The 70,922-nt window shown below is 39.7% G+C and overlaps 4 protein-coding genes and 1 long non-coding RNA gene across 7 annotated transcripts; 1 reads left to right on the top strand and 4 right to left on the bottom strand.

Moving 5' to 3' along the window:
* Positions 1-259: 259 nt before the first annotated feature.
* LOC132323427 (interstitial collagenase-like) lies at positions 260-7,490 on the bottom strand. The gene is made up of 10 exons (XM_059838619.1): positions 6,849-7,490; positions 5,688-5,932; positions 5,245-5,393; positions 5,029-5,154; positions 4,106-4,267; positions 3,629-3,746; positions 2,899-3,032; positions 1,697-1,856; positions 711-811; positions 260-521 (listed from the first exon to the last, which is right to left on the bottom strand). Exons 1-10 carry the CDS (start codon positions 6,957-6,959, stop codon positions 421-423), a joined length of 1,407 nt encoding a protein of 468 aa, XP_059694602.1. The 5' UTR covers positions 6,960-7,490; the 3' UTR covers positions 260-420.
* Positions 7,491-8,159: 669 nt separating this feature from the next.
* LOC132323426 (stromelysin-1-like) lies at positions 8,160-23,591 on the bottom strand. 3 transcript variants are annotated; one of them, XM_059838618.1, is made up of 10 exons: positions 23,453-23,591; positions 22,463-22,704; positions 22,225-22,373; positions 21,780-21,905; positions 21,097-21,258; positions 20,806-20,962; positions 19,881-20,014; positions 19,316-19,475; positions 17,995-18,095; positions 8,160-8,474 (listed from the first exon to the last, which is right to left on the bottom strand). In XM_059838618.1, exons 1-10 carry the CDS (start codon positions 23,558-23,560, stop codon positions 8,458-8,460), a joined length of 1,356 nt encoding a protein of 451 aa, XP_059694601.1. In that variant the 5' UTR covers positions 23,561-23,591; the 3' UTR covers positions 8,160-8,457. The 3 variants fall into 3 exon arrangements, with proteins under 3 accessions (XP_059694601.1, XP_059694600.1, XP_059694599.1); XM_059838617.1 differs by lacking the exon at positions 8,160-8,474 and adding an exon at positions 16,239-16,931 and having other exon boundaries at positions 22,261-22,373; XM_059838616.1 differs by lacking the exon at positions 8,160-8,474 and adding an exon at positions 16,239-16,931.
* A 5,293-nt stretch (positions 23,592-28,884) lies between these two features.
* LOC132323428 (stromelysin-1-like) lies at positions 28,885-35,405 on the bottom strand. The gene is made up of 10 exons (XM_059838621.1): positions 35,216-35,405; positions 34,823-35,067; positions 34,216-34,364; positions 33,990-34,121; positions 32,971-33,132; positions 32,356-32,575; positions 31,081-31,214; positions 30,361-30,520; positions 29,420-29,523; positions 28,885-29,228 (listed from the first exon to the last, which is right to left on the bottom strand). The coding sequence occupies exons 1-10, from the start codon at positions 35,318-35,320 to the stop codon at positions 29,128-29,130; spliced, it is 1,512 nt and encodes a 503-aa protein (XP_059694604.1). The 5' UTR covers positions 35,321-35,405; the 3' UTR covers positions 28,885-29,127.
* On the top strand, positions 29,519-32,196 carry LOC132323429 (uncharacterized). The gene is made up of 2 exons (XR_009485339.1): positions 29,519-29,702; positions 31,752-32,196. It is a non-coding gene; the product is annotated as an uncharacterized LOC132323429 (long non-coding RNA).
* A 23,894-nt stretch (positions 35,406-59,299) lies between the features above and the next one.
* LOC132323430 (collagenase 3-like) lies at positions 59,300-66,788 on the bottom strand. The gene is made up of 10 exons (XM_059838622.1): positions 66,605-66,788; positions 66,263-66,504; positions 65,027-65,175; positions 64,803-64,928; positions 63,736-63,897; positions 63,035-63,152; positions 62,318-62,451; positions 61,818-61,977; positions 60,977-61,080; positions 59,300-60,441 (listed from the first exon to the last, which is right to left on the bottom strand). Exons 1-10 carry the CDS (start codon positions 66,725-66,727, stop codon positions 60,341-60,343), a joined length of 1,419 nt encoding a protein of 472 aa, XP_059694605.1. The 5' UTR covers positions 66,728-66,788; the 3' UTR covers positions 59,300-60,340.
* Positions 66,789-70,922: the final 4,134 nt, after the last annotated feature.

Below are 70,922 nucleotides of genomic sequence, written 5' to 3' on the forward strand. Positions count from 1 at the left end.
AGTAGAGCTGTACACTGATGATAGTGAACTAGTTGACCATCATATTTTCACCAGGGTTTGTGAGGAATGGGGGGTTCAGAGACAAGTGTGTCCTCCTTTCTCTGTCTTTGTGAAAAAACCTCACATTTTCCTGCCAGAATATATTTTTTAGTGTTTGAAAGCTAGACTTGGCTCTTGAGCATCAGGGCAAAAACGACATCAGGAACAAAATTATATGAGAAACATAATTTATTGGGAAACTTGACCGTAACAGGAGAAGTTTTGATAAATTATATAAATTTATTTGGCTTAAAATAAATAATTATTAAGACTATACTGCCATAGAATTTGAACAGAAATCCGTTCTGACCTGAGAATCATGAAATGCTGAAAAATGCAGCAGATAAAAATATACAGTGTGCACATGGAAAAACATTGCAATTAACAACTAAACCAGCTGGTGCTCTTCATTTTTCGAACTATCCGTTTGGCACGAGGATCAAACTGGAACTGGGTTGTTCCATGGAAGAAATACACATAGCCTAGAAGTAAAATTTAATCCAATTATATTTCATTTGAAAAAAAAAAAATCCCCATTATAGACAGTCCATGTGTACCAGGTATTTTTCATTTCCTTTTCATTAAGGTTATAACAGCATTTTGAAAAAAATTATTCTATCTGTAGAAGCCCAAATATACACATAAACAGGTTAAAGGTAAGTTTCACTCACCATCTTTCTGGAAAGCAGCATCAACCCTGCCAATGTTTCCAAAGTCAGAGACTATTTTCCTGGGATACCCATGATCCATGGATTTTTTCTTTTCATCATATCTTAGAAGAAGAAATGTCATTACAATTTATGAGGAAGCAGACATTATTTTGAAAGTCAAAAGCAAATTCTTACATGCAACTCTACTGTTACTAAGAAGTCTCATAGAGATTTATTTAGTAGCTTTTGATTCTTATCAAATTTCTCTTGGAGATTTCTCTGAGATTTGAAAATTTTACCTATGGTAAAGTTTGTCACAATGTTCCCAGGGACCCGGGAAACAGCTCAGAAATTTATTTATGTATTTCTGGACTAGCAGAGCCTTGGCCATCGCTTGCACATAAAATGAATTTCTATTTCAAGGAAATCCAGTCAAACATAAAAACAGAACATAAAACTTCAAAGAAGACAGTAGCACAGTCCTGAACCTTGGTTAAATTAGTGTCACTGGTGGACTTCTTGAACAAAATTGCTCTCTGAAATTTGTCATGAGCTTCAATTAGAAACACAAACAACTTTAAAATTGGAGAATACTTATAATTACTTCATAGAGGAAATAAATTACAGCACTTTGCATTGATTAATTTTGTTTGAAAAGTGAATTAAAAGTGGTCGTTATCACAGCATAACACAAAAAAGCAGCACTGTTGTGGAGCAAAAGTGAGTAATCTACTAGAAATTTACTCTTTTATATTGGGTAGCTTTTCAATCAGGTGGAAGTACTTATAATCCTGCTACAGGAATCTAATGTTCGGGAAAAAAAAAATCCTGATGAAAGGGTGACATTTTCTAGGAAATTCCTATTATTTTTTTTAAATCCAAAGAAACACATTTAAATTTCTGGAATTTGCCTGATTTAAACCTCGACCCACTCAAACTATATAGTAATACATCAGTCCCCAGGCAAATGAAAACTCATCTTCTGCTAAATGAACATTAAATCTTACCTCCAGTATCTGTCAGCTACAAAGAAGTATGTTTTCCCTGTGGCTTCATCGTTGTAAGCTGCATTAACCCTTTTGACAGTCTTTGGGAGCCCGAAGCGATAGATTGGTTTGGGATAGCCAGGCAGAACATCATATCCCCTGATGACCCAATATTTATCCTCTGAAAAATAGGAGCAAGTTTCATTTGGTTTTGTTATTTATAAAAGCATTTCCTTGTGTTTTAGATGTCTGGAAAACAATGTGTCTAGATGTCAGTATTTTTCCTTTCAGCTTACTACTTTAGAAAATGTTTCTAATTCTTACACTGGGACTACATAATGAAGACAGTGGAAATGGATTTTCTTTTTATGAATAAAACATTAGAATAATGAGGTGTGTTGGAGAGAGCTTTTCCCAGAATTAAAAAAAATTAATATAAGGTATTTTTCAGGATAACAACTTGGTGAAGCTGGAGGTTAATGAGTTAAACCATTGACCTTGGATTGGGATATTGAATTTGGTGAATTCCTGTAATATGCAATTTGATTATAGAGCCATGTAATGTTTTGAAAACTAGGCAATGTGCATCAAATTAAACTATTAGGGAAAGCACATGTCTAATCAAAATGCTTTGGTAGTTTTAGATGCAATGAACTTATGGTAATAGGTAATGAATATGGTAATAGGTCATGTACTATAGCAATTGCATAATGAATTCATCTGAGGTATGTAAAGGGTACTTGAGACCTTGAAAAAGAAAGGGTGTCTGAGACCTTGAAAAAGAAAGACTGATTTTTAGTTCAGTCAACAATTTTCCTCTCACAGTACAATTTTCCACCAACATATTTTTTTCTTTTTTTTTCCAAACTACAACAAATACTAATAAATATATCAGTTACTGTAACATAAAAATGCATGGCTTTGACAAATGAGTTCAGTAAAAATCCTTCAGTGCTGTTACCTGAAGAGAACTAGACCTGAAGAAGGGCAGCTCTTTTCATAACTTGTTTTTTCAGCGCATTAACTATAACAGAGGGGAAATTTTTCTAGATTTTGACGTCTGGAGATTTGTTACAGCAATATGATCCTCTGTTAATTATTTTCAGAATTGTAAGATTATCTGTTCAACTTCCTTAAAAACACTTTAACTTCTGTAACTACATAGTTTATAAGAAGCAGGAAGTAAAAGGTCAGAAAAAGTGAAGACCTTCTGATTAAATTACCTTTAAAAATTGTAATTTCATCTGTCTCAACGTTTTCATAAGCAGCTTGAATTCCTGATGGTAACCTTGGCCAGAACAGTGAGATAAAATTGAGCTCTGTCTCTGTCCTTTCGGGATGCTTGCGCAGCATGTATCTGTTTAAAATAAAATTTACGTCATAAAATAATTCCACTCCTATCAAAAATTCAAAATAATTATTATAGCATCTGGAGTACAACAGAGAAATGTGAATACCCCTGTCCACTGAGTGTAAAAGAAGTCTCGAGCAAGGACATTGGTTATTTTAGCACCTCAGTTATGTGCTAAAAGTTCAACAAATTGAATATAAGACCTTCTACTTCTCTGTAGGGCAGTAAGGCTCAGACATCCTTCTCCCTGACAGTGCTTTCACTTCTGTCCCTGCTCCTGTACTGAGGATGAGTATGGGACCCATGGGCACACTGATAACAGATACATGAGTGCTCTTGCTTTTCTGTTTATTTGAATAAATTTCAGAGATAAGTGTGTCACGGTGGTGGGCACAGTGATAGAATAGTTGGTAAACAGCCTACAAGCTCCTGTCACCTTCCCTGCTCTTGTCAAGTAGGGCTCTTCAGATTAATGATCTGAGAAGGATCTTCTAGTGTATTCTTCTCTTTGTATTACATTCCAAAAGGACAGTTTTCCCTCACGGATTTTTTCAAACCACTGAATATTTTAAAGAAATAATGTGTATGCTTGTTGTTGTTACCTGCCCTTGAAGAAGAATATTTCTCCACGTAGGGTAGTAATAGAATCAAATGTCAAATTTGGGTCACAAGCTTCTGGAGTCACGGGTCCTGTTGGCTGCACAGCAGTATTAGACCGTCCTGTAGGATGAAGACTTATCATTTAGTGTGGAGAAGTGTAAGGAGACTGTTCAAAAGCTCTCTGAGGACCCAGAAAACATGTTTTATACAGAAAGAAAAAGGATATAATTTCAAAGTAAGAGTCTGTCATTAAATGCAGAATTCCAATGTTGATAAAAGCAGTTGTGTTCATCTTTTAAAAATGAGATTTTTGCAGAACTGGACTTCAGCTGGAGTTAGCTTCCTGGAATTTTCTCCCTTTTGTTATCCATTTTTCAGAAACTAATAAACTTCTCATTTTGGTGGAATGTTAAATACCTTCATTTTACCATTTACCAGCCTCCCAAGTAGAAATGTTAAATAAATATGTTATTTCTTACCATAGATGGCCTGAATTCCATCAATGTCATCCTGAGGAAGACGGAATTCACTGGGGTCGGTGTAGGAGTAGGTTGGATACATCAGTGCTCCAGGATCATTTGAATGAGACAGACCCAGTGAATGGCCAAGCTCATGGGCAAGAACAATGAACAAATTGTAGCCTGTAGGATGAAAACCATAGGAAACAGCATAAAACCTGTTTCAATACTTGGCACGACTGACTAAACGGGAAACTAATACACACTAGAGGTACAAGAGAGATTGTAAGTAATTCTAGCATCATAAAACACACACACATAGTTACATAAGACCTGTATGAATATGTAGAGTGTGTCTGGCCTTAATTGTGTTCTCATTGTCATTTCTTTAGTGTCCTTTTGTCTTAAACATGAGTTGTTTTCCCTGCTATCACATAAACTGCTGGCATCAAGGATCACGCCCATGATGAGGGATTGTTGGCAGTGATCCGAAGAAAAAAGAACTTAAAAACAAACAATGGGATTACAGTTTCGGTGATAGTTGGAACACTCTAGTTAGCACTAAACTTTGAAGTGTTAGGTCAAGAAAAAAAAAGAATTTGCTTTCAGAAGTCTATCAACAGATTTCCCAGTATCCAAATTTTAACCTTCCTCTGAACAAAAAAGTAATTTAAAGTGCTGACCTTAAAATCATTAGAAAATGTTATGATGTAAATATTTATATGACATTATAAATGCCACTATGATCTAAAAATAAAAATTCTGCAAGTTCATGCCTAAAAGTGGCAGTAAAAAACAACAACAAAGGGCAAGCAATTATAAATTAAGAGCTCAGTCCCTTTTGCTCACTTTTCTGCCCGTAGCCAGGCTCATTAAATAGTAAACATCATGTGAGGTAAGACCGTATAAGGTTAAAACTACATAGGTTCAGCTACAAAACTTACCTGTTCCATCTTTTGTCCAAGCTTCCTCCTCATCCATATGCACATCTCCACCGATACCTTCACCAGGCTGGAATGCATGAGCCAGCTGTCCATTGGGACCATCAAAAGGAGAATTGTCACGGTGGTCTAAAATGAAGAGGGGAAAAAATTAGTTAAATCCTGAATTACTTCCATAACTTCAGATGGGTATTTAATATGCTGCATTATCATTGTTACCTCTATAAGCAAAAGAGATCATTATATCTGCTACTTTGTTCTCAACCCTTTGGAATGTCAATGGTGTCACGTTGCTCCAGACATTGAGAGCTTTTCTGACTGCTTCATCTACATCAGCTCGTCTCATCTTTGGGGTGTAATTCAAAATCCTTCAAAGAAAACCCAACACATAATACATTGCTTAGAAAATATTTGAAATTTCAGTATTTTAGCTGAAATACAATTACTTGTGAAAAAATAAAAAATCTTAGACATTATCTTTCATGAATGAAAATTAATAAAGGCTTTGTTTTAGATACTGCCTTCTAAAGTATCTGTTTTCTTCCAGAAATCACTAAATCACTCCATATGTCCATATATGGCATAATATGATTCCTTCAGATCCCACCACCCCAAAGTCAATGTGCTAGATTTTCTTTTTGAACAAGATTAGGAAAGATTACCTGTATGTCAGATTATTTCTTTTCCATTTGGGATTCCCTGGTGTGAACGCATATCGCTGCACATCAGGTACACCACATCTGGGTTTTTTCATCACCTCCAATGTGTCAAGATCAGGTTTTCCAGTCACTTCTAGTCCAAAGAACGACTGCATTTCCTTGAGCTTTGCAGCAAGGGGGTTTTCACCACCACTTCTTAAATGGGGGTGGTGATCCTTTTGAAGGTCATAGAAATTCTGTAGATAACTCTGAATCGGAGTTAAAAAAAAAAAAAAAGAGAGCATTGTGATTTATCAGTACTGTCTTTAGCCACACTTAAAATTTACTAGGTAATCTTAAACTATTCCTATATTGACCTGCCCTGTGTTTGCCAGGACCAACAAAAACCTCTTTTCTTCAGTACAGTTTTCCTATGGTTTTCTGAATTTGTTGTTTCACCGATGAAATATATCAAGAAATGTCTTGAAAAATCTAATATTTACTATTAATAACTAGTTCTACGTTATTTACTGTGATCAATTACTCTAACAACAAAGCTTACAAGGAAGCTTATAACTGGTCTCATGGAAGGAAATTGAGGCTGGCAGTGAACTCCACACATCTGGGACTCCCACCAAAGCAGCTGAATACTGCTAGAGTCAGACTTGGTGAATCATGCCTTTTATTTTTAGCTACAGAATATGATACTAGAAACTCATGCCTTCCCACTGAATTTCAAGAATTTTGTCTACAACAAATTATGTTGTGTCTGTGTGAGTTCCCTTTTTCCAAAATATTCTGCAAGAGATCTCTTCAGCCAAAACACAGAAAAACACGCCTGCTTCAAACAAGTTTCCTTCCTTATATTATTAAGACCAGTGATATCACAAGTTTCAAAGCACATTCTGAAATGTAAGTTGCTGCTGAATTTGACTGTTCTTGCTAGAACTCACGCCTCAGTAGTTTTGTTATTACTTTACTGGCAACACCAAAAATGAGGTATATAATATTCAGATGACTTCTGAGTAAATAGGTTCCACGTAATTTTCACACATTTTCTAGGCTGATAGGAAAATGCAAAAATGGCACATCTTTAGTTTCCACCCATATTCTGTGAATTGCAATTATAGTTATCTCTCAGAATACCTTATGTTTCCCTTAGATATGCACTGAAAAAATACTCACCTCTACAAGCTGTAGGGTTTTTCCCTCATCTTCTGCTTCTGGAGCCACAGGAAATGCAGAGGAGACGGCCACATATAGTGACAGGAGAATTGCAAAGGTCTTCATCCTCATCTAAGGCTGTCTGCCTCAGTTTCACTCTTGAGCTACTGAGCACACTTCTCAGCTGTGTTTATATAGCTAATAGTAAATCTGTGACAGCCTGACTCATGCTGTATAATATCCTCTGATTAGTAAAAATGATGCATAGCAGTTTCATCATCAGGTAGTGACGCAAGGTGTTTAACTAATATTACTATCCTTATTTTGCCCAAGTCTTCTGGTTTGTGTAATTTTATAGCATATTTAACAAATAAGGAAATGTTTTTCAGGTAAAATGTTGAGCTACATTTCATGGGTTTTTTTGAATCATGAATTTAGACTATTTATGCCACAAGGTTTTGACAAACTGGAGAAGTAATGAGAAATAAGATTTAAGAGCAACATAATAAATTGTATGATAATCAAATCATGCTACATATGCTACACATGATTTAATCTTAAGCAGACTATATAATATTATGTAGCAATATGTAATATCAGGATAAAAATGACAGTACAAAGAACCAATCTTTTTTATGGAATAACCAGCAGCATAACTCCAGGAGGACTGTCATCTAACAGTTATCTAGCAGTTCTATCTATAGCAATCTTATGATATTAGCAGAAGTGAGTGCTAAAATGATTCAATGACTTTTTACCAATATTAACAATTTTGGTCATGGTACTGGAATGTGTAATCTAGGTTCCCATTTGCATGGTAAGTAACATTTCTACTCTTGCCAGCATGGATAAGGTCTCTGCTGCAATAGTGTGTTTTGATTCAGGAAGAGCGATATGATAGAAAAGACACCATGAAAGTCAACAGGAACTTTCATCAGTGTGGAAAAAGAAGATTAAAGTAACCATTTTTACCCTGTGATCACTGTTTCATGGGAGGAAGACTGAGATGAGCCACGATAAAAGCTGGAAAATATAAGGAAGTATTTAAAAAAGTAATTTAGCAGCCTACAGGCTCTAAGACCCTAGTGTGGTCTTAAACGAGAGTGATGAAGTTTAGATATGGGGTTTGGGATTCAACTGCCTGAACATTAGTGTTATTTGGAATTCTCTAGGGAATCACAAATGATCGGCATTTGCCCTGGAGGGATGCAGGTCTCCATAGCACCTGTGCCATGGCAGCCAGCCCTGGGTGGGTGTCTGAAGTACAGACAAATGAGTAATGAGGTGGAATTTGCTTTAAGTGTTTTGTTGTTTTGATATCTGTAAGTTATTTAGGTCTCCGAGTTCCCATTTTGGACCATGAATTCCAGAGCGATTCAACTGACCACATGACACAGACTTCTAGAGGAGAAGAATTGCTCTTCATACTACATTGACTGTGTTGGCCAGGTCCCTAACAGTGGTAAGAAAAGTTTAAATATCCTGGACAGTGTAGACTCCTAAACTGAGGAAAAAATTCCTAACTGCAAGCATTAGTCTAATTGGCCTGAAGGGGATGTGTGTTTGCTAACTCTGCAGGCTGGCAGGTACAGGCTGAACATCTTTCAGGATGGTTTTGATGTTTCTGTCCTTATTGGAGGTAAAGACCTTGAAAGAGAAACAGTAAATGTTAGTGTGAGAGGGAGAAATACAAATAAATGCCATTATTTTAATTGTGCTGGGAAATTCTTCACTTGCTTTCCCAAATATAATGAAAAAAAATCTATTTCATATGAGATGCTACACTCACTGTAGTGTATCACCCCCTAGTTACATCTAGGTTCAGTAGAGCTTACACCACTCCTGGGAAAAGTAAATTGTCTTATATCTTCCAATGTGAGTCACATAGCTTGCCTGGAGTGACTGATTGAAACTAATACAGGACACTTCAAAAGCAGAAGCTGGGATTTTAAATGACTAGGAAAAGAAGTCCTCAAAGGGTACAGCTGTTGTAGACTAAAGAAATTCAACTTCATGGTTCATAGTCCAAGAAGATTTAATTGCTGGTTGCTCTTACTCCATCTTGATTCAGACATGTAGGAAAAGAATTTTGTGTGTTGAATCTTTCTCCAAAGACTTGGCTACAACTCAAAGGATTTTGGAATTTGTGAAATGCTGCTTAGCTTCTCTAACTCTCTTTCTAAACTAGTCTTATGACCCTGTAGATTTTTCCGGTGTTTCTTTAGGATGGTTAATATAGTTCCTGATTCAATATTTTCACTTCTTATTTTTTTCCATAAGAAGAGGTTAGCTTCTTGTTTCTTTGATCTTTTTGTTTTCTGAAGACATCATAGACATGTTCAGACAGATACACACAAACAAGGGAAGCGCATTAATCAGATGCATCTGGTGGCTGAGACAGGAACATAAAGAAATCCTGTGCTGTGGCTTTCACAGAGACTTTCTTCTGCCTTGCAGATTTCTGTGCAGGGTCTGTGGCCATATTTTAATGTGATCAAGAGGATACTGAGCTGAGCAGAGGGTCAGAGAGGACTCCTAGATTTTTTTTTTTTTTTTTTTTTTTGACACTTTAAATAAATTACTTTCCAAGGCAGCCAGTGGGAGGACTAGGAAATCCTGGACTCCAGCACTAGCTGTGGGAGCTCTTTGTGCATTTGAGGAGTAAAAAACAGTAAGCAGCATCAGGAAAAGGAAACAGAGGCAGTGGTGTCCCCCTCTCTTGGGAATTTCCATGGTCACGGGTTACAAAGTCATCTCCCATTTCACCATCTGCTTTGACTTCCTACTGCATGTCCTTCAGCACAGCTCCCTTAACCCACACTCAAGGGAAGGATGGGTTTCAGTCATCTGCTTTCCCGTGGTGTGGCAGCTACCACAACACCACCTTCTCCTTCTCAAGCACTTGTCTTCAGACAAAGGCTCAAATCCCAAGAGAAGGAAACCAAGGAGACCAAAAATGAATGCCAAAATGAAACTGACACCCCCTCAGAGGACAAAGTCTCACGAGAGTTGTTACTGAGTGCCAACTGGGATCTGCACAGTTCCTCATTTTTCTCACAGGACCATTGTGTTGCACCTGCATTCGACTGCACTGTCCTGGCCTCTCACTAAACCCCATTTCAGATTATCCTTCTGTGTGAGGGGCTCTATCATGTCTGGGGGATGTCAGTGAGAGCCTCTGGGGTGGGGCTGTGACTGCAAAGACACCAAGGTGCACACGAGTCCGTTGGGTAGGTACGTACATGTGTATGTACCTGTCGGGATACAGGCACCACCTCACTGCTGCACCTGGGGTCAGGGAGCTGCAGCAGCCTCAAGTATATCAGGGTACCAGATTTGGACAACCCCCAACACACTGTCCCTGCCTGGAATTTGTTTAAAATCACAGAAATTTAGAATCATAGAATGGCTTGAATTGGAAGAAACTTTAATAGCCATCTTGTTCCAACCCCTTTACCATGGGGGTAGGGACATCTTCCACTAGACCAGGTTACTCAAAGCCTCATCCAACCTGGTCTTGAGGATTTCCAAGGATGGGACATACACAACTTCTGTGGCAACTGTTCCAGTGCCTCACCACAGTCCAAGCAGAGAATCTCTTCCCAAGATTTTATCTAAATCTCTCATATTTAATTTGAAACCATTTGCCCTTGTCCTATCTATCCCTATCTGCCCCTATAAACAGTCCCTAAAGCTCTTTGTCATAATTCCCTCTTAACTACTGGAAGCCCACAGTGATGTGTTCCTGAAGCCTTCTCTTCCCAGCTCTCTCAGCCTGTCTTCATAGCAGAGCTCTTCCAGATGTGCTTACATGGAAAGTCTCCATGAAATCAAAGGAGAGAGGGAAGCTTTACACTTACCTATCCCCAATAGTTCTCACCCTGAATCACCCTGCTAGGTCTGGTACCCATCTGCTAAGCCACTGCTAAGGAAGAGGAGGTGACACAGATGTTAAGCCAGCACATTCAAGGGTTTTTCCAGTGTACACCCAAACAGTACAGATTTGTGTCTGCCCATATTAGCAATAATTCTGCTTTATTTTTGCACTTCCTCAGCAAAATGGCACCCTTGTTCCTTGTGTTGAGACAAGAGACCTCAAAATGTCCCTTTTCTAGCTACTCTACTGACGGCTCTCACTCTCTAGGTCTTGACAGAAATGTAAGCATTGCTAGAGTTCCACCCAGAATTGTTTCCCTTTTCAGCATTAACTGAAAAAGACATTTAGGCAGAGGCATTAAGAGGAGACATATTTTCCCAGAAGAAATTCCCAGCCTTGAACAAGCTTCTCTCTCAGTGATTTCGATTTACTTTGTACCTCGCTTACCTGGGGCTTGGATTTGACTCTTGATGCTATTTCTCCTTTACCCTTGCTATCTCTGGTAACATGTTCTAATGACTTCCACCCACACCCCTGACTGAATAATGTAAAAATAAATTCACAGCGTGAATCATTGTGGGGTTTCCCTAAATCAAGTCTCTTACTACAAAATTACTGTAGAAAAGGGAACATTGTTTGGTAGTTATGTAATTTTAATGTTACAAAAATGAAAACAGGTACCTCATAATTCAAAGAATTGTTTACTGTTACAATTTGTCACAATGATGTTAGCAACTGCTTTCTCAATAGCAGGTGGCACTACAAAATAATCATTCCCACAGGAAGTATTTTCTTTCCATTCTGTGCTCTTAGTATATCCTAATCTTCTAACATCTTTCCAATCTATTTTGAAACAACAAAAATCTTTCTGAAAACCTAGAATATTATCCTGAAACAAGCTATTTTCCTTGGAGGATGTCACTTTTCATGTGAAGTCTAATGTGTCAAAATGTAAGTCGTGTCACTGTGCAGCAATATTCTACTGATTGCCAGATATTTGCTTGAAGTTAGAGGGTTCATGAGGAGTTTTCCCTGCATGAACCAAGTACATTTTAATAGTGAGATGAAACAGCCAAGGCAAGCCTCCAAATCAGCTCTCTTGAAGTTTGCACAAGCTCATGGCTTCACATCACTGAGTGTTAAACATTTCCTTTATAGAACTGCTGTTGGCACTGCTCCAAGGGAATGATCCAAGGGAATGATCAGTCACTCGGTTTACAAACCAGGGTGCAGTGCTGGGCAGTGTTAGGAGCACAATTCTATAGTTCAAACCACTCAGAAGTCCAAAGGCCACTGTGATAGGGCTCAGGATGACAGGTGCTGAATCAGTTCTAATTATCCCATTGTAGAAAAGCAATTCAGTGTGACCAGTCCCACAGTGGGACAGCACCGGTGTTACACCTCAGTGACTGGCACTGTCTCAGACATGGCATCATCAATGATTTCAGTAAAAGGAGAGGGGAAGGAGTGACATTTTCCATGCCAAGCACCTCTTTCCTGAACACAGGAAAATCAAATTACATTCTTCATCTTTGCAACTGGGCTGTTACCTGGGGTGGGGTCTGGGCTATTGTGTTCAAGTCTTGATTTCCCTGGTGGCAGATAGGCCTTGGGATGCCCTGCAGAATCAGCATTACCAACTTGAAGTCCTTTGCCTCTAAACTTAGTGGTTATCACACAAGCTGTGCAGATGTAAACCTTGTCCTGAAAGACTCAGCAAGAAGAAATCAACGTGTCCACACTGATCAACAAACTAAATCTGCATATTTCCTGGGGATCTGCACCATTTGGGACATACTGGAGCTCCTATAGGCTCACAGTCCCCCAGTTGGATACATGGCACAAATGCCAAAACACTCCACAAGGCAGCTGCTGCTTGTGAACCTGCAAAGGCAGTTTTCTTCTGCCAGAGAATAATCTAGAAACAAAGCCTGCTCCTTTTCAATTTTAAAGTATTTTCTCTGTATTATCAATGGCACCTAAGACATGCGTCATTGCAGCTCTGGGTTGTCTTAAACACTCCTGAACCTACAAATCTGCAGGTTTTGCTACTGAGAAAGGTTTTTCCCCCCCCCCACAGCATTTCCATTAACCAAACTAAACATCTCACTAGGAACAAGTTCCTGCAGACAATATTTGAATGGACTTGTTTAAATCTTACTCTGCTCTGCCAGGCCTTATCAGTTACCTTAGTTTGGTTTACTGAGGTGTTAAACTCTCTGCTCTTACTCTGCGTGTTTAAATCACTACACAATGGCTTTCAGTTCAGGTCAGCACCGCAGACCTATCTTGTTTGATCATGTATTTGTAATCCTGCCAAGAGAAATATCAAAGGTCATTCGTCCCTTTGGGGCGGGATGTGTGTGTGAAACCAAAGAAAACCAATAAATAGCAAGAAAAAGAACTTGTGAGCCAAACAGTTTTTTCCCCTTGGTTAGACAGTTTTGGGACTTCCATGTTAGACCCTCTGGATTGCGTCTGATGGTTGTGCTGCGGAGTCCTTGAAAAGCAAAAGGCAAATATATACCTTCAGATGTAGGCAAAATGTCCTCCAAGACAAGATGGTGAAAACTACAACAAATGAGACCAGTATATATAAAACACAGAAGAAAACAGAAATTCTTGTGATCTGAATTCTAGAGTCACGTGTTCCTTGTGAGAGATACTTTTGTCTTCACACAAGTTTCTATGCAAACAGGGTAGAAATTGGCTAGAACATGGAAAATCTGATGTGTTTAGAAGATGAGAAAGCTATAACTGGAATGCCTGGACTAAATGTACCACAGACAAAGGATGTATTTATCTCTGAGCCTAGGTCTCAAAAGGTATTTTAGAAGAGCCCGGGATATTGAATACAGGTCAATCCTCTTCAGTTCAAAAGCCTGTATTCACTCAAATAATCAGGCTGTCTTGTTAGTGATTCCAGAGATTTTTAAAGTAGGAATTGTGAAGAAACAATGATACCAACTAAACCAGCTAAACTATATTGAAACAGACAGTACTAAAGTCAGCTAAGCTCTACTTCTGCCATAGATCTAAGACTTCATATTCACAATTGGTAGGACTACCTGTGGGCACAGAAATAGGTAAGAAAAGAGCTCCAGCTAATGAGAAATCATCAAAAACCCCCCAAAGAAGAACTAGTTGGATAAATATATGACAGCCAGAAAACTACCAGACAATCATGAAAGGTCTTGAAGCTCCCTCCCCAACACCCTTTGGGGCTCCCAGTTCCCCTTAGTTCTAGGACCAGCCAGCTCTGTTCTGAGAGCTATAATCTCATCTGAAAGACAATATTTCCTAAAGAAAGTTGGATAGACAAGCACCAGAAGAGATTGTCCCATTTAAAAGAATGTGGTTTTCATGAAGTTACCACAATGGAAGTGAAGTGCAAGGCACAGACACCATAGAAGAACATTAACAGTAGGAACAACAGAAGAAAACTATTCAAACCAGGACAGCTGGAAACTTCCTGAAGGAACTAAAACAAACAAACAAAACCCAAAACCAAACCCAAAACAAGCAAACACCCCTCCACCCAAACCCCCAAACAAACAAACAAACACTGTAAAGTGTGAGCCAAGCTGTTCATGCATCTTTTTAACTTTCACTGTTTTCGCTGAGACCATGGACTGATTAGGACTTGCAGCTGCAAGACCAATCAAAAAGCCATACCAGAAACATGAAGGAAATGCGGAATTAGGAGCATTACAAGGAGACTAATAAAAAAGAAATAAACAAACAGCACAGAAATATTTCCTGTTAAATTCAATAGAAACTTTCAAGTTACAAGGCTTGAACCTAATTCTCTGACCTCAGCAATGTCAGACACTGACCAGAGCTACTAATTTCCTTTTTTTTGAGGTGTTGTGATTAAAATTAATCATTTTACCTTTAGTTCTGCTTGGACAGCAAAGCCTTGTTTGCCGCCTCTACAGCAGGTGTGGCAGCAGTATTTGTCTTGCAAATCTGACAATGTCATTATATATTTTTGATCCTGATAAAATTCAGATAAAGATTCCTCAGTCACTGGAGTGCTCCATTTGCTACCAGGGGTTTTAAAAATGCAACAGAAAAAAGGTTACATCAAGTGTGTTGAAATATCTCATTGCAATCTCTGAGTACAATTGTATGTATAAATAGAATACAATCACCTTATCCCAGCAGGACTGGAGACAATGGGCAAAAACTGAACCCCTCCAGTGAGGTGGTAGCATGTCCCCTTTGAGCAAAAGCAGTATCCCCTAAAGCCACCTAGACACTCAGTAGCCCACTCTAGGTGGGTTTGAGCAGAGAAGGTTGAGATAAATTCCAGAGGGCCAACTAACCTCAGTCATTCAGTGATTCTGTGATTCATGGAGAAGCAGAACCAAATAGAATAAGTTTTTCACCTTTTTGGAGGGATGCTGTTTAATGAGGAGGAGACATTTGGTGCTGGGAGAGATATTTTTACATGCCTGAAAGAGAGGGTACCTCTCTAATACCTTGCATCTTGCTAGCTGTCCATGTGAATAATGGGGCCCCAAGCAATGTCTGGCTTTAGCATCAGGTAGATGATGTCAGCAGTATTGAATTGGCAGCTGGTTCATGTCTGCCCCTGGGCCCAGAGAGCTGTGAGACTGGCCACAGAGACCATCACAGAGAGAAACCATGGAGCACTTGGACAAATATGAGCAGGAGTTGTGCCCCCAGCCCATTGCTCGCTTCCCCCTGATGAGAACTTCTGTCCCACGGTGAAGCACTGACATGGAAATACCCACAGAGTGTGGAGCCCTCAGGAGCTGCTCTTAGACACACCCAGCCCTCCCAGGAGAGCCGCTGGCCTTGCATCTCCTGCATCCCCCGGAGCATTCATGTCCCTGTAGCTTGCAGCCATGCTCCAGCTGCTGGTGTTCAGCTTTCTTAAGCTCCTCAGCAGCCAGTCCAGCTTGAAGCTCACCCAAACTCACACAGAAAGAGCTCATCCACACATAAGGCATGATTTACTGAGAAGACAGGACCAAACGTGCAGGGCATGGCCAAAGAAGCAGCTGACTGCAGTCTGTTTGCACACAACCAATCCCTTTTATGCATTTATCCCCTTATTTTCCCTTTCCTCCCCAATCTATCTTGATTCTGTGATTTCCTTGCCTTTGTTCTTTCAAATTATCAATTTACAATAAATTTTGATCATTCTCATAGTCCCCTTTGAACATGAAAAAATAAATTGTATGAAATGCACAAATACTCTTACCTGGGATATTGATCCCTATCCCCCCCAACCCCTAAGGTGAGGTGATGGGAACCTTCTCACTGACACATGATGGGTGTCCCCCAGCCAATGGGGACTCCCCAGGGAAAGCTGGAGAGGAGCAGAGGCATGTCAGTGCTGTCTGGGTTTTCCCTACATGCCAGGGTGCCCCTCTGCTCCTTTGTCTGTGGAAATGAGCCTTTGCTCACAGAACGGATAAGGTTGGGAGGGACAGCAGTAGGGTCATCTGGTCTAACCTTCCTGAGAGCACACTGAACAGGAAATGACATGTATCAATAAATAGTTTAGGGTAGAATTCATCACATTTTAATGAAGCCTTCTATAATCAGGTGTCCAACATAAACTGCCTTTCCAATCACTGTAAAAAAGAACTTCCACCTCTCAACACCCCTCAGGCTGGGAGGGGTTGCTCTCTGGAAACCCTGTATGTCTCACTGTAACTACAAGCACTAGCTAAGTCTTCTTGCTTAGCTTTGAAATACCTAAAACAGGTTGAAAGCAATCCTGGCTTTAGGAAGAGAGATGCTCTTCCTCATGGGCTCCTGGCTCCATGGCAGGGCCCTGTGTAGGGTGATGTATGGCAAGAAGAGTGAAAATAAGATGTCAGAAATAATAAAATCAACCCCAATTTTGTATCAAAAGCAGAAACTGCATTGTTGTTTGCTGGTAAGCTAGCCAGCCTGATGTTAACTACAGATGTATGTACACATCCATATGTTAAATACTGTTCTGTTATTTAAAGAAACAGGTGATGAGGGACTGATAGCTGCTGACTGGTGCTGAAGTACCTTTACATTCTACATATTTATAAATGAAAATATTTTCTAGCACAAGAGCAGTACATTCTTTCCAACACCATTACAGATTTCATTTTATTAGCATGGAAACCAAAAGTTTGTCTTTAGGAGGCGTGTAACTCTCTTCTTATTAAGGTCAAACTCAAATTGCTTTCTTCCACTGAAGAAATAAAGGAAGTCTAGAAAAAAAACGAACAATAAAAACCCAAACCCAGATGAATTATGATATTGCAGATATAAAGGTTTGTACAATTTAACAACATCCTCAAAGAGCTCACAGCAACCTTTGGATACAATTATGCTGCCAACAGCATCTACTCCCAGGTGTAACCACTGAACACATGACCCAGCAGCATGGGGACATGCTCCACAGCAAACCAGCCATGCATGTGCTGCATTGTGTGCTTGATGAACCCCACAAGGTCACTCTGCAGAGGATGCATCCTGGGTGTTTCTTTGGTTTAAAATATCTGCTCTTACACTCCAGCTGTGCTGAACCCCCCAGCAGGGTGCATTTCTAGCCACCTGTGGATAGGTATTGCACAGACCAGGGTGTGGCACAGAGCACAACAAGGTGTGAGCAGGTACTTGCTTGGTGGATGCTGCCAGATGCCATGCAGGGAAAGAGAGGTCCAGCCTGGGCTAGTCACATCCACACTGCCCTCTTGGGAGTGAGGTGTCTCAGCACCACGTGCAAGACTCATTTAGGATGAGGAAGTAAGATTTGCTGTGAAACACTTAACTTGCATGGTTTCAATGAGCAGCAGATGAGGAGCAAGGAGGCAACTGGGAAGCTGTGACATGTGGCAGTGTGAATGTACCCCCAAGTCTAGTCCAGCATTTCCATGTCTAAGTAATGCTCACCCTCCTGCAGGAGAAGCTGGTGCAGACTGTTTTATGTCAGAGGGACAGGTTGTGAGAGGTACATCTTATGTTGTTGGGATGTCACTGTGTTTGTTGAGTGTTGATCTTCATGGTGTGATGTGCACATCAGCATGAATACAGATATATCTCTCCCTTGGAACTGGCCTTTCCAGATGTGCTGCTGTCACCAGAGGTGTACCATCCCCATTTTTCAAGGGGGTAAAGTGAAGAATGGGAGTGTTATTTGACTGCTTCGGGGTCTTGTTGGTCATCCTGTGGGCTCTGAGCAGCATGTAGAAGTACCTGTCTCTGCCCAAGCACTCTCAGCCCTATCATATTGAGAATTTCTTATAGATTTTAGCAAGAATAGTTACTCACTTTCATGTTGAAAAACAGCATCAATCTTCCCATTAATTCCTGGAAAGGCATCTCTTATCAGTGATGACTTCCTCTCCACAGACTGACTTCTTTCATCATAACTGAGAAAAATTATAAACAAACAGGAGTCTGTCAAACCTGCAAACAACTCATGATTAATTCCTCTCAGCTCATTATCTTCTACTTATCAACAGATAACCAAGTTCATTAAAGATTTTCAGTGTCATTTGGTAGTGTAGAAAGACACAATTTGCCCTAAATTAATTATTACTTTATTAGCTGGAATGGGTGAATTGATTCTCTTCACTCCACCTAAGAATACCTAATATTGGAGCCATCATCATGAACCTTTTTTTAATTTTTCTAAGAGACCACACCTAAAGGAATGACAATAGATTATAAAAAGATTTCCCTCACATTGTATTTCTGTAAGAAAGGTTCATCGGGAAAAATCTGTTCTTTTTATGAAGTTATAAGGTATTTTAAGTCAATTTACTTAAGTTACTAACAGCAAGATATTACATTTTTGGTGAAGTGAAGTTTATCCCTCAGTGCTGGAATAAGAAAGCTTGTGAAAGCTTTTCCCTTCTGTAATTTTCTTAACAGGAGATTTAATGATCAAACTTTTAAACTTAAAGTTACAAGAGTTTGACCTAAAATATGGAAATCTTATTTTCTGCTTAAAGTACAGATATGTGGCTGAATAATTCCCTAGAGTGAACTTTGTATATACAATTATTTGGACATTGTGGTGGATGGTAAGAGAAGCTTTGTTGTTCATCTAAAATAATTTGGATTATTTACTGCTTCCATTACAGGAGCACCTCTTTAGGCTGTTAGAAATCTCTGTCCTGTAAGAAAAACTTGAACAGTAGGGATGGGATTGAAAAGAAAAAAATAATAACCATGCACAGCATATAATTCTTTGCAGCACACGGCATTTATCAGCAACTTTACGAAACTATCTGTTGGTAACTGGAAGGTGGATGACATTCTCCTTCTTACTCCACAGAAACATATTTGATATGTAAATAGTGAACTTCTGCCTAATTTCCTGAGATGACTTGTGGAGCTGTACAATGACCAAGACAGCTAAATGAAAAAAAAAAAAAACAAAGAAATAAACAAACAAACTGTTAAATTAACTAAAAGGAAAATTAAAAGCACTGTTCCACCTCCTTTCAAATATCTTTCCACAGCCAGTTGTGACACTGAAAGAGATCACCAAAAGTGTCTGACTAATGCAACTTAAATCATGACAGGATATTGATCATGTGATTATGTTTGTTTCTCTTCAGAAAAGTACCACAGGAAATATTACCTCCAAAATTTGTCTGCTATGAAGTAATATGTTTTCCCCTCAATTCCATTATGAAAAGCAGCATCAATTTTGGAAACATCCTTTGAAAAGCCCAGGGTGTAGAGTTTTTGGGCGTATCCAGAAAGTATGGTATCTCCTCTCACAACCCAGAATTCATTCCCTATTAACAAAAGTTGATAACATGTTGTGAGAATCTTCTTCTGAGAATGACACAATCTTTTTCATGAAAGCTGATGGTTACTTGAAAATGACCATTGAATTTGAAAATAACTGAAAATAGTTCTGTCAAAACAAATGCAATAGTTGTCCACATTACTTTTTTTGAAAACTGAAATTTCAGTCTTTCTCCACACTAATGCTAGTATCATTCTTAAGTTCACTAGAAAATTTCCCAGAAGAAAAAGAATAATTTTATTATTTCTGTGATTGAAACACACCAATTTATTGGACTAAATTCAAGATTGCAGAATCCTACAGAAAGAACTCAAGTGGTTTTGAAGCCAGATGCAAACTCTCTAGGCTACTTGGGAAGACAACATGGGAAAATAAAAAGACAACATTTTACCTTTAAAAATGACCATTTCATCTTTTTCAGGAATTTCATATGCAGCATCAACACCAGGTGGCAGCCGTGGCCAGAATGAAGATATCAACTCAAAATCAGCTGTTCTGACTGCTGGATGTTTGCGCCAAATATGCCTTGTGTAAGTATGGAACAGGTTTTAAATAAAATTGGATGTTCACACTCACTAATGCATGAAACCACATCATGGCAACCAGGGCAGTATTTATCTGATTAAACCCAGCCATGTACCCAAGTTAATTCCACTACATCCCCTGTAAACTTCATGTAAAGGCAGTTATTTATAGTGGGATTGCTCTCTTCTTGATGCAGACATCTAAAATAGGTCAGATGAACTGTTTTGTCAGAACATTTATTTCCCCTTATGCAGAAGTGGAGCTTAGAGAGACCTGTTTCACAAGGCTGATGCCTGGTAAGACTTTGGTAACAAAAACCCAATTTCCCTTTCCTTTTATTAGAGTGCTAAATCCTCACTGCAGGGGCTCTTCAAGTAGGTATTTTGTCAGGGCTGGGAAGCCCTCAGCTCCCTCAAAGCAAGGACAGCAAAGGGGCTGTGAAGTGTTCCAGAGTTTGTGGTGTGTTTTGCTAAAGCTGAACTCTCCCATCTGCTGAACATTTGGGACTTACTTACAGCCTGAAGTGAAAACAGCCCATGCTTGCAGAGGAGCCATTTTCCCTCAACCTATTCACAGCATCCCCTGTTCCAAAGGTCATCCTCCTCCTTATACTTATCCCTCTTCATTTCTCCACCACCCTCTTTGTTTTTGTTTCCCATCTCTTTTCCTGATTCCTTGTCTTGTTTTCCTGTCTAAAATGGCTGATATTCTAATTAAAGTTATTTTTCTGTGCTGTGGGGCATAATTTAAAAAGTGACACTCAGGTATTTTTCTTTCAGAAGCTGACTTACTTGTCTTTAAAGAAGATTAATTCTCCACGGAAAGTGGTGACAGCATCAAACGTCAAATTGGAGCTGCAGCTGTTTGGCAGTGCAGGATCTTTTGACTCAGTTGGGTCTTTTATCTCAGTAGATTCTGTTTGATCATTGTTTGTGTTGGAAGATGGTCCTAAAAGAAGCAGTTTATGGAAGAAATTATGAGTGTGAACTCATTGAGGAATATCCACTACACGAAACTGTCACTGAAAAGTATCTGAAGTCTTTGAAATTATAAGCAGTAGTTGATGAAAAATTCTGAGTTACCATAGAGGTACTGTATGCCAGTAATATCATCCTGATGAAGAAGGAGTACTGAGGGGTCAAATTTCCTGTAAACTGGATACATCAGAGCGTTGGGGTCTTTGGAATGGGAAAGTCCCAGTGAATGGCCAAACTCATGGGCAGCAACATAAAACAGGTTTGTGCCTGAAAACATCAAACAAAACACATTAGAGGAGAGCTGTGTCTTTGTATTTGTCCTGAATAACATGAAGGGCATACGGCACGTCAGAAGCTTTCAGAACTGCTTGTCCAAGCAAATTAAATTCTTGTGGGAAATTTGGTTGGAAATGAAATTATAATCAGAAGTAAAAATAATGGAATCATTGTAGGGGAGTACAAAGAGATAGCCTGTAGATCCTGCAGAATTCAGTGTAGAAGAAGGACCCTGGGCCAGTGCAAGTGAGGTAACTGTGCAGCAAGAGGTTTGAGGAGTGGGAAGAAGTGGGCCACCCTTACAAATAAAGCTCCCCCCAGTGCATGGCAGAAGCTGAACTGGGGCCTTAACTTAAAGTAGAGACTCAGAGGCTTTTTAGAACTATGCAAACCATAAGCTCCTTCAAATCAGTGGCAACTTAAACACTTAAGGAAGAGAGGAGACAGACACTGAACCCTTGATTCCATGTGCAACTTGCTTCAGGAAGGGCTTGGGGAACTTAATTACCTACCCTCTGTGCTTTTGGTCCATGTTTCATCCTCATCAAAGTGAGCATCTCCACCAAAGTCCTTGCCAGGTGCATAGGCATGGGCCAGGGAGCCTCCTGGGCCATCAAAGGGGATGAAGTCATTGTGACCTGAGGAGCAGACCCCAAACACAGCTGACTGGGGGTTCATGCACACACTGAGCAGCACACAGCAGGTATAGATCCAGTGAACTACTGGCAGGTCCCTAAATTTTTTCCTCTTTCTTTTCATTTGCCTATATGCCTTCCCCCAAAGCCTGTCAAGAGTTGTAACCATAGCACCTTGAGCAAGAACTGTATTTTTCTCTCTGCTTGTTCAACTGGACACTGACCTCCACATGTGCTCTGTATGGGAGAAATCATTCCAGGTCAACTGCTCCATGTAGGCAGTAACTTGGCAGTAGCTCTTAATGGTTACATAGAGATTTACCTCTGGCTGCAAAGGAGATCATTATGTCTGCATCACCTCTGTCCTTCTGGATGAACCTCAGCGGGGTCACACTGCTCCAGACACGGAGCGCTTTCCTGATGGCCACGTTGACCTCTGCTGGACCCAGGTCCGGTGTGTAGTTTACTATCCTTTAAAACACAGGAGAGAACAAGCTGTATTGCTGCCACTCACCCTGTGCTTCACACTGTCTTGACATGAAGAATTCCATTGTGATTACCTGTATGTCAGGACATGTTTTGTCCATTTTGGCTCTCCTGCAAAGGTGGAGAACCCGGCTACGTCAGGGAATCCACAGCGGCGTTTCTGTACCAAGTCCAAAGTGCCAGAATCCAGTTTCCCTGTCACCTCCAGCCCAAAGAATTCCTGCATTTCTTTTAGTTTTTGGGTCATTGCATTATCACTTTTCCAAACAAAAGGTTCTCCATCTTTCTTAAAGCCATAGTAATTTTCCAGGTACTTCTAATGAAAAAAAAAACCAAACCCGAAGCTTAGAACAATCAATGATGTTTGCTTTTGAAGCTTACAAGATAGTTAACTAACACCAGTCATTCATGCAGCCTTTGCTACTTTTCTTTCTGTTCTATGGCAGCATGGATAATAGTTTGTTAAAGCCTGCATGAATATTTTTCTCTTGATGCTAACTTTTGCCACTGTACTATCACTATAAATATTTTGTAGCCATTGAAATGCATTTAAAATTACCATTTTTTAAATAGATTATTTTTGGATAATGTGCCCTCCACTTACCCTGCCCCCCAAGGTTTCCTAGAGTCCTTTAGAAGAAGTAATTTCTAATACATCACTGAATATAAAATTTTAGTAGTTGTATCCTGTTTCCCCACATTTTAGACAGTAATAGTTTAGAAAAATATACTATACTTACTTCATGAGGAGTTATGTTTCATAATATCACAAGTCAAATACATAGCCACATTTCCACCCAAACTACAAACCAGCCCTAGACTGATGCAGAAGTTTAATTATTTGTAAAATTAACACAGAGTGAATGCATCATCAAATTTAATCAGTCTCTAAAGAAAAGTAAAATAAGATGGTGCTGAACTAGCCTTTCTCATCACACACCTATTTGAGAAATAGTCAACCAGTTATTTATTCTACTTTCTGTTTGGCTGCTCTATGCTAGTTACAGACTGCTGTGCATGCTCAACTGTAGCTTAACATCTCCCCAGAGCTCTACCTTCCTCACCTGGATAAGCTGCATGCCTTCTTCCTTTGTCTGCCTTGTATTTGCAGGAAAAGCACAAGAAAGTGCTGCACATAATAATAGGAGAAATGGGAGATTTCCCACTCTCATTTCCACCAGCCTTTATAGAAGTCTTTTTTGTAGTCTGTCACACACCTGCTTCACCTTTATATAGTTTTTTTTGCTTTATAAAGCTTTCCAATCCCTGACTCATTGATTCTCACAATGTCTAGGTAGCAACAGAACATGCAAAACAAGAGTTTTACCATAAAACAGATCAGTGCTGTCTTTCATCCGGTTCCACCCTTGTGCAGGTTTTGCAACATGGAAATATGATTAATGAGAAGATAATAGACCTGTAATTATTTTTAATGAATTTATTAACCTTTTAATTGTTAAAATGTAGCCTTACTCTCCAAAACTTTAAGCATATCTCTTTAATGCTTTCTATTCAAAGATAGTCTTGATTTCAGAAGGGTTGTTAAAGTGCCTAAAGAGATAAATAATCACAGAAAGTTACATGACTGTAGACTACAAACAGAAAATCAGTCTTCTAGGGTTTTTTCAGGGGGTTTTATACTTTTTTGGTTTTTGGAGGCTGTTATAGTGCCACTGTCTTTCCCTTTGGTAGAGTCCTTTGAGTGTTATAACTCCTTGCTTGATGAAGCAGTATTTTGTTTATGCAGTTTTTTGAAAACAGTTTGCACATGGATGAAATGATCTTTTTTTTCTGCAGGAAAATGTGAAATTAACACAAATAAATGAAAGCACTTTCCCCAGCATATATAAAAATTATAAAAATGGAGCCAAGATGTTTTCATGCTACTTTTATTCAGCAGTTTTTCCAGTGTTCTCAGAGAATTGCCCAAAGACTTTATTTCACATTCTCCTTCTTTGATACTTACTATAAGATGCTAAAAATCACTGAGGTTTTCTGGATCAAACTCTTTGATGGTTGTCCTTGTCAGAGAGAAGTTCCTCTGTTCTCCCTTTCTGCCACTGGTGTAGGAACTGCTGAGACTCAACAGCAGGCCCACTCTAGACTGGGTCCACTTTTCCTCCATGCCCAACCACACCCTCCATGCACTTCCACAGACGAGGACAAAGCAGTGGGAATGGGAGTCCTCAAGAGAGATGTTCAGTCTTGCATAGCAGCACTGAGGAGCAGGTGAGACTTTGAATGTGCAGAGAGATAAACTCCCTTCCACAGAGCTGCTGGAATAATAGAGATGTGAAAGGAGAGTTTATAAATATATCATACACTTGAGGTGTTTGCTGGAATTATTTCCTGCTGAAGAGCACTGTGTTGGTACCAGAAGGATCCCCAGAACACAGCGTGCCTGTGGCCATCCACAGGCAGGAGATGAGGGATTGCTGGGTCTGGGCAGCTGAAGCAGCAAAGCAAGGCTGGTGGGACTCCACAAGGGTTATCTGGTCACTGAGGACTGGATTCCTACCCTAGGAGCAGACATCTACCCGAGGCATTTCCATTAGGGAGAGAACCCCTCCCTAGTCCTGGAAGGAGATGGACAGGCTCAGGGAATGACCCAGAAATGGACCAGCTGAGTCAAGGGGAAAAAATCCCCTGAGGGAGCTTTTGGTAATGGCTCCACTCAGAGTTATGTGAGGTGTACCAGAGTGGGTGATATGAATCCAAAACTTGGTGCAGAGTTCTCCTGTGCAGCTTGCACACTGACAGTACCTCTCTGCAGAAATAGCTTCTGGAACTTACAGCCCCCTACAGCCTTCCAACTCTTTTTTCTCCTCCCTCACTGTCTCCATGTGTACTAGAAGGAAGAAGTAACTTTCCAGCCAGTAACTCATCTTTCTCTCTAATGAGAGGGCTACTAAAAGTCAGCAAAACCCTCTAGGAAGGTATGAATGAAATCTATATAGTTTTCTGATTATCAGCTTTCCCAAGCATATACTTCTGCTACTCTGTCAACCTTCTTTCTCACTTTTCTTGATACTATTCCCCATTTCTCTCAAGAGATCAATCACCTAGAATATGCTGTATAAAGAAAATTCCATAATCACAAAGACCTTCTTTAAAGTCTGTCACCTCTTTGAGGTGACTTTACCTAGAAGTAGCACAATATATAATGTCAGTCTCTGGTTTTAACTTAAAGAAGTCAGTGTGAAAATTACTATGCTCTCCTTTATACAACCTGTAAAATTGTCTGGATAAGCTCCTAGGATTGCCCTCCCTCTTCTGGACTTAATCTTCTGCTTTGGATGCATTCCCATGGCCCCATCCTAAGACATATAACACAATATGTTTATTGTTATTATTATTAACCTTAACAGAAAGGTTACTGCTAATTCACAGTTTATATATCTTAAAACGAATAATGTAGTATAGACAAAAGAAAATATCCTCTCATAGAGCCTAAGTAGGATGAAACTAAGTTGTGTTGTTGTGCAAAGACAAGGGCTTAATTGCTCAGAGCTTGAAATGGCTCCTCTCTGCTGCCTTGTGTACCCTCAGTGTCCTGGCCAGGCTGAACTCTGTAGCAGTGTAGGACCCCTGGCCAAGCCCTGGGAGAGCAGGTCTGTGCAGGGGAAGCTTCTGAGCTGTAAAACTGCAACTTCAGCCTGAGCTGCCACCAGCATTGCCTAACACAGTGCCTTTGGCACCTCCTTCCTGGCTGTGCTGCAAACCCTCAGACCTGGCAGCACAAACCTAGCCTCAAAAATCTCTTATTGCTGACAAATTGTGACCTACTTCTGGCTTTTATATAACAGTTGTGGGTCCCCAGCATGGCAATGCTGATTCCCTGGCAGCATTCAGTGTTCCAGTTCCAGTCAACTTGCACACGGGTCACCCTTGCTCCCTTGCCAGTGAAGTCATTCTGGGATTTTTGAGATTTCATGTGCAAGAGGTTTGGTCTAGGTCAACTGTTGTTGCAATCAAGAATTTTAGATGTAACAGGTTATATTTTGGGACTCTAATTTGTATGCCTGCTCTTGGATTCCAAGGCAAGTTCCTATTCATACAGGACAAGTACTTGAAATTATGTTTGTGGATAAATTTCCCCTGCTGGCACCCAAGAGGTCTTTAATTCCAGCAATAATTTTTGAGTTATGACAAAATCATGGTTACAAGAAATATTCTCTTGTTCACTGAGTATAGACAGCTCCAGCTTTCCTGCTTCTGATGTTTCCAACATCATCTGAGCTACATCTTCCATTTACCAGGAATTTCATTGCTTTTCCCAAACTGCAAGTAGTGCTGTTTCATTTCAAAGTTTAAGACATTAACCAAGCAAAGATACAGACAGAAATTCCATGACTGACACAACTCACTAGCCCCCTTGTCTACGTGAAACCCATGGCATGTGTTCATCCGTTTCTGCTCCGGGCTACATTTTTCTTCACAGCTAAGTAAATATCACTCATTTTTCGGATATTGTGAGTTGAGGCCACTTAATACTCAAAGGTGGAGGGAGTGTTTTAATTTTGATGTTTCCTGGATGTCATTACTAAAAAAGTATTACTAACCTCATGCAGGAGAAATACTTTAATCTAATGTGAGTCAGTGTAAACACCAAGAGTGTTCTGCTTTGCTGTTGCTGAAATGTTTCTTTTGGGTCCTCCCAAACCACTTTCAAGTCTCAGACAGCAACCAGAGCCTAAAGGCCTGATTTCTGAAGGTAGCCTTCACATACAAGAAGGCATCTATTTAGGATATTAAAGTATGGAGACGTTTTTATAAACAAAGGGAATTAACCCCATTAGTTAGGCACAAACAGTACTCACAAGCACCCTGCCTAAGCCTGGAGGCATCTAAAGTCCTTGGACTGAAGTTTGGTCAGGATAGGCTATGTACAGAGCAAGAGCTGTTGGGAAAGACACTGGGAGATGTTGGGGCAACGCCAGTTTTCCTGAGTCTCTGCCCTGCCTGGACTGCCGCCAGGTGAGCTCAGCCACTTTTCAGTCCATGACTCCGCCATGGTGATCCGCTGCCCTTGTGGCAATGCTGAGCTCTTGTGTCCTGCTTGACACAACAGTAGGGACTGTTGTTAAAAGTTGTTAAAAGCAACTTTTAAGTCATGGACTGATTATTAACGTAGGTTGGTTTTAAACCTGGCTTTAGAGGTACTTAGAGCATATCTAGCATGGCACAAAACATGCATGAGGTGAACATGCCAGAGATGAGATATTCCAAGATCATAAAATTATAGAATTTTTAGGGTAGAAAGGACTTTAAGGATAATCTCGTTCCAGCCCACCCTTGACAGGCTGGGACACCTTCCACTACACCAGGTTGCTCAAAGGCCCCTCCAGTCCAGCATCATCTCTGCTGCCTTTCTTTGATCTTGTCTGTGAGCACAGTGGGCCCGTGGGTGCACTGGGACACACATGGCTTCACTGGCCCACATGGATGGGGGGACAGGTGGTAATATGTCTTTGATCAGATGTCTGAGGCAACTGCCCTGTGCAGAAGAACAGGAGCAAATTTTGCCTCTGCCTAATGGCGTTTGAGCTGTGGCAATTGGAATACTGTCCTTGTCAGCCGTTCCCAGCCTCTCTTTCTGCCTTTGCCAATTTTGTAGGAGAAAGATTAATAGCCAGTTGACTTCCTTGCACAATCACATCAGCACATCAGTGTTGTAAGAGATGGGATCAAATCCCTTCAAAGAGAGGATGGACTATAGCCAAGCTCTCTTAAAGCCCAAGGGGTGTTTAAAATCATTGAGCTATTGCCCTGTGAGCAGGACCCAAACAAGGAGGAAACAGGTGTGTCTCACCACTCATCCTCTGGAGGATTCATCTGTGGTAGTTACATAAAAGTCCTTAGGTTTTTTCCTTATTTTGGCTTGTGTGCTCTAGAAAATGGTTCTTGTTTCTGGTTTGCTGTCAAGCATTGTGAGGTGGACTGCCAGCCCCGACTCCATTTCCATGGCACATGCCTACAGCTCAGGAGGGCTAATCCACTGACTCCCTGTGACCCTGTGATCATGTCTCCATCACTTCCCACCCTGCCTGTGTGCTACTTCCATCCCCAAACTGGGCACTTACCCTTCTTTCTGGTTGCTCATGTCTGGCTGCACCAATGACTCTGTCATTAAAACCATGCTCAGTGGCACTGGTGCACTGGTCCTCTCAGCCACTGCCATGTTCCCATCCCTCTGTCCCTGTGCCAGGGCTCATGGCATGCCACAGACTCCAGTCTCTCCCTTCACACACTCATGTGTAGGATCTCCTCTTACCTTTTATGCCTCCCCCACATTGTTCCTGAGCACCTTATTTCCCTCCTTTGTCACCTGGGCAATTTCTAATTGCCTGCCAGAGCTGCCCCTCCACTTCTTTTTAAGTTTCCCTCCACAGGCACTGAGCTCTGCTGAAAATGCTGATGGAACCTGGTGCCATTCAGCTTGTGTGTGGTTGTACAGATGCCTTGTCTCCAGTGGACTGAATCAGGACACAAGAACTGCTGAACTCAAGCAAAATACTTTATTTCTCAAAAACAACTTGATTAATAAATAGTTGGAGAGTGAAAATAAATTAAAACTGTACATTAGGTTTTACATTTTAAAGGTTTTAAATTACAATTGCCAAAGGCCATAATTTCAGACTCAGGTGCACAGGAACGGCTGAATAACACTGTTTAAAATCAAGAAACATGAAAAGCTCTTTCTGGTACAAATATACTCCTGTACCATCACTTAATATTTCTAGCAATTAAACCAGCTGTTGCTTTTCATTATACGGATGAGTTTCTTCCTCTTGATGTCAACCTCATACTGGTTCGATCCGTGGAAAAAGTAGAAATATCCTAGAATTGGAAGGAAAAATATGGAAAAATTAATATTTCATTTTTTTATACCTATTGTTACATGCTTACTATTTTCTTGGGTGACTTAAAAAAATCATACCAAAAATTTAAGATACATAATGAAACATTTTTTTTTTTGCCTTTGGCAGGTGATATTTGGGTTTTTTAAAATTACATTTTAATTTATTTACCATTTTTCTGAAGGGCAGCATCAATTGGATGACCGATCCCTTGGAAGTCAGCAGCTATTTTTCTTGGATAACCTCTTTCCATTGATTGGTTATTTTCATTGAAACTAAATAAAGAAATTGCATGGAAATAAGAAAATAAGCATGTGACATTCAAAGTTGAAACCAGATGGATTTTTTACAAAATGTGCCTACTGTCAGCTGAAAATCCATCACCTGCAATCTGCGACCTCATGGAGCTGTATAAATCCTGGCTGTGTGAATATTTACATCTTTAGTACCCAAGGTAAGTCTTTTTTTCAGAATATCAGATTAGAACATTTACTTTCATTCCCTGAGACTGACAATAAGGCTGAATGGGGCTTATACTGAATAGTAATCTTGCATAATTAATCAAACATAATTACTTGATTTTACAGCACACAATCTATGAAGTGACCCCATAAGAGAAATGCAAACTTCAGGTGTAATAACACCCTTTCAAGATAGTATTACAGACCACTTATTAGGCTAAGATTACTGCTTAGCTGTACTGTTTCTTAGGAAGTAAATATTTTAATCTCCTTCTATAACTTTCTTGATTTGTCATTTATAAATTTCACAGAGCACTTCTACTTCTTAGTAACTACTGAATGAAGACCTGACATGATGACAAAGTCCACTCGATTTATATTTTTATACTTATTATAATGCATTGTATTTTTATACTAGCTTACACTGCTTCTTAGTGAATAAACAAAATTCATTTGCCCCTTAATTACAGCCTGATAAGAGTAAGTGAACACTCAGGTGTAACAGACTTTGTTTTATAAAACACCTGAGTTTCAGCTTGAATCAGCTGAGAAGGCTGACAAATAGAGGACATGAACATCCTGTAGAAATACCTCACTTGATTAAAAAAGCTGTTTTGATTGTCTCTTGTACAGAAGAGAGAAGAACCTTACCTCCAGTACTTGTTGCCCACAAAGAAATAGGTTCTCTTTGTACTTTGGTCGTGAACGGCTGCATCGATTTTCCTGACGCTGCTGGGGAAGCCCAGGTTCTGAATGGGCTTGGGGAACCCTGGCTCTATTCTGTAGCCACTGACAGCCCAGTACTGGCCATCTACAGGAAAGCAGAAAAAGTTGTAAGGATTCTTGAGGAGTCTGATCTCCTTTTAGCCAAAGCCCCAGGGCTTTCTGTGTAGTAAATGCCACAAAACAGCACAGATGTCCTGCTGAAAACGTTACCCACTTAGGGCTCACAGAAGTTTGAATATCTCACAGCTGCTGGATTTTCTACTTTTTATAGTCATTAAGATTATTATATACTCAATAATTAAAAGTCAGTATATTTTTAGGTGTGTTTTTAGGTCATCTTTAAAAATGTATTTAGATAATGTAATGTAGCAATAAATTTTGTATCAGCTATGATCTTTGCTCTCACTGGCCAAAGGAAGTCTATGTAGAACTGTTGTGAAGTAACATTAGTTACTGACAGTAGCATAATTTGCAAAATTTAAATGGATTTAAATATTAAGAATATCCTCTATTAGTGGTAGCACTAGTATTAGAGCTAATATGAATATTAGCATAATATACCTTCCATTATGTTTAAATAACACTAGTGGTATTGCTATAACTTCACATATGCATTAAAAAATCATGAAAATGTAAGAGAAGTACCTTTAAAAAATAGCACTCGATCCTTCTTGTCAACCTCATATGCAGCATCAAAGCCAGCTATTAGTGATGGCCAGAAGGAGAAGATGGTGTCGTGCTCAATTTCTGAGAAATATGGACTTTTGCGCCAGACAAAGCTGTTGGAAACAAAACCAGCAGTGCTTCATTGTCTGTACTTCATTAGGAGATCAAGGGCCCAGAAATGTACTTGAAATCCTACTGTCTGGGTGCTGGAACCAGTGTTCCCCATGAGACAGAGATGTCACCCCCTTTGGGAGGCAGTCCTTCACTCTGCTCTGCTCCCCCACAGACCTGTGCCCTTTGCTACAGGTTGCTATGAGCTCACAGAATAGTTGAGGTTGGAAGGAACCTCTGAAGCTCATCTTGTCCAACCCCTTGGCTCAACCAGGTCACCTACAGCTGGTGGCCCTGTGGACTTCTGCATCTGCACCATAATGGTTTGTCCAGGACAACTTGGAATATCTGTGGCAGTGCTGACGATTGCAGCTTTCTCTTCACCATGACCCACATAGTCAGGCACAGGTCATTTCAATTTGGTTGCAAAGGTTAAATAAAAATTCTTGAGAAACAAGTTAAAACCCATTTTAAGGAAGATTTGCTCTTTCCCTCTCCTCCTTGAAAACTATTAAGCTACAATTCTTCATATGTTTTAGAAGGAAAATAAGACCCACATCATCAAAGAAAGCTTGTTCAATCAAAACACAACTATCAAGCCAAGAAGAGGATGAAGCCCTGACCCTGACCTGCTGTTGCTCTTGCCAGGCTGGATGTGCCCAGCCTGCAACTCACTGCAGTGAGTGCCAGAGCATGCCTGAAACAAGGCCACCCTGTAACAGCAGGGACTCTCTGTAGACATTCCTGGTCTAGTGCAGAATCCTAGGTCAGGGTGACACTAAAAATCACCAGTGATGTTTTCCACAGCTCCCTGGCCCACACACAGGATGGTGTGAGGAGGACACTGCTGTATGTAAAGCAACTGGAGGCTGAGGAGTGACACTGGAATTATTCAGCCTTGCACAATTTTAATAGACATGGGCAGTAATGTATGATGGATTAAAACATTGTACTCACTTGTTAATAAACCGTGTTACTCACCCAGCACAGGTGTGCTAGTAAAATTTTTCAAAGATGCCTTAACACTTACAGAAAGAAATATTTTCCTTTATAACCAAGGGATGATAAATTCCTTGAACTGAACTTTGTGCTTTGCCTTTGTGAGTCTCACAAAAAGGTGTTGCTGGAAATAAAAGCACTTACCCATCTTTGAAGAACAGTGTTTCCCCACGGAGAGTAGTGACAGCATCAAAAGTCAGATGAGGGTCACAGTCATCTGGTCTTTGGGGTGGCTTGGAGGGTGTCATTTCTGTTGGCTCTTCCCTGGGAAACATTGGAGTTGGTGCTTCTGCAGGTACCATTTCAGTTGGTTCTTGTGGGGGAAAAGCTTCTGTTGGATGTGCAGGAGATTCCTTGGGGGATCCTTTGGAAAATAAATAAGTGTGGAATTGGAAGGTGGATCAGAGCAGTTCATGTCACAACATTTCAGGCTGTACCATGTGAAGCCAAGCGTATGGGCAGCTGTGCAGATAAACACCCTTCTGTGGAAGATAGGAGGGTTTCATGCTACAGATGTGGGCTGTTCCTCTGGTATCATTGGGAAAAGGCTCTTGGATCTTTTGACTAACTGGAATGAATATGGTCTACAGATTCCATTTTTCAGTGTAGACTGTTAGCCACAAAAACCCCAAGAGATTGGCCCAAAAATAATAACAGTATTTTTCTTCTAGTAGTAAGTTCAGTACATTTTATCTGTTGGGTAAAATCAATTGTAAATTGTTTTCCATCATTCAGCAGAAAATGATGCTTCTTGCTTACCATAGAGGGCTTGAATGCCATTAATGTCATCCTGATGAAGTTGGTAGTTCCTCGTATCTACGGCCATGTATACAGGATACATCAAAGCACCAAAAACATTGGAATGACTGAGACCTAGTGAGTGGCCCAGCTCATGAGCAGCAACAAGAAATAAGTTGTATCCTACAAAAGATCCACACAAAGAACAAACACTAAATAATTTTTTTTACTTGACAGCAGGACACAGGTGACGTTCTCTCATTGAGATAAATCATTCACAGTCTTAAAAAAATGGCAAAATCTAACTATGCCCAAGTAAGACCTCTCTGGCCTCCTGGAGAAGAAATGAGTTTTAAATCATAGGCATTGATTTCTCACTGGAAAACCACTCTGGGAACAGTTTGTCCCCGTGCTGCAGAAATTTTCCAACAAAGAATCGAGGTTTCTTTAATATTAATAACAATTTAAAAGCCGGTGAGAAGGTTTTAGTCACCTGATCAGATTTTGGGAATAGTAAATGACATGGAATTTTCCTGGTAACTACCTCACAAAACCAGTAACGTGTAACGTAATCCCTGGACATTGCTGGAAACCAGAATAATTCACTGCTGTATTAAATTTTATCCACCAATAAATTCAAGATGTTTTTTCCTTTCTAGAAGTTAGGCATGACTGTTAATCAGAAATAAACCCAAATGGAAGCAAACAAACAAATGTGAGAAGTTATATTGTTACTTTTAAGGTCATTATCTGAGGGTGAAAATTCCCTGTCTTTTGAAGTCACGATTACCCAACATTGCTATTCCATGCAAACTTAATTTTCTTCACTGGAGCTGTAACTGCAGTCTGCATTAACTACAAGGGACTGTTGTGGTTACATCCCAGATCAAAATATGCAGAAATGTTTTACTAAATTTTGCTGATATTTTAAAACTCAGTAAATACTGGAACTACTGCCGTGGGATATGTGACTTTACAGCATCTTCAAGACAACCCTTTCTAATAAAATAGCAGTCAACACAATATTTAAGTTTGCCTACCACCATAGGTTGTAAATTTGGTCCAGTTTTCATCTTCATCAAAATGGGCATCTCCTCCTATCCCACTGCCAGGGGCGTAGGCATGAGCCAGAGTTCCTCCTGGACCATCGAAGGAATAGAAGTCACCATGAACTAAAAATAAGGGGGGAAAAAAGGGATGCTTTTCATTGTCTTGCTAAGAAAAAGTGACAAGTACTATGATTTCCTGAAAACAGAGTTTCCTTACATCCAGCTGCAAAGGAAATCATTATATCTGCTTGACCTCCATAGACCCTGGTGAACCTCAGAGGAGTGACGCTGCTCCAGAGCTGGAAGGCTCTTGCAATTGCTTCGTCCACATCAGCTTGCAGCATGTCTGGAGTGTAGTTCAGAATACTGTGAATTAAAGAAAAAAGGAATTTAAAGCAACCAGATCACATGTGACTGGGACACATGGTATCAAGGTCAAATATTTTAATCTGTTGTTACAATTATTTATGTGTCTCAAGCGGTTTATTTTCAAAATATTTGCTTACATAACAGATAAAGATTTCACAGTTTTCTTTTATACCTTTCAGAAACCCTAACATTTATGCTCAGCTGCACTCCTTCTATCCACTGAGTACATTATTCAGTAGGCTATTAGCTAAGTACTGTAAACTCCTATTTTGGTATTCGCATCGCTATTTGGTAGCCTGAATAGTTCCCACATTCCTGTCCCTTTCATCCTGAATGGAGCTTTTATATGGAGAAATACAGAAATAAATGGTAAAGAACCTGTTTACATTACTTCTGCCTAGCATTCACAAAGCTTCCCAGAGGTGTGGAGAAAAACCTTCTGTAATGTATGTTACCGATAGGTCACATCTTCTTTCGTCCACGTGGGGCTGTGTGGGAAGGCGCTGTAGGAACGGATGTCTGGTATTCCACATCTAGGCTGCTTCATCATCTCCAGTGTCTTCTGATTCAGCTCCCCAGTCACCTCTAGCCCAAAGAATGACTGCATCTCTCGTATTTTGTCAGCCATATGGTTGAGGTCCTTTGCTTTAAACAGAGAGTGTTTCTCTTCTTTAAAATCATAGAAGTTTTCAAGATATTTCTTATAGGGAAGAAAAAGCAACAGTTTAGAATGTAAAACTTTCTTTACAAGTGCAGAGATCTGATAGTAAAATACTCTACATTGCTAATGCATCACTATGTTCATTTTCTCAATAAATTATTTCATCAGTTGTGTCCATAGTCCTTACCTTGGCAAATTGCATATCTTCTTTTTCCTTTTCTGGAGCCACTGGAAAAGCAGAGGAGCATATAAAATATAATAACTCAAGGAAAAGAAGGATCTTTGTCTTCATCTTTGTCTCCCTGTCCTACCAGCCCTTGCTAGAAGACCTCTCAATCTCTTTGTCCTCTGTCTAAGACGCACCAGTGTTTCACTATTTATATCAGTGCTGTGCTTGCTAAAGTCAATAATGGCATGACTCAGCTTATAACATCCTCTGATTTTCCACACAAACGCAGAAAACAAATTTGGGTTTAGAAGCAAGGAAACGCATGACAGTTTACCTTGCCCAAAACCCCCTGATTTCGCAATCATATTATTGGACAGTATGTTGTTTTTTTCTTCATTCCTAAATTGGTCTGGTCAAAAACTACCCCATTTTTCAGAGGTGCTGGAGTGACCTGGCTCTTTCTGAGGGTCAACAATCTGTAATTCTTCACAGTGCTTGAGAAGGGACCTCCAGAAACTGCCTTCAGTTTTCTCAAAGTGGCTTGCATTCAGGACCTCAGCATGCCAGGGAAAAAACCCTTCCTTTAGCCCATCTTGTACCTGATAACTTTTGTGACATAGCCAAATATACAAAAAACTCATTTTTCTTTTCTCGAACCTGACATCCCAGCATTGTTACAGAACCATTATTTGTGCTGCTATATGGTTTATGTAACCATGGATCTATGGCCTCATCCCCTTTCTCCCTCACACCACAAAGTAGAAGTCTCAGTAGAGTACCCCAGATCATATATCCTGGTCTGCACAGCCTATTAGCCAAGGGTGGTTTCACAACTAAAGAAGAAATGGCAGAAATCTCCCTACAGAACTACAGGCAGCTTTGGGATAAAGGGTCTTCAGCAGAACCTTTTAATAAACTTCTCCAACATCAGATGGAAGGTGATGAGTATTTGTGCCATACTTTCCAAACTTCCCATTTTGCCAGAAGTCCTACTTTCAGTTCCTCTGCCCTTTTCTGAACCTGGTGCACTGCACCCTGTGGGGGCATTGCAGAACCACTGTCACTCGGTGATGATTGACTGTCATTTCTGAGACATCCATCCTTGGAAACAGGATTCTTCTCTGTTGACTTAATACCCACATGCAAGTTCAAAAGAAGAAACATGAGCTAAAAATAGTCCACTTCTCTTTGAACAGGAGAAAAATAAGAAAAAAGGAACCACTTCTCCAGTGAGAAAAAACATATTGGAGACTTCATAAAAACAACCCTAGCACCACAGCAGCTGAGCTCTGCAGTCTGCAAAGTGGCCTGGGGAAGGGCATGGCCTCCTTCCAAAGAAAACTGGAGTTGAACAGCCTGGCTGGAGTCAGGTCACATTGTGTGTGACCCAGGTCAGAGACCAGGTCCCTGAACCACTGAGTGAAGTGGTACAAATGTTTATGTCTAAAGCTGAAGTAGGATGAGCCTGGCTTTGCCAATAGCCCACTTCTGTTGTAACTGGGTCCTCCTGCTCCTCCCAGCCTGGCCAGTGCTCTTGCTGTTTTCCTGTGCCCATCTGATACCAAGTGTGTCCTCAACAAACCAATTCAGAGGGCTGAAGCTACAGGAAACAGCCCAGAAAAATAACCCCAGTCCCACTAAAAATAGTTTGATGCTGAAGTTAGCAAATGCACTGGCACCCTAAGGGGTGAGAAGAGTCTCCATGAAGGAGGGTAGGATATCATGGATGTGAAAAGTGGTGCAGAAAGGCAGCCAGGAAGGCTGAGAAGCTAGGAGAGAGAGGGTTTCTCTCTGCTGGTCGTGGAAGAGCATCCCAAGCTGCAATTGTTGGGTATGATGTTTGCATTTCCACATAGAACTCCAGACACAAAGCAGGGACAATTTAAATACTGTGTGTGTATGTCTGTGCCTGGCAGCCACAGCTTGCATATGGCACTTATCCTCTGCTGTCAGCAGAATGTTTTGTAAACACCCTGTTTGCTGTGTCCAGGGGCGAACCAGTCAGAGCATGAGATGCAGCACACCCAGTTGGCAAACATTTCAGTGAGCATTTTTGGACGTTTAGGAAGATTTTCTTTCTCTGTGACTTGGCTGCATGGCTGCCAATAGACATGTTGCATCTCCAGCTGTTGGTTTCCCCTTCCAGATCCTGTTGCCTGCATGCTCAAGCTGACATTTATGGAGTGGCTGGTGAGTGTTGGGAAGAGGAGCTGTATCTTGCCTTGGGTTTGGCAGCACAAGTAATGCAAATTCACTGCTGAGAAGTCTGCATGGCTCTGAGATGTGTGAGCAAGTGTGATATTTACACATGGATCCAAGAGATGACTTGCCTTCTTATGCTGAACCCTAAGATAGCAGTCTTAGTGTTCAAACTAATGTGGGTATTCAGTCCTGGGTTTAAGTATTGCAGGATAAAAGCAGGAGCTGTATTGTGGCTTTAATCAGAAGTTTAAAGTGTTTGAAAATTACAGTGAAGTTTTACTGGCAAAGATGAAGCTCGAATTTGAATGGAGTGAGCCAGGCTGATACCTCACATGGCACTCTTGCCTTACCTACAGGTCAACTAGTTGATGAGTTCTGCTTCAGGGGTGCCCAGAATCACTTAATCCTTGACAAGGCATGAAGCAGGTCAGATGCTTGTTTCATGCCTTGGTTCCATAGGTAAAGAGATGCTGCTATTCCCATCCCAGTCCTGGGAAATTGATCCCTCCTTTGCCCTGAAGTCACTGTTGTCCTTCTGCTGGGTTGGAGACCATGTAGATGTCAGGGGTGACTTGCCAGCTTGTGCAGCAGTGAAGCAGCCAGAATGGGTCCAGGAATACTGCTCACTTCTTCCCTCAGCTCATCAGCACTCAGACTCATTCATCCCATATCGCCAGCAGCTAACCACACACTCAGGGACAAGAGTGGGTGCTTTCCCAGGATGACCCCTGCAGTAGAACAGAGCATTTCACCAAAACCCTGCCAACATCAAGGCTAATATTCTTCCACCACAGAACTGTTTGTCCTCTGGCAGGGCAATTTGTATTATCCTGTGGGGTCTAGTCCAAGTGCCAGGGTTTTTAGAAGATTTGTCAAACTTCTACCTGGGAATTTTGCCATTTCTTTTTTTTTTTTTAATTTATTGAGATTTCATCCAGAAATGTCATTCCAGTTCTGCTTGGCACTTTTGACTTATGGAAAGAAGTGGAAGGATACTTAACACAGTTGTGTAAACAATTGTCGTTAACCCTATAAACAACAGCAAATTAAGTCAAAAGAAGTTTGAACTAACAACATACACACACACACACACACACACTATGATTTCATCTCCTAAAATTTTTAAAAGGATTTGTAGATGTCTTCTTTTCCACCTCCCCTTCACTCATGCTGTTTCTCAACTCTCCCTCTTTACCCTACTTGTGCCAAAGAAGCAGGATGTGTTATAAAGGTCTTGGACATGCCTGGACATGGAAGAAGCTGCTGGTTTCTTTCACTTAAATGAAATTCATACAAAGAAATTCTGGGACTTGAGGAACAATAACTGAATAGAAAAAAGACACAAGCCCTTTACATTATGAGCCAGTCTTTAATAAATAACAGCTGGATCATAGCATGTAAGTGATTGGGGGAAGTAGGCAAGCAGAAAATTTTTGACATGGAAAAAGGAAGGTCTGCTATTAAAAGACTCAGAAAAACCAGAGAATATTTACTGAAAATGAAACTTTCAATCTCTTTCTGCAAGACAGTATTTTGAGAGTATTGAAACTGAGCCTGAAAAAGGTATTGACTTGAATTTAATGATTTTTCCTGTATACTTCTACATATTTCCATATACTTCCATTTTTCAGTGGAATCTCTTCATCCTGCTTTTCTAACACACAACTTTTAATATTAATAATATCTGTCATTTTTCTACTTCATCAAAGCATTTTGTCCAAGTTCCATCACAAACTGAGAGATGGCATGGAGAGGAAGACTCAATAGCTGATCTTAATTACACAGGAATTTAGAGATTTTTGATGTCTGTATCCTTGAGTATTAGCAATAACAAAGGTGAAATCACTTCCGTATTTGTATTTTGTATATAAACAAGTTTCTTAAGCTGCATGTCATTTCCTCTCAGCAATGCCTGACTCGGTAGCTTAGAAGGCAAGGTCACAGAATGATGGCATTGGTGTTATATTATCCATCAGTGAATAAGAGGTGTGACAGAATCCAGCGCCCAAGAACTCTGGGATTTGCAGGAACTAAACTGGAATATGAAAGTTGGAAATAGTAGCACCCTTATTTCATATGTGACAATGTATTGGGGTCATACTCTGAATATGGACATGGCCTGAGCAGTGGGCGTGACAGGAAGCACTGTGGTTGTGATACACAATTAATTCACTGTTTCCTCTTTGCCATTCTGGCCCCTGTGAGAGCCAGGGTGTCACACCAAACCACTGAGGTAACTGAAACGTGGGCAGGACCCTGCCTTTCCTTCTGAAGGAGATGGCCAGTAAAATGTTGCACTTCTCTCTCCTCCTATGCACATTCTTTTATGGTCAAGGACCTGTGTGATTCTTATTCTCGTATAAAGGATGTGAATAAGCTGCCAGGTCTCAGGTTGTTAATTAAGGTGATGTGGTTTTAGACTCAAGAAGATTTACTGTAGTATTTTGATTGTGTAGAGCAGAATACAAGTCCACAGAAGATGATTTCTGATGTGTCATCCCATCTCTTTAAAACTGCTTAAACACTTGGCTTTGTTAAGTCCATCAGCCATATTATTAATATATTACATGCTAATGTTATATTAACTTCACTGTAATGCTTTGAACTAAATATTAGGAAGAGGCAGGGAACTTAGCCATGTAAAGAATCTCCTAACTTTTCTGGAATTCCTTTTGATGATGTGGACTGGAAAAAGCTGATAGCTTTTATAATTTGACTTGGCAGCCCTTAGGTACTTAGCCAGCTCACCATCGATACATGAAACAAAAGACACCACCTTGAGAAGCCAGAGTTCTCTGTCCAAAAAATGACCTGAGGAAGGAGAGTAAGGAAGCACTCTAGGAAACAGTCTGCCATTCTTCTCTCATATGTCATGGTCATAATTTGAAAATTATGTAATCAACTACTGGCAGTCATTTTATATAGAGATCTACATTGATCCTTAAGTAGCTGCCAGCAGAACAGGACTATCAAACATAAACTTTACCTCCATTACTTATCTTCTTTATCTGGAGACCAACATCATTTGTGCAATCAATCCTTTCTACATTTTGATGAATAAAGTGGCCATACCCACCTTAGAGCCACGTCTGCTCAGAGGAAGCCTGCACCCACAAGGTTTCACTTAGCAGAAGGAGGTCTTTGAACAATGTGATGAATAGGGAGATCTTTAGATGCTAGCATAGAAGAACAGGGTGTAATAAAATTGAACAATTGAATGTTTTAGTGATGTTCTAAGACAAGAAGACACAGAGCAGAGAGCAATTGCCAAATATAAGAAGCCAAAAGAATTGTATACTAATTGTACATCTAAAAGATGAAAAATACTTATTGAGTTTAAACGCTTGTAAATAAAAAGGCTAGTCAACATCTCAAACCACTCCTTTAAAGCTGCTGACTGGTGAAGTTGCTGTTATTGTGCATTTGTGGAAATGCTAAGCTAAAAGTAAGTACTTTGCTTTCTACATCTCTTTTACTCCTGCATACCAAAGAATATTCTTATTTTGAATACTAACTCAAGTAACCAAATACCACAGTTAACACATTAAACTGCCTTAGAACATAATTTCAAAATGTTTTTGACTAAAAAAAAGATGCATTTTAATAAATATCGCAAGTATTAAATTCACAATCCATTTAATTTATATGGAAAAAATTACCTTGGACATATGATTCTAGTAGTTAACAGAGAACCACTCGTGATCTCAAGAATGCAGAGCCAGGACAAAGCACAGATATGAAATTACTAACTAATATGTTAGTAAGACACTTTCCAGCAGTGTTTTCCTCCAGCTCACCACTATGTGCCTGCACAGGGATTGCTGAATATCTAGCTAAGGTATTCAAATGAATTCATGTTACCTTGCCCAAGATAAGTTGAACTGTAAAACCTTTACAACTTTAATAGCTTATTAAATGCAAGTGATCTGAGTGAAGTGTGTCAGGGAGGGATGGGCTCTGCTGTGGAGCAGAGGAAGAGGCTTCTGGGCAGCAATTTCTCCAGCTGTCACTGCTGAGGATGGCACATGGGCCAAGCTTGCATGTGCTGTCATGAACATGGACAGGGATTAGGTTTCAGATAATAAATTTAATTACTCTTTCATGCTCACAATGTTCTCAATGAATTGGACTCACATGACTTAATTGGAATTGATTATCCAGTGGCTTCTAGCTAATTAAAAAACACAAGACAGGCTCATCAGGATGTTGCTTCACTACAGTTTTGTAAGACTTGATCACAGCCTTTTCTCTCCAAAATGCCTTAGGATATTACTTCACATGCTAAAGACATGCTAAACTGTTCCCAGATTTAAGAGAAGTTCTTCAGGTGTATGTGAACAGAAGGAAGTGCTGTGGGTTGTCATGGAGTTTGAGGAATGAAGTAATAGGCAGCTAGTTCAGAATGACTGATTTTTCCCTAGATCATGCATTTACAAGACACACAGGGCTTGTCAGTGCATCTCCTCTGCCTTTCTTGTAAACACTTCATCACAAACCCAGTGTGATTTCCAGACCACAGGTGAACTTCTTGCAGAGGAAGGCACTTCATCCAGTGTGCCATGTACTCTCTCAGGAGCTAGCTGGGGTAAACTAAGGGAAGCTTACACAAGGTCTTTGACAGATGTGTTGGGCACCAAATCACACGGCTGTGCTCAATACCCAAACCCTCAACACACACACAACTAGGGCACATCATTAGCTCCCTCCCAGTCACTACTCACTGTCCTCAGGTCAAATCTTGTCTTTCTCTTTTTTTTTCCAGCAATAACTATAATATTATTTATTTTCCCAGGGAAATTTTTGTTTGCCTTACCTGTATCTTAGGAACAGTTTGCTCAACCCCACGTATGGCAACCATCTCTCCCTACATTACATAATATACCAGTAGCTAAACTATAAAACCATAATTCATATTGCATTTTATTCTAAAGTCATCTGCATCTCTTTCAAACCTACAAAAATTTTTACTGGCATGAACATTTTGCTATCTAGTAAGGGTTTCTTTTATCTGTGCAATTTAGTAAATCGAAACCTGCAACATCAAAAAATAGGAGATTCAGTTTGATTAACAGTACAAATGTCAAAAGGCCATGGGGAATGGGCTGTAGGTTATTGAATATACTTTACAATATTTTTTTCATCATTTATGTTCCTAAAGTGGTTACTGATCTTTGGACTTGCACTGCAAAATACAGACTTAGAATTGTCCAAGGTGACACAGCATTATTCTTTCAAACACTGTAATTCTCAAAGGACCTACACTATAGAGAATTCGTGTTTGCAGTACCCAAATTTTATTTTGTTGGGACTGGGATGCTGTATAAAATGGATCATTAGTTCATTTCTCTAACATCTGTGTCATATAGTCTCTCCTTATTCTACTTGAGAACACAAATGATATTTGTGAAGCAATGAAAAAGGCAACAAAATAGACAGAGATATTATCATTCTATTCACAGAACATGGAAAAAGAATAAAGGGAATAATTATTTTTGTTGTCCAGGTATTATTAATGTTAATTGAAGACATCCAATGAAAGGAAAGCAGGAACATTTTAAACCTTGATTTCTTTTAAATCTGAAACCCCTCATTCTTATGACCTGTCAACATTCTCCAAGTGACTGGGGTATCTTCCTTTATATTCCATGAAAATGTAAAGGTGAGGAAAAAAAATTTGTTTAGAAAACAGTTCATCCCAATACATCAGAAACCATCTTCTAATACCACATCTAGCAATTATTTCCATGGTTTATTTCTTCTGAAAAGAAATATTGTGTATAGTTTGTTCCCAAGTAATGTAAAGGAAGGACTTCTTGTCTCCTTTGATGATTCTTTGAGAACACACTCACTTGCCATTGTAGGATAAAATTAAGAAAAGTATGATTAACATGAAAGATTGCTCATTTTATGTAAAGTGAGAAAGAATCTGGTGTGAGTTTCCTTTGGTGTTAATAGAGATTTCAGTGATGGAAGAGTGAAAAATTCTCCTGTTGCAATAAGGGCTCAAACATGGCTCAATTGGAATAAAAATCATAGTTGGAAAAGAAAGTGAAATAAATTGCTGCCCATTTGGGAAATTCCATGATATGGAATATGAGTTAATCATGAATCTGTGTTAAAAGCAATCATACAAGACTCATTAATTGTTAATAGAGAATTTTTCGTTATTTCTCAAACATAATATGTTTGGCAACTCCTTGTTTTTCTTTGTTCCAACAACAAAATTTCCCTTTCCCTTAAAAATATATAATTGTCAAAACCACTCAAAATTTCCCACATTATGTTTTAGCTCTTCCAAACTTCTACACTACTTATTACTTCACATATTCAGAAACCATTTCCTGCTCAAAGCTGACAAATAAAGGGAAAGGGCTTATTTAAAAAAATTTTAAACCACATTAAATTCAGAAGGTGTTGAGTAGCAAGAATACTGAAAATATTACATATAGCTTTCCTCCTGAAGTTGGAAAATTTTGATTTCTGGTTTTACACATTTTTTAATATTATTAAATTAAGGCTACTACTATTAATACTATTAATAGTAGGACTACAACTGTTTAATACTATTAAATTAAGATCCAATCAAATATATATATATTGCTTGTAACATATTTTGAATTTAACAAGAAAAAAATTTCCTTGAAACACATCATATGAAAGAGCAGCAATGTTCAGCTAAGAGCTCAGAAACAGAAATATGTAGTTTGTAACCTTACACTGGTGCCATAGCTGATGTACACATCCATTCATACTCTTTACCTATGAACCTACATCATATACAGAGCAACACAGCCATAAAGAGAGGCATAGAGATGGGTAACTATGGTGAAAGAATAAAGCTCACAGCTCTGATGTTTCTCTCTCACAGTCTGTTTTTTCTATGCTTGGGTCAGGACAAAATCCTTCCTACCAAAGCATTGTACTACAGATGAATAATCACTCTCAGGCACACAAGAAAGATTGAAACACAGCTCTAATGCAAAGAAAATGAAAGTACCAATCTTTGATGAAAACTGCCTTGTAATCCCCAAACTGCAACAATCACATTCATCAGAGCAGGGAAAGACCAACACTCAAAGCAGCATTTGTGATTTCATCTGTCACAGCTAATAAGGAAGCTTAAGCACAACCTGTCCATGTGCCTGAAGGCAGATGGAGAGAAGGAGAGATGGACAACTTCAGTAGCTGCTTATACACCTTGCTTGTCCTGTCTACATTCAAGAAATGTCTAAACATTTCTTGAAAACACTAGTAAGATTTCTGGATGCACAGTTGACCTTGGAGGGGAGATAATTTGCAGGAAAAGGAAAGGATATTCTTTCACTGAACTAGCAGAGCCTGAAGGAGGAAGAACCTGAAGGGAGGTCTTTGTACCTGCAGACAAACTTTAGAGGACTGGAGAGTTTTGCTGCAGTCACATCCTTTGCTAGTACTAATCCCTGCACAATAAGCTCGAGGCTCAGTTGCACTTTTATCTGTGCAAAGACAGGGATAGACTTTGTTGGTAGTGCAGCTCCCATTACTCTTAAGAGGTGTCTGGGAAACAGAATTCACTGAATCTGCCTGAAATAACTCCTTTAAGACAGAGTGAAACAGCACTTAGAGAGTTTCCTCTATTTGTCCACTGACCACAAAGAGGCTTTTATAACAGTGACATAAGTCCTTCCACGAGAGACGTTCCACATTTTTATCCAGCTGTACAAGCAATTCTTTATTTTTCCTTTTAGTAAAACAGATGGTGCCAAAACCAGCTGGCCATCATGTTAACTACCAACTCATTAGCACAGGGAACTGGAAACACAGACAAGAGAGTGTTCTTCTCACAAGCAATTTACAGATTCCTACATATATCTGACCAGTTATAAATCACAGTGTTGGTACAAGAAGGATAATGAAAAAAGGAAGAACAAAAATCCTGTTTGCTATTACACAAAGAATAATGTGGTAAGTGCAATAGGATTTTGATCATCCTATAGCATCTTGTCCCCAAGGCAGTAAAAGAAAAATATCTAGTAATTTTTCAGAGGAATTTTTTAGGAAAAAATTCTTCCATGCTGTCAATAGTACCATAGTTTAGTTGTGGAATTAAATAGAGTGCACCAATATATCTTAGTTCCTCCCAGCAGGCATTTCAGGAAAGGAGCATTTAACCTAAATGGTATTGTTAAAATATCCTTTTGTCTCAGTAATCCGTATCAATTTTCTTGAAGCTGCTTCTTTTGTAAGACCATTAAAATGATGCATGACTCAGGTGTTTACAACTTATTTAGCACCGTGAGTCAATTAGAAGTATCTGCTTGAGGCTCTGTTCTGGAGTGAAAACTATTGTGAAGAATTTGCATTTTGCTGAAGCAGTCACGTACCCACTTCCACACCCTGCAGAACAGATCTGGTGGGGACTGAGCAAATGCCCAGGAGACACAGGTCTGTGGGAATGAGGAAACACCAGTGGGACAGGGGAATATTCTGGAAATCACACATGTTTTAAGGAAGGCCTGGGCGCAGATCCTTCCCAAGAAGTAGCTAAGGCAAATAGTTCAGGGAATTTCCTTGAGAGAAAATATTCACTGTGTGTCTCCTTGAGTCTGGGGCACATGTACTTTCACAAATAGTGCCATTGGTATCAGTTCAGGAGAGGCAGCACCACATGTGTGTCATGTAGGAAAATGCTCTGCACACGCTGGAAGCCTCCTGGGGACACCTACCCAGGCCAACAAAGAGTGTCACCCCCTGGTCCTGGAAAGCACAGTGTGCCTTGTGCCCTCCTGTGGCTGAACTTCTGTGCCCTCCCTGCTGCAGAATGACCCCTTTTACTGGAGCTGCCAGCCAGGTTGCCTGGCTGTGCCCAAAGGCTCTGCCTGCAGTGTGGCACCAGGCACTGGGGTGAGCCCTGGACCCCACAGTCAGTCACCTGCCCCCTGTCCCTGCCAGCTGAGTAACCCCAGCGTCTCTTTGGACCATACAGGTAATATTTGCCCCACAAGCCATAGCAGCTGCCAAAACTGGTAACTAGCTGAAGTCAGGAAAAAGCTCCTTCCTTCCTTTTCCCAGTGCTGTGCCAGAGCCCAGGTTCCTCAGTCCCCATCCCAGGAGCAGAGCCTGCCTGAGGAGCAGCTGCCAGCCCATACAGGGTCTCACTGCACTTGGCAGAGAAGCCACTGCCCTCAGCTTCTCTCAGGCACTGCCAGAACAGGGGAGATGGACCTACAAGCTCAGCTGGAGTCTACTGGGGTCTCACTTGAGAATGCTTAACTGGTGGATTAATCTGGGTTTGCCACTTGCACGATGTTGATCATCCTGGGCTGTTTATTTTCTTTGTAATAACAAAAGCTCTGTGAGAAAGGACAAGGCTGAAAGAGGTGGAATCCAGCAATCCCTCAACAGAGATTTTCCTTGCCTCCATTTCCCTGTTATCAATAACAGCTAAAATTTGGGTTATTTCTGTCTTTTCCCACACTTCTACACTCTTTGTTCAAAAGCATTATTGACCACAAAGGCTTCCTGAATCCTTCTGCATCATCTATTTTTTATGTCTTCAAGCATAGTTTGAAAATATTTGTACAATGAAGATTCGCTTATTCAAACAATAGTTTGCAAGCAAATATATCACTTATCTTCCTTTTTGCTATTTTATGTTATTTGTTTTATACATTCTGCTCAACCCTTATAAATTTATTTTTTCTCTTGCATAATAGTCCTGAATTTTAACTCTGGATTTTTTAAACTCAACTCATCTTTAGTTTTTTACTCTAAAGAGAGACAGACATTAAAAGGTTGAAGGCTTCCAAATATAGTAGATAGTATCTCAGAACAAGAATCCAAGGCCAAAGTTAACAATAGCATGACAGAACAAAAGTGTGAGTGGAACATAGTTATTCATGTGTGCACATTGTGGGCTGATGTGAGAAACAAGAAAGGGATGATCAGTTAGCCTTAAGCGTTATGATGTGACACAGTAAAAATAAACAAGTCACTTCAAAAGAAAAGAAATTTACCTGGATCAAAATTTTGTGCAGTTGAGTATCTGACTGAGATCCCTGTGTAGATTCTGATCATACTGGAATCCTTTTAGAGAAACAGAAGTTAAGAAAGTCATCTTCAGGAATGAAATTGATTTCCCTTAGTGCTGGATCTCTCCTTTTGAAAGATTAGCCTACAGAGAATGTGATTCATCTCACCCTAGAGTGCACACTTAAAACACATTAAAAGAGCTTTATACAAAGATTCTGTTGCTTTGCTTTAACAAAAACGTAAGACCAAAGAGGATAGAATGGGTTTACATCTATGTTTCACCCCATCTTCCTAACAAAAACCAGCTGCAAATGGACCTTGATATTATAGTCAACGTAGTGATTAACAGTAATCAATGCCCCCATTATGGCTTTGATTTTGCTAAGTGACTACAAGGTGTGAAATGTCATTGACTGACTAAGTCATAGTGTCTTGAATTTCATTGGGCAAAATCAATGAATTGATCAAAAGTTAGCTGGAGTAAAATGTCCAGGTACTTGAATGAGAAAGGATCTGAATTTTCTGAGGGTCTAAAGTTGAAAAGAAACTGGATGCCCCAAAGACAAATCCTTTGAAAAGTACTTCAACGTATCAGAATGTTAGTTTTTTGATTTAAAAAAAAGCAGGGGGGTTATATGTAAAGTCAGAAACCTGGCTAAATCTAAGACAAATCTTTCATAAACTTAGCAACTTCATAGATTTCTCTAGGCTAGGAGCACAGTCATCCAGTTTCCTAACTGCAGTCAATGAAGAAAAGCAGATGCCTTCAGTCAGAAGCTGAGATATTAGTGGTGTCAATCACTTTCTGTCTACCTTTCTTCATTGACTAAATGGGAAGCAGAGGACAATTTTCCATCTGGCTTAGCATTTCATTTAGAAACCATTGCTCTGGTGAAAGTTAGACTATGTGATAAGAAGCTGGAATCCATGCAAAGAGAAGGGGACCTCAAAAACACCCCAATACAGCATCACAGGAGCACATCTGGCCTCCCAAAGGCTGGCATGTGCTTACTATGAAGATGTGACCAACCCAGATGTAAGAAAGATTCCTCTTAACACCACATTCAATAGGTCATGATGGCTTCAGCCCTTTACCTCTGCAATGGCTCAGTCCTCAATCTGCACAAAAGGAGATACCTGAAGAAGTGAGCCCTTGTTGAACTGTGGAGGTGATTAAGCAATTTGTACAACCTCAGGGATGCCCCAGGATTAGGCAGAAAGAGAACAAGATTGCAAAATAACCAGAGTTCCGTAGGTAATGTAAGTCAGGTTTAGCATATGAATATGAATGAAGTGTGTTGTCCTTATTTAGAGCATTATTCTACCTTCAAGAACAGCCAAATCTTTCTACTTTCTTTATGCATTTAGCCAGAATATCTTTTTGCTTTGTTTCAGGTTTTGTTTGTCTCTGTGATAAAGGTGGAGATTGTTTCATTTACATAGCTCATGGTGCCAGTATGACCAGCCACGGGACATGAGGCAATGGAATGAAGCTGCATCAGGGCAAACTCATACTGGACATCAGGAAAAGGGTTTTCACTGAGACAGCTGTCAGTCACTGGAACAGGTTGTCCAGGTTTCTTTGCAAGGCTGCCAAAGTTCTGGAAACTAATTGCCAAGCCACTGGGTTTGCCTTCATATCAATAAAAACTTATTAAAATCAAACTCATTCTTTAACCAAAATAATTTGTATCTTTCCAAAAGAAGAATTTATTTTTCTTTCACCATCAATCAGTTCTACTTGAAAGATACCTCACCTTAAGCTCAAATTGAAGTGTGCATGATGTCTCTGACTATCTGACTTTAAGTCAAACCTTGCCCAATGAATGCAAATAATTTATTTAACTCAGAAAAGATTGCATGGACAGAAGAAGTATTCACTATTAATACAGAAGTAATAACTCCACTATGCTTTTCTGTTGTTTTTATCTCACAGCTGAGTATGAAAAAAAGGAGTTTTACAATTTATCCTGCAGTTCTGATTGTTTCCTTCTTTCTGTTACATACCTCGCTGATTTTCTTCATTTTTCCTGGAACACTATGGAAGCATTTCACCAGGTCTGCTGAAAAAAGCCTTTATGCAAGTGCATGTTCTTTTCTGGGTTTTTACTTTCTCTTACATCCCTGAAGGTTGTCCTCTACCTCCCTTCACTGATTAACTGTTTTGCAATTGTTTTTTTAAAGAACTGAGTCCCTTACCTTCCATCATCTGCCATCATGTGTCATCACCTGTTCACTGCCAGGTGGTTTGGGGACAAGAGTGTGACTGAGAAGTGTTTGATGAAGCCTCAGGACACTTGTATTACACCTCCTTACCTGCAGATGTTTTCTGTTGGATGATATTTGAATTCCTTTTGAAGCCTTTGAAACTAAACTGCATGAAGAATTTTAAGGCATTGTAAGGTGGGCAAAGCGGGAGGAATGCCTGATTTGTGTCATTTATGTGACAGCTGAGCCCAGGGATCCAGCCAGGATGGAAATCCTGCTTGCTTCCATGACATCCAAATGCACATACTGCTACAGAAATCACGTATCAGGGAAGGCACTAAAGCTGCTCTTTCAACACTAATCCAAACTATATTAATCTCCATTCAAGTCCTAGCAGGCATTATTTCCTGCTGCATGACATAACACAGCCTGGTGCATTTGTTCTCTTGCTGGGTGCAGAAAGGCCCTCCAGGTCTTTGCTATTTACTCCATGCCAGCTGAAGCAAGAATGTCTGACACAGCAAATGAGAAAGGGTTTGCGGCACCTGAGAGCTGGAACAAAATTAAATCCGTGCAATCTGCTTGATGGAAATATCTAATGATTCAAAGTGAGGAAGCAGACTAGTCAGTGGGATCATGCTAGACAAGTACTACACCCACACGATAAATCTGGGATATTCCCAAGACAAAAAACCAACAGTTCTTTGTGATAATCTCCAGTATGAAAAATAACAAAAATACTGCCGAGCATGTGGAGCAGATCCACTTTTTCAGACCTGCACAGAAAAATTGTTTGAATTTGAATGTGTTTTAGCTACTTTAGTGACTTTGAAACGGTCTCAGACACCCCAGAAGTGTAACAATTTTTTTGGGTGTGTTATAAGCTGTGGGAATGACCACAATAACTCTACCTGTGAAGACACATCTCTGGCATGATCACTACCACCAACTGGTGTGTTTGCTCTTTGCTCTCCTTTCATTGTAACAGGAAGGAATGAAGACAATGCAACATCCAACATTTCTTAGTTAATCTCACACATGGGGTTTCACTGCTTTCCTTGACATAACTTGTGTTGAGTAGCAATGGAAATCTTTTGCAGAAAGATACATTATTTAGAGCTGAACACCAAGTCCCAGTGAATCTCTCCTTTTGAGAACGCAGGATCTGATAAACCAGCTAGCTCATGGAAAATATTTACTGTTTATCCAAAAATAACTCATCCTTCATTCTCTGAAACTTCAAACAGGAAGATTTCAGCCTGACTCTGAAAACAGTTCTGAGAGAATAAACAGGCAGTCTTGGAAAGCTTTTATTTCTCCACATCTGCCTGGCAGTCTGCTGCTTTCTTAGCAAAATGTCCAGGACAGACCATAATCTAAAAACTCAGTAACAAAGCACTGTATATGAAAATTTAAAAATAAACGTCATGTCATTCAATGAAACTTTTAAGAAAGCCAGGGCACTCAAACATCTTCCCTACATCTGGGCAAAGTGGTCTGGGAGCAATTCCTGGCTCTCTGTTTCAGTTTCCTCTAGGAATCAAATGAAGCACAAACTATAATATTGCCATAGGAAGAAAACTGAGCAGCATTTCCCAAGAGTGGGATCCATTATAGCATTGAGCTGCCCCACAGTCCAGGGCAGTCTGAGACAGTCACCAGTCCTTCTCTCTCCCTGCCCATCTCTCACCTTCCCTTCCCTGCTCCCTGCAGGCCCTCTTATTGGTGGTCCTTGTCTCTGTTTTTGTCTTCTCCAACCAAAAACATGTCATCCAAATTTGGGGAAAAGAAATGCACTGCAGATTGGCTCTGACTCCTGCAGGCTGGAGCTCTGCTCATGGGGTACTGCGGTTGTACCTGCCAGCTCACTGTGTGCTACATCTCCCTGGAGCATAAACTCTTTGGGAGAGGAATTGACTCATCCCAAACTGCAGTTACGAAGACTGCTGTTCCCTGGTCCACGAGAAGGAGCATGTCTGTGCCAAAACAGAAATCAGTTTACCTCAAGATACGTGGACCCTAAATGCTACCTCTGCTTCAGCCCTAATATTTCAGAAGCAAGAGTCCCTTTTGGTCATCCTCAAAAGTGGCAAGTCACTAATGATATGTAATGATACAGCAATCACCCTATCATATAGCCTTGCAACTTCTGTCTTGGCTGTGCAGACACACAGTGTGTTGTTTAGTCATCTAACACAGAGGAAGTGAGGCTAATTATGTCATTGGGATATTTTGAGAAATAGATATTTTACATGCACACTGTTTTCAGTGACAATTTGCAATGCTAGAAATAATGGTGAGACTTGTTTTGATTATATCATCTCGTCAAAATTTAGTCTACCCACCCTGAGCCTAAACACATCTGTGCCACCTACACAGCTGTGGTTGCTCTAAGGTGTGTTGGGGGGTGGTGGTGTTGGAATTACAGCCCCATAATCTTGTAGCCAAATCTGCGATGACGGGTGATTTAATCCACCCATGCATTTCAGCATTGGATCAAAGCTGTGGGTCTCACATATTTGTAAAGGTTGACTTGACATTTCTTGCTCCTTTGAGTTTTGCTTTCATGTATCCTCCCTTGTAAGGATAACAGCACTTGTGGAGTTTACTGCTAGTAGTAACCTTCCCGCTTTTCCTGTTGCCACAGTTTGTTCCTATCCTGTACCTCAAGGGTTGCATTCCATACATTCATTAAATCTCTACCCTGTTATAAAGTAGGTTATTTTCCCGGATCCTTTGCTTCCCAGAAGTGTATTTTCAGGCTGCATTTCTTGCCTTCTGGCTATTTATGAACTCATTTTGTAACACCTGGCATCATAAAATTGGCACAGTAATCTGAGCGGGTAGTATCCTTTAGTAAGATGCATCAGAGGGAGGAAAATAATTCCTAGTTTTACACTAGTTTTAGTAGTGTGACTTTGTCTCCCACTAGTCTTCATTACTTTATTCCTGAATGGTTTTGCTATAACAGGGTGGCTGGGCTTCTCTGTGATTCAGTTCTGGCAGTTGGTGTTGACGCATGTTGAACTTGTAAATCTCTGATTTTCAGTAAACACAGAGAAGATGGTAGATTGCAGATAGCTAATCACTGAAGCAATACTGATGATGTCCTTGACTCCTGCTTATTTTCCTGTAATTCTGGGGGAATTTCTTATATTTGTGTTCCTGTTGCTTGTCTTAGATTAAATTAGATGAAATCTCTTTATTAGATGAAATCTCTGTTAACTGAGATTAAAGTAAACCTTTTATAACAACTAAAACCAATACATGTCTACAAAAAATAAGGCTATAAAGTGTAGAGGAAGAGATTAATGATAATTCTAGAAACATAATGACCTGATTCCATCTGACCTGAATATTGTGTCTAGCTCTGGTCACACAGCCTTACAAAGCAGATAGCAAGAAAAATGTCTGCCAAAACTGTCAGGAGAAATAAAAAATATTGCTCACATCAAAGGGCAAGAAATTGTAGCACCAGTTTTAAAGTTAAAACAAATAAGAGCTCTGCTAAAGATACATAAGCAAGCAACTTGCAGAAAGTAGGTCCTCTTATTTACTGTTTGTTGATAGAAGAATGCATTCAGTGATCAAGGACAATAGTTTAAAAACAGAGCATAGGGGAGTCGCCTTTTATAATGAGCACAAAAAATCTGTTGAGTTTACTGTACTATTTTAAAACCGAAATTCAGTTGAAAATGTGGGTATTAAGAACGCCTGTATCTATGCAAGAAAGAACTAAACAAAAACAATGCAAAATTCAGCAGCACTTGAAATATCGCAGGACAGGATCTTGTTTACTCCTTGTTTCCATTATGGATAGAAAAGACAAGGACCATCTGAAATGGCCTGATTTGGACAGCTGGGTATTGCTGACATTCTGTGACTCTAATGATTAGATTCAAGGAGAAATGTCACAGTTTAAACACATGTCAACATAATGCAAGTCATTCCTTGGGATGCCATGAAAATTCTAATGCAGAGAGCTATGAATAGAGCAAGTGGAATCATAACAATTAAAATTTCCAGTGTTTATTTAAGGCTGCATGCACAGTACTGGATTGTTTAAGCCTGAAATTTCAACCAGCATTTTCCTTCTGGAGTTGATGCTTGTGTAGCCTCATAGAGGGAGAAGGAGCCCACATCCGATATTTATTTTGTGCATCAAGTGACTCAGTTTCAGAGAGTGTAACTCATACTCTAAGTCTCATAACACAGCAAAGAAAATTCCAGAATGCAAAGTTCTGAGCTGCGTGTTTCCTCCTTGGCACTCAGCAGAAAACTGCCAAAGGACTTTTGCTGCCCCTTTTTTTAAATGCTTGGATGGTACCAGATTCAGATGCTGCTCCAAAACATGTGTTTGTAGTCTCTTCTCTGAAATTACTGTTAACTTTGAGACTGCTTGTATGAGAGCAACGATTTTCCCAAGCAGTTTGCAAAGCAGCTGTTATCCAGGCAATTACTCCCTGAACCAAAACAAAGTGAAGTCTGTGTTAAGATTTCTGTTTTGTTTGAATTGTGGTTCAGATCCTAACAGGCTCTTATTGATTATTTCTTTCTTAATATTCACACTTCAGCTACTAATTCTAATTATACAAATACAGTAATTGGAGATAAACTGATGCTATCACTTGCTTTATATTTCCTACTACATCCTCATTCTCCTGTTAGAGATCTCTATCTCCCTGTTGCAATGTCATCCACTGTTTTCTACCACTGTAGATAGACCTGGGTGCATTTTATTTCCTGCCCCATGATTTTCAACGGAGTTTTAGACAGGACATTTCTGTGGTACTTTTGAGTGTGTCATTTAATTTTTGTTTCTCTTAATTTGAAATTGACCTCAGTTGGAAATACGTATCTACAAGATAAATGGTGAGCCAGTGACCCTATTGGAGCTTCTTTTCCTGTGTTTTGGTGCAGAATATCCATATTGGAACTATAAAAATCTTCACAAATAATTAAAAAAAAAAAGAAAAAAGAAAGGTGTCCTAAATTATTAGTGTAACAGACCAAAACTTTCCAGAAGAAAGAATCCTGGGTGATTCCTGGAAAGTACAGCTGGATAGCTGGACAGCCATCAGCTAACTCTGTGATATGGGCTGCTTTGAGGCATAAACCAACCTTGTGTTTAGGCTCTGCCATAATAACGAAAATGGCTTTCCTTTATGTTTTTTGCCTGCAGGATCTACTCTAATCATCTGAGACCAACAGATCAGAACATGTAGTTAGGAGGAGAGCAAGCATTTTACCAAACTGAGTTGTTCCAGCTACCTGGCCACATCCTGGCTGCCCCTTGTGGAAACTGCACTCTGTGGCGCTGCACAGACCACTCCAATGGTCCTGGCTTACCTGTACTGCAGTTTCCCTTGGGAGACCTCAAACATGATGTTTTATCCTATGGGTCCTTGCAGCTTTCATGACTAAGTTTTTTCTGGCATTTGTCTCACCCTGTTTTCTCTGCACCACTGATGCCTTTTGACCCCATCATGCAGCTCTGCATGGTTTATTTGCCATTACACCACCAATGTTCTATAGCAAAATAGCACATAATTTGGACTAGGAATAAGATTTATATGTTAAATTCTCCTGATTCACCTGAAAACTACCTGGAACCAGTAATTTAACCATAGAACCACAGAATCATAGAATGGTCCAAGCTGAGTCTGAAAAGGACATTTGCTAGATAAACAGATAGTGGAAAGGACGCTGTGAACTCCAGACCCTTCAGACATGGCTGATTCCCAACAGACTTTCACAGGTTCTTCTTAGGATGACAGACTCTGAGGAGGGCTATATCATTTTTTTGTTCCTGTGAAGAATTTTTTCCAGACAGCAAAAATGCAGAAATGAAATTTCTCTTACTTTCTTCCTAGGGTGGTAATCCCCGTAATGATGAGATTACAGAGTGTTGTAATAATGTCATTTGGGCAAAGAAAGCAACACTTGGCCCTGGACATGACTCATCTTCCTCTTCTAAGGAAGACCAGAACAGGATCATGTAAGAGCATGGCCCAGTAGAGACTAAACAGTATGGATATGACTATTCTGAGGACACTGCTCCATCAGGCTTCTTCTGCCCAGTGGTAGGACCCTGGTGTAGTCCAAGAAAAGTCAAGACACAACAGGGATGGCTCACTCCAATGCACACAGAAATGCACCATCCTGTATTACTGTGGCAGTAGGAAATTTGCTGTGTGACATTTAAATAAGAAACTGAAAGCTGCTTGTCTGCTGCCTGGTGAGAGTTTCCTTAGAGGAAGATATTCTTTGATCCATTTTCTATGAGTTAAAGGGGCAGGGGCAGAGCCATGGCACAGCACATGGGAAATAGGTGAAATGAGAGCTAGAGATGGTCCTGAACAGCACTGGCTGGAAATTCAAACTGCAGTATGCAATTGAAAAGCTGTGACTAAAATGGATGTACCAGCCACATCCCCTGTGCTGAGCAGGAAGGAGGAGGATCACAGGCTGGAGGCAGTCTGTGTGGGCTTTGTACCCTCTGCATCATCTTAGGGAGTACTACTGAGGTTTTCCTCGGAAAGTTTTTCATCATCAGCAGCAGAACCATCAAACCCCAAAACTGGTATGGACTCAGAGTGTGTGCAGACACCCCACTTTGTGCAAAAACCCCTAAACATAATTGACAGAAGGTCTTGATCTTACATCTCAAATAAGCATTCTGGTTAATGGGCCCTTAGTATTTCCACAAAGTGCTGTTTAATTGTGTAAACAGAAGACATCTCCAACAGAACAGGTGAACACACACTCACCACAACAAAAGTGAATGTGCAGTTCTTTGACCTAGGCTGAGGGCTGAGGTCTAGATCTTTTTTTAAGTCAATGTGAGAAAATATTGAAACAATAAGTTTTCCTCTCCAGACTCAGTAAGAATCCATGAAGGGTTGCTGTGTTCCCAGGCAGTTAGAACATGTCTATGTGTGTGTATATGGAATTTTCCAGTGAATGGGATTAGACTAAAGGGCTGCATTGTGCCTAGGACAAGAGTGTACTGTTTGAAGTGCTTTGGAGAAGACTAAAAAATTAGTATCCCTGATAGTGAATACATCTAGAAGCTTCCTGAACATTATTATGTCTTAACTTTTTACTCAGAGATCTGCATCTCAATAGAATAAATAATTAAATTCTATTTTTTTAGTCTCGAGTTTTTTAATGTCATCACATAATGTGAGAACTCACTGTAGTTAATTGTGGCTTCCTCACCCACCATTACAATTCTTAATTCTGTGCAGAATCTCTAAGAAACAAAGCTGTCACTGCCATCTAGTGTCTTCAGAACAGATTTCTGGAGATTATGCTAGGAAAAAAAAAAAAAATTTCTTTTAACTTTGAATTCCTTCTCAAGTTTCTCAGCTACTAGTAGATCTCATGTAGTTCGTGGAAAATCTTACAGTGCTGACTAATTTCTCACTTTGGAAAGTTTAGATGATGTTTGCTCACTTTTTTTTCTCACCTGCAATATATGTTTGCATCCTCTAAACCCTCCTTGTTCAGGATCATGTAACCAACACAGAAAAATCCCTGAAGAGAATCTGACAGATTCCTTTTCTTGACTTATCCTTTCTCCTCCTTCAAATGACCATTCCTAGCAGAGATCAACATGATATAAAAGACACATTAATCAATGACTGTTCATGTACTAGTCACAGAATCACAGAATCAATCATAGAGTCACAGAATCACAAAATCACAGAATATGCTGAGTAGGAAGGGACCCACAAAGATCGTGTCCAACTCCTGGCCCTGTGCAGGATAGCCCAAGAGTCACACCATGTGCCTGAGAGCATTGTTCAAATGCTCCTTGAGCTCTGTCAGGCTGACACTATGATCACTGCCCTGGGGAGCCTGGTCCAGTCCCCAGCCACCCTCTAGGTGAAGAACCTTTACCTAACATCCAACCTAAACCTCCCTGAAAAAATTCCCTACTATTAGGTAGGGACTATTCTGTCCATTCCCTACCATTGGGTGGATTTGTGCAGTTCCACCTAAAAAACTGGCAGTCTGGTGGGAAGTTAATTGTTCTGCTTGTATTACATCCTGGGAGACAGCTGCTTCAGCCTCCTTGTGGTCCTTTCTCCACTCACATCTCAGGGAAACCAGTCAGTTCAGTCTCTGCCTCTGGAAAAAGACTTACTTCTTCTCAATTCTTGAGTCTTGGGTGACATCCCATCTGATTCTCACCAGCCACCTGCGCAATGCTCTTCTCATGTGGTGGCAGTGGGTCCCAGGGCACAAGGTACTGTGGAGAGTTTTCCTTTCTGGCTGACTGCAGCAACAGGGTCCCTCTGGCTCTGATCTCAGCCTTCCACTTCCACAGCACAAGAAATTTTTTCCATTTTTTTTTCTCAACCAAATGCCAGGAACTGGCAGCCCGGTACTTTTCTCATCCGAGGTAGAGCTAACCACAGAACAGCTCCCATCTCTTGCTGGGGATGCAGACATAGAAGCTGGAGCCCTGCTTGGATTTGTGCCAAAGGCCGCTTCCAGTCAGGCGAGCAGCTAACAGGAATCTGTCTGTTTGGGCTAGGGAGCAGCTGGATATGATCATGCTGAAGGCTTTTGAAGGTCCAGCTTCCTATGCAGTACCTTTTTCCCCTGACAAGTGTTCAATGATAACAGAAATTCACATAGATGTGAAAGACATTCATTGCTTCTCCTTGCTTCCCTGCCCATATTTGCATTCCCTTATCCAGCACAGCTCATGACAGGCCTTTGAAACTCAGAAGACTCAGACTCAACAGCTAGCCCTTATAGAAGATGCATTATTATTTTGATACATTTTTTCAGAGTCTTTTTACTGAGAAAAATGGGGACTATGTCCAGAGACTTATTTCACTGCCAAAGTAATTAAGTGAAACTTCAGCCCAATATCAAACATTATTTTTTTCAGGCACACTCTGTCAAAACTTTTTATGTGTAATTGAACCAAATTATGTTTGTTATGCTTAGAGAATTGTACTGACTTTTCTCCCAGCGGTTTTCTCAATACTTTATCATAAAACAGAACTTTGATTTTAGTCCACTTTAAGTTTTTCATTTTGTAAAGGTTTTTTCCAATTCTATTTCCATGCATTTCTTTCAAGCATAATAAGGTCTGGAATTCACTAGTTCGCAATTTTATGTTCAGAAAAGAGCTCTCAATCTGTTAGGCTATTGCAACCAACTATCTATGTTGTGTGAGCTACAGAATTAACCACACCTACCCACCACTTGGTAAGCCAGGTCATTTATGTCTGTTTAAAGATATTAATTATTGGTGAGCTTTGCTTGGCAGGCCTGGCTGATTTATTGACTTAAGGGTTGTTTTTGAGAAGACAGAACAAGACAATGAAGTTCTAAATAATTGCTGATATTTAACAGTCAACTGTTTTTTTCAGTATTTCTTAATAGTTTCTCATTCTTACTGTAATGATAAGATCTAGTTCTAACTTAGTTCTTATTTTGCAGATTTGGAGGGTCTTTCTGTTTTTCCCTCTTCTGTCTTTCCTCATTTCCACAAAGTTATTTTTCTTCAAGGGATAAAAAATAAATTTTATTTTTAAACAGAGATGAAAATCTTAATGAATAAAATGCACAGGTTAGGAATTTTGATTTCTTTTGCCCAATAGCTCTGTATTGCTTCTGTGGCAGAGAGCATAAAAAAATTTAAGGAATTTCACAATGTCAGTTTATTCCTCCAGTTTATTTAATATTATTTTTTAAAGTCAAAATAATCACAGTCCCACATCATTTGCATTGATTAAAACAAAACAGAACAAACCAAAATATTACAATATACTGAAAAAATTAATATAGATATTAAAAGATTGGCCAACATGAAAAAATATATTCTTTTCAATATTCTGCTTTGGATGTTCAGGTTCTCTTCTGGCACAGGCATAACCTCTATAAATTCATTTCAGTTAACACCAGCTGAAAACATCTGGGCTGTGATACCAGATGTAGCATCGTGCACGGTTTCAACCTGCATGATTCTCTTGTAGCTGCTTCCTTCCTGTTTCCCCAGTATCATGAAGGTTTACTGTTTCTCCAGGGAGTACTTTTCCCTTTTCCTGATTTCCTGTTTGCTTTGGAATGACATCTCACTGCTTCTGTACCTTCTCCTTGTTCTAAAGATGACATAGGCATCCCTGCTTCCAGGGGGACATTCCCATTTAATACAGTCAAATACTTATGAATTCCCAAATTTCATCATTGCTGCTTGGTGTTACTTGCTCAGGGAGTCACCATACAGCCCTCATTCATTCATAACACATCTGAATTCCCACTATGTTAAAAAGAATTTCAAAAAGGGAAGATGAATTAGTTTAAAGATATAAACTCCTGGGTTTACCAGGTCTATTTCCTGGGATATGCTAGGAGATCCTTGAAAGGTGCTAAATGTACTCAGAACACTGGGAATTAGTAGTGTTCTTGGAAGTGAGTGATGTATCCAGCATCACTCCAATACCTGACAAACTTTAAATGGTGTAATGGGCCTTGAAATGCTAATGATTTATTTCCTCCTTTCCTATTAAGGTAAATCAATTCCAGACTGACATGCAGCTGTGTAAGTCCATATATACAGTGTACATTTGGTGGTAGGTAGCCTAGTACTTGTTCATAGAACCTTGCTGTCCTTTGGTAAACCTAAATGCCCACTTTAATAATATTCCCACGTACTACAAGCTGCTCTGCAGCCTATGACATGGCTCTCAGTTGTAATTAGCACCAAAACAGGGAGTTAGTATGCAGGACACGGACAATTCTTTGACTCCAGATGCTATATTCAAACTGCAGTGGTCCATTGAAGAAGTAGAGGTAACCTAAGGAAAAAGAAAGTTAGACAGGATTAACACTAAGAAACTGTGGTGTCATATCAAAATTATCCTTAAAATAGTAATTATCTTGTTTTCATTTTTAATAACTCAAGTGCAACATTTTCATATTTAGAATGCTGAGCTAAATTTTTAAAGTTCCTCATTCCATTTGCTCGGGCTGTATCAGAGTTTTAAAACGACTGATATGCTTTAATCTTGTGTAAAATTCTTATTTCATTTGATCAGGGCATTTTAATTTTTAAGACACTGATTCAGAAACACTCCCTGAAAAGCCGGATAGGAATGGGATCCAGTTATTACATTACAATACTTCTATATTAAACACGTCCCTTTAGGTTCCCTAAGCAAGAAGCTCTTTTTTTGTCCAGTGCATAATTTAGATCGGAAAACTGATTCAGTCAAGAAGAGAAGTATTGATGTAAAGAAATTAAAATTACAAATGCACAATTTTCTACAAGACATTAATCTCAAATTTCAAGGGCAATTAATTGTAATAAAGTTTCATTATCAGATTATGTACCATTTCTTTCATAGACTGCATCCACTTTATCACCAATTCCTGCGAATTCTTCCTCTATCATCCTGGGGTAGCCTGCATCCATAACCTCTGCCTCTTCATCATAACTATATTGAAAACAAAAGAAAAAAAGTCAGGGGATTTAAACAGCCTGGGAGTCTGGCCTGTGCCCCTTATATGCTTGGAAGTCACCCATGCCCAAAGCAAGCCAGCAGTCTTTGGGTGCTTTCTGTCTAGTGCAATGGTAAAATGCTGAGTGATAAACAGGGCACACCTCCACAAGAACTGGAATAAACACAAAGAAAATAGAGCTAATTTTTCAGAACTCATCTATAAAGTACCTGTTATATGGAGATTATTGTACCTGGATGTATTGGTACTACTAACCTATCCTGAGGCTGCTTGGCCCAATGATAGTGGGAAGGGATGGTAATGTGTTAATTATGCATGAGAGCTGGTTGTGAGCCCCACTCATGGACAGCAAAAAAGAGACACTCTAGGGTGGGACAGATTTCTTGCTCACAGCACTGATACCATTTCACACAAGCAACTCAAGGAGGCAAGATGGGAAATTTGTCCAGCAGACATGTCCACATTAGAAATTCTCCCAGATTAGAGAACTCTGTTCTCTTTTCCTTGCACTCATTCAGCTTTTAAAATCTGTGCCCATATTTTTGTATAAGCCTTGCATAGGCCTTTACAACATGTTGTACACAGCTGTAGCACCAAGGAAAACCACAGACCAGATTGGCCAAATGCCTGGTTTGAACCAAACTCCTGACCTTTCCGTACATCTGGACAGGTTATGACTAAGGACACCAAAACTGACCTGTCTCCAGCTTACCTCCAGTACTTATTTCCAGTAAAAAAGAGAGTCTTGCCGGTGTCTTTAACATGGACAGCTGCGTCTATTCTTTTCATTTCTTTTGGGAATCCCATTTCATAGATCTTTTTAGGGAAGTCTTCAACTATGTCGTAACCATTCAAAGCCCAGACCTTCTTTCCTGAAAATATAAACAAAGTGAATCTTTTGTGGGTACTCAGCTTTGAGAGAAGAATAAAATGAGGAAACCGTGATCCCTATTTTCATACAACAAACAGATTGTTAGGTCACACACTCAGCAGGTATTAGACTATTTGTACTACGATTCTGGGCATCCCAATTAAATTGCACATCTCCTAATTCACTGAAAATTTTATAGATGTGCATATAGAGGTGAAATAATTTGTTTTTCAAGCAAGGAAGGTAGGATGTTTTATTCTTCTATTGTTTACCTCTGCACCACCTGTTGAGCTTGATTAATTAGGTGTATTCTTCTGCCAACAACAAAATCGAAAACTCACCTTTAAACATGAACACAAGATCTTTGACGGGATTTTCATAAGCTGCATCTATTTTATTTGGAAGCTCTGGCCAAAAGGACTTAAGTAACACCAGTTCTGCCTCAACCATCTGAGGGTGCAGTCGCCAGAAAAACCTAGTTCAGAAAAGGAAGATATATTTTATGTTTCTTGTCATACTGTAGAATAGCAGTATCTTTGATGTTTTATAGTGGTGAATTAATGGTTATCATAGAATCTTGAATAGACTGAGCTTCTCTTAGACCTTTCCTTTCCTGACAGCCATCAGCTGCAGAGCATTTCTGTCACTCACGCAGTGATCACCTCAAACACTAACAACTTTTAAGCTTCTTTCATTTAGAATAAGAGAAACACTGCTGTCCCATGTTAAGCTCCTGAATGCAGTATAACTTCATCCAAATAAAAGTTAGCAGATTTATGCATGCTGGAGAGAGTCTCATGAATTTAAAAATGTGTACAAAAATGTCAGTCTTCAGTTATATTATCTTCACATCATATTGCTGGGCAATCAAGTCTGTAGTTGCATTATAAATTCTGCCTAAAAAGATATATGATGCAGCTTCTTAAGAGACATCTGTATTGATTTGTGGTCTTTGAAATGTACATTTACCCAAATCTTTAGTAAAAAACTGGAATGGTGTTTTTGCTAGCTCAGACTTTATCCAGTACCCACCATCCTTGACATGGAAACGTCTTTACCTGTCCTTGAAGACCAGCATTTCTCCACGAAGTTCTGTTATTGCATCAAGTGATAATTCTACATCACATTTCTCTGGTGTTTTGGGATGTTTTGGGTTGGGATCTTTGTCTCCAGCACCTGCAGTGATATCATATGATGTAAGCTTGACAATGTTAAGTTCTGTCTGTTGATCATGATGTTGAACAGAACATGGAAGATCTCCCAAGATCATGGTGAATAGAACCATAATGGTTAAAAAATTTTTACAGAAAAATCTGTTCTCTCTTTCCTCTAGCCAAATGCATTCATGAACTTTGCAGTTCAAGTATGCTGCAATGGTGTTAAATAAACTTCCTTTCTTTATCCCAAGTTTTAAAGGTCCCCAAACACTTTATGTTTTTCATAATGAAACATGGATAGTTCAGTTTCTACCTTGAGACTCTGTTTTACCTTCTCTTTTCAGGCAGGTCAAAAAATGACTTCGGTCCCCGTCACCTACCACTAAAGGAGACAGGTCAGTGACCAACTGTGCTCTCCAGCATTAGTTAATTTTTTTCCCCCTCTCAACTACTAAATCAAAGCATCTCCTCTTTCAGTGAATCATTCTTAATCAGTCATGACTGTTGTTATTGAACATCTGCAGCTCCCAGTAACTGTGCAGTGCATTTACAGCAGGCTATAATGGTACAGGAGATAAATATTCTATATTATACAGACTTACCATAGAGCTCTTGGATCCCTTGCACATCATCATCAGGAAGCACAAAACCAGTTTTTCCAGTGTATGTGTAGATTGGGAACATCAAAGCTCCAGGGTCTCTAGAGTGTTCAAGTCCCAGTGAATGACCAAATTCATGGGCAGCAACAAGAAACAAGTTATAGCCTATAACAAACCACAGCAAAGGTAAATGTTCATCTCCTTGCATCACCATACTTGACATCGTGCTTTAACATAGGGGACAATGAATGAGACAACTGAATACATGGAAAAATTCTGCATAATTCATTAAGCCATAGAAGGGTTTTGAACCTTAAAGATCACCTAGTTCTAGACCCCCTGCCTTGAGCAGGGACACCTTCCACTAGATACAATTGCTTGTCATTTATGAACTATGAAGGGTTTTGCATTAATAAGGGCCTAAGAGATCTAGTGTCTCATAGCTGGAGTTCAGCCTAACTCTTACATGACAGGGTTACTATGTAGGGAGATTTAGATCTCTTGATTTCTCAGCAACACAGGAAAGCTCTAGGGTGACGTCTTGGTCCTACTCAAATCAAGAACATTTTGTTGGGAGTTCATCTGCTGTAGAGAGTCCATTATTGCAGAAATTAGCATTAATGCTAGGAGGGTGACCTAATCCAGTGCTGAAAAAATAGTGTTTTGTTCTATTAAACTCTGTCCTGAATAGGCAAGGTGATGAATTTTCAAATTAAATGCAAGTGGACCGCTTGCAGCTGAGGTATGTTTGCTCTAGGCTTCAGTAAGGCAATGCCCATCAGTCTGTGATCAGAACTAGCTGCCCTTAGTGAAATGCCAAAATGACAAAATCTTGTTTGTGTAATTTTTTTTAAACCACTTTACTTAGGAATGTTACATCTTAAAATTTATGCTAAGCACATGTTAAACCTCCATTTATGACTGGAGGTTAAACTCAGCATTCTATGTGTGAACAGTGAACATAATGCTGAACAAACAGTAAACAGGCAAAACAAACCATCTACAGATATCAAACAGGGATAAATTTTCCATCTCTCACCATTTCAAATAATCTCAGGAACTTCTGTTACCTTTAGAATCATCTGACCAAACTTCATCATCATCGAAATGAGCGTCTCCTCCATAGTCTGGGCCCGGGGGAAAAGCATGTGCCAGTAATCCAGAGGGTCCATCAAAAGGGTAGAAGTCACCATGTTCTAAAAGGCAAAATTCAAAATAGTTAAATTAATTACTCCATCTTACGTATATAAGAATATAATTTACTTATAAATGAAAATAATTGGTTCTGTGTTACCTTTAGTGCCAAAGGAGATCATGATATCCGCTGTACCACTTCGTATTCTGGTGAAGTTCAGTGGTGTCACATCAGACCAAACTTTAAATGCTTTTTTGAAAGCTCTGTCTACTTCATTACGTCTCAGATCTGAAGTGTAATTCATAATTCTGTCAAACAGATAAATATCTCCAGTTAAATTGTGTGAATTGAAGAAATATGCAATGCATTTTTATGTGACTGTACACTTCATTAAAAGTTTTTGCTTTTGTCATATGATCCTATCACATAACAAGGAGCTTAGTACCTGCACACAGTATTAAAAAAAATAAACATTTATATAATCTCAAAACTAATTCAGAGATATCTGAAATTATCTAACAGCTTTCAGTAATTGGTTTTCTATGCACCAGAAGATTTAGAAAGTGTCAGATATATTTAGTATAAGGAAAATAATATCAGAACTTCAAAATTTTTATGACACATTAAATATCTCAAGATCCTCACTTCCTGGAGCAGCAAAACATTATCCAAAGTGATTTTTTTGAGGCTATAATTGTCCATATTAAAGTCACATTTATCACTAGCTATTGAACTAAGAGATTTTAGTGATTTCAAATTTGGAATCTGATGAACAAACTCAGTCTTTAGCTGTTGAAAGCCCCAAATAGATGACCTTGCAGAATTAAAGGAGAAGGATCTACCCTGTGAACTGTCAGCCCTTCACCTCCCAATGTCAGCATTTCTGAGGTCATGGTACAGGGATTTTTCTGAACAAAGACAGAGATCTGCATCTGGGATGTGAAATGGAAGAGCCTGCTCTCACCGTCTCACCACACAGACTGGTTTGCAGGTACACCTCTCTGTCCAGGACAAGACAGAAGCAAACTCTGCACCAGGTCCAAACAGAGCTAAGGAGTGACCCAGAGAAGTGCATGGTCTGAGCCCCTACCCCTCTTTCATTTGGCACCATGGATGTGTCCTGAGTGTCTATATGGAGGCCAAATGAGGATTGCTGGCTTACAGCACATGACAAAGTGCAATGGGAAAAAATCATGTTTACTTCCTTGGGCTGCAATGTAGGCTGGGAGCACCTTTCCTAGAGTGGGGCTGTAAGGGTTTTAAACTGCAGCATTAATTTGGTCAAACTCAAATGCACCCTTCTCACATCAACCTCACGTACTGAGCAGCCCACTGGACAATGCACCTGGAAAGAAGGTAATAACAGTAATAATACTCAAAATACCAGGCATTTACCTGTAAGTCAAATTCATTTTTGACCATTTGAGTTTTCTAGGGAAAAAGTTATATTCCCCCACATCTGGGACACCACATCTTGGTTTCTGCATCAGCTCATATGTTTCTTCATCTAGCTTGCCTGTCACCTCCAAGCCAAAAAAAGCTTGCATTTCCCGAAGTTTGGCTGCCACTGTGTTTCCACTCTTCCTCATTATTCCAGCAGGATTCGGATGGAGATCATAGTGAGTCCTGAGATAGCGCTAAGAAGGGGAAAAGGAGTAATAAGCATAATTTCCAAAGAGTTGTAACTGCACAGCTTACTGTTATTGGAACATGCAAATGGATTATTTTATACCATACCTCTGCAAACTCAAGGTCCTTTTCTGTGAATTCATGGCTGTCTTCAAGGGGAATAGGGATTGTCAGGCAAAATGACAAACCCAACAAGAAAAAGAAAACAGCTGCGAGTCCTGATTGCATCATGTTGGATTTCTGAAGTCTGCAGCCCTGATATTTTAGAGAGCAGCTACCTTTACTTTTATAGCCCCAACCCAGTGAGTCACCACCCAGGGACAAGTTAGAACTTCCTTGTTGCTGGAAGTAAACATGGCTGGTTTGTTTCTCCTCCCCAACACTGTGGTTTAGGCATCCGTTCTCCAGCTGAGGGCTCTGAAACTGTATCTTTGTATAAACATGAGGTCTCTGAATATTGACATAGGCTGCGGGAAGAAACGGGCATAACCAAACCACACTTGTTGATTATTTTTCAGTAACTTCCACTGGTAATAACTGGCAACAATGCTGCAATAACTTACTTTCCTTTGCTATAAAAATTCTGCTTTTTTACATTTGATAAACAATACAAATACATAACAAAGGTCATTACTTTTAAAGAAAGTAGTGTGACTTTTCAGTAGTTACACTGGTTCAACAGCAATTTTTAGTGAAATAACATTATAGACTATACAATATGATACTGTTTCTTTGTTTCTGTAAAGAACTATAGCTCCATAGCATAAAGAAAAATTTTATTTCAGAGATCCTTAAAGAGAATTTCTATCTAAATTACAGAATACTTTACTGTCTAACGTATTCAAAACCAGAAATGCAAAATATCAGAAATACTTAAGATCATTTAAAAGTTTTTTTTTTGTTTGTAACAAAGCAGGTCATGTAGAGTGACTAATTCACACAATTTATCTTCCAAAAACCTGAATTTAATTCACTCTCTGAGAAGATGACAATCATAGATCAATGAGAGAGCTAATACTTTGAGAGAGGCAATCTACCAGCTATAGACAGACAATGGATCTGTGCGTCTAGAATAACTAAAAAATATGATTTTTTTTCTTATGAGGTGGGTAGTAGGATAAATCTGGCATTATGGCAGAGATGGTCATTACTATACCTCAAACATAAGGATTATTTCTATCTCCCCAGGATCACCAGAATCTCAGCTCCTGCTATAACTTGTATCATATCACCTGCTGACAAGCACAGGTCCAAGGGGAAATGTGGTTTCTGCTGAATTTGCCCTGCTCTTCCATGGATGATTTCTTTTGCCTGTATGGAAAACCTCAGGCAGCTTTCTGTTAGACACTGGGACAAGCATCCTGGAATACACTGCCCTGATGTGGATGTTCCCTTGTTGACAAAACAGGAAAAGGACAAAAAATCAGTGAGGTTGAATGTGTAAAAGCTCTATTACTCAAACAATGATGGCCGTGTGTTTTATGATGACAAACAGCAAAAGCAAATAGAACTGAGAAGAATTTGTTATGTAGGCTCTTTCTGCCCCTCTGCCCATCTCAGCCACTGCTAAATATGGTCACACCACTGAGGAACAGACAACATCTGTTAAAGCAGTTTGTATATTCTCCTTTACATTGTCTGACAGCAGCACTGAGACTTTTACTCAGCAATGGACATAGAGACTGTTGATTAGTTATTCCACCTTTCCACCTTTGCTTTTCCACCTGTTCCCTGAAAGGCTTCAGGACAAGCACTGAATCCATACTGCCAGTGCTCTCACAGCCCTGCACTCCTTGCTGGTGCAGACTGCCAGATTGATACAGATGTCTGTATCCCATTTCCTCCCCTCCAACATTTCTGCATTGATAGCTGCAGCACTGCTTTTATTCATTTATGCTGGGGTACACAATTAGCAGATAAGCAGTGTTTGCAGTGTGTTTTCCTTGCTTTGTGTGGAGCTTAGGAGCAGTGGTGCTGCCTTGTCATGTTTTTGTGGCTGTAAGGAACGCTTTCCTGGAGACCATAAAGCTGTGGATGTTCAAGCACTACCAGACATATCTCAGAAACCTATGAGTGAAATGAATAGCTTAAAACTCCATGGATAACATCCCAGTGAATTCCAAATTCTCTGAAATTAGGTTCCTTACACATAAAGAAGCACAGTTTTATACCCCCATTTGTGTATGCTGCCCCTTACCAAATGCAGTTAAAAGGTTTTCATTCTGTGTCAAGTCCCCATGGACTCAGCTCAGACACTGGAGTCTTTGCTTCTGGAACAGGAGAGATTTCTTAACCAAATGTTACTGCAAAAATGTGACCAGTCCATTACACTTGAGGAGAAGATGATCCCAAATTATTCCTCAGGGGTTTCAGGTTTACCTTAATAAACATAGGTCAGCTTACTGCCAGTTAAAGGTGAAACCAAATATTCAGAGATGATATTTGAATGATATAAATGTAGAACTGAAAAAAAAAATATTTAGCTTGGCTCAAGAGTAAAATTAAAGAACAGAGTTAGCCTACCCAACAAGGGCTCCAAGGTGATGTGGAGCCCAGTTCTTTAAAATGCTTAAGCTGAAGTCAACAAAGCAGTAGTAATTGTAATTGTCTTGCAGGAAGAGAATGATATATTAGGCAGGGAAGAATGATTTTCCACTTTCTGGGATTTTTTTTTTTCATAAATGCTTTGAAGTTCTTTGAAGTTCACTGTGAAATCTCTTTCAAAAACTTTGCTTTTTGTGCCTCCGGAGAGCTGTCCTGAGGCATTTCCAAGGAATATTTTAAAAATTGGGCAAACTAATTACAGGAAAAAACTAGAACAGGCAGCTTTTCTAAAAACAGCTTCTCTTTGTGTAAGAAAAGATGAGTAAAGCTGGATCTTTGCTACAGTGGGACAATGAAATGAAATTAAATGAACAAGTGAAGATAGTCCACTGAAGTGAACAGATTCTGAGTAGAAAAACATACAAAGAGAAAAAAATCAAAACAGGGAGTCTGTAGCTGTTTTGTCACAGGTAGTAAATCAAAATGCTAAACCTGAACCTGGTTTCTGAAAGACTGTGTGCAATGAGCCATGTGAGGGTGTATTATGGCTGAATCATTTTTTCAGAACATTCAGTTAAATCCTTAGGGAGTCCTGGCAATGTAAAAATACAGAATCCAATATGTTTTCTTACACATTTTGTTGCTATTTATACTACATCAGTAGTAAACTATGCCTAAACTGAGGCATGGATTTATGTCTTCTGTAGACAAAGTGAAGAAACAATGGTGAAAGGCCATGCAAGCAAGCAAGTAAAAGGCTCAAAGAAAATTAGTTTTATTTTTCCTCTTTCTGAAACAGTGTCACAGATGCAGTGTATGATGGTATTTTTAAGGGTAGATAAAATATTGACAGAGCTGGGAACTAAGTAGAGACCTCTGAAGGTCTTACATTTATATATAGTGACTCTTTAAAGCCTCACACAAAGGAAGTTTTTAAAGTTGGCACTTACAAACAAGAACACCAAAGCCAGCCAGTGCTGGGCATTGTAAGAAGTAAAATCTATGGATCAGGTGATGCCACTGTATGAGTCAGAAAATTGACTTAAAACTATGAAGAGAGGTGTAAATGAAGGTAAAAACAGTCAGCAGGGGTTCATAGACCTTGTGCTGACCCCAGTGCAACCAAGCAAGCCTGGAAAGTTTTATTTTAAAAGCTCTGAAACCCACAAAACTGCTGAATAGTAAGATTTTGACAAGCACTGCAAAATTTCTGCAGTTCTGTCATCTTGTGGGTGTGGGTAAAGTTAGCTGGACTGATGGTAATTTACACAGGCACAGCAGAGACTGGAATAATCATGATGGCCTTCCCCCCTCAAGGAAAAATGGAAAATGGGAGATGGAAGATGTGTCAAGAAGAAATAAGTGCCTTAAAGCAGCATTTCAGTACTATTTATTTGAAAACAAGAATTGAGCCAACCATGTGATTTCAACATACCTTTTGCTAACACAAATAATTGAAAGGTGTCCTGTTTTGATTTACAGTCTGTGTTTGGTGCCCAAAATAACAGCATATAGTGAATGTGGTGAATGATCACTGACCCTGAAACAGCAGACACTTCACTTAAAAAAAAAAAGCAAAAGTCAATGGTCCCATTTGTTAATGTTTCTTACCACAAGGCAGTTGTGTTCAAGTGAAACATTCCCAGTGCCTGGGGCTGTGCCATCACATTTAGATGAGCTTCCTCTGGGAAAAAGGATGTTATTCTGAGGCCCAGTGTGCAGATGGGCAAATGGAGTCTCAGAGTAGTTCCAAACACATGGAAATACTCTGGCTCTACCTCTCCAGGTGGGACTCCATCTCTGGGACATGAGGCAAGAAATGGGGGCCAAGACAACCGAGCTGGGATGACAGGGGATGTTACAGCAACCTGACTTCTTTTTG

The sequence above is a fragment of the Haemorhous mexicanus genome, chromosome 2, assembly GCF_027477595.1.
Source record: "Haemorhous mexicanus isolate bHaeMex1 chromosome 2, bHaeMex1.pri, whole genome shotgun sequence".
Classification (NCBI taxonomy): Eukaryota; Metazoa; Chordata; class Aves; order Passeriformes; family Fringillidae; genus Haemorhous; species Haemorhous mexicanus.

Bases quoted from the DNA above. Each gene is read 5' to 3' on its own strand.
- LOC132323427 (XM_059838619.1), bottom strand. From the start codon at position 6,959: ATGAGGATGAAGACCTTTGCAATTCTCCTGTCACTATATGTGGCCGTC. The intron at 5,933-6,848 runs GTGAGTATTTTT...ACTCCGATTCAG, and splicing joins AAACCCTACAGCTTGTAGAG to AGTTATCTACAGAATTTCTA. The intron at 5,394-5,687 runs GTAATCTTTCCT...TTTTCTTTGAAG, and splicing joins AGAAATAATCTGACATACAG to GATTTTGAATTACACCCCAA.
- LOC132323426 (XM_059838616.1), bottom strand. From the start codon at position 23,560: ATGAGAGTGGGAAATCTCCCATTTCTCCTATTATTATGTGCAGCACTT. The intron at 22,705-23,452 runs GTGAGGAAGGTA...TTTTTTCATTAG, and splicing joins AAGGCATGCAGCTTATCCAG to AAGTACCTGGAAAATTACTA. The intron at 20,963-21,096 runs GTAACTCAGAAT...TGCTTCTTTTAG, and splicing joins TGGCATACAGTACCTCTATG to GACCATCTTCCAACACAAAC.
- LOC132323428 (XM_059838621.1), bottom strand. From the start codon at position 35,320: ATGAAGACAAAGATCCTTCTTTTCCTTGAGTTATTATATTTTATATGC. The intron at 35,068-35,215 runs GTAAGGACTATG...CTTCCCTATAAG, and splicing joins AAGATATGCAATTTGCCAAG to AAATATCTTGAAAACTTCTA. The intron at 29,524-30,360 runs GTAAGGTTCTTC...TTCTTTATTTAG, and splicing joins GTGGGCAACAAGTACTGGAG to TTTCAATGAAAATAACCAAT.
- LOC132323430 (XM_059838622.1), bottom strand. From the start codon at position 66,727: ATGATGCAATCAGGACTCGCAGCTGTTTTCTTTTTCTTGTTGGGTTTG. The intron at 63,898-64,802 runs GTAACAGAAGTT...GGTTTGTTATAG, and splicing joins TTGGTCAGATGATTCTAAAG to GCTATAACTTGTTTCTTGTT. The intron at 63,153-63,735 runs GTAAGTCTGTAT...ATATCACTGCAG, and splicing joins AGGGATCCAAGAGCTCTATG to GTGCTGGAGACAAAGATCCC.